General features: G+C 35.1%; 5 protein-coding genes across 7 annotated transcripts; 4 read left to right on the top strand and 1 right to left on the bottom strand.

Moving 5' to 3' along the window:
* Positions 1–11529: 11529 nt before the first annotated feature.
* PP5.2 (protein phosphatase 5.2) lies at positions 11530–14720 on the top strand. The gene is made up of 12 exons (XM_079069527.1): positions 11530–11693; positions 12018–12187; positions 12284–12355; positions 12466–12616; positions 12896–13004; positions 13097–13214; positions 13386–13533; positions 13607–13855; positions 13986–14111; positions 14197–14297; positions 14396–14470; positions 14558–14720. Exons 1-12 carry the CDS (start codon positions 11615–11617, stop codon positions 14615–14617), a joined length of 1458 nt encoding a protein of 485 aa, XP_078925653.1. The 5' UTR covers positions 11530–11614; the 3' UTR covers positions 14618–14720.
* Positions 14721–24812: 10092 nt separating this feature from the next.
* On the top strand, positions 24813–27844 carry COQ3 (coenzyme Q 3). Of its 3 annotated transcripts, XM_079063058.1 has the most exons (11): positions 24877–24946; positions 25173–25234; positions 25349–25741; positions 25881–25970; positions 26114–26192; positions 26297–26374; positions 26532–26580; positions 26681–26730; positions 26832–26981; positions 27366–27446; positions 27543–27844. In XM_079063058.1, the coding sequence occupies exons 3-11, from the start codon at positions 25524–25526 to the stop codon at positions 27648–27650; spliced, it is 903 nt and encodes a 300-aa protein (XP_078919184.1). In that variant the 5' UTR covers positions 24877–24946; positions 25173–25234; positions 25349–25523; the 3' UTR covers positions 27651–27844. The 3 variants fall into 3 exon arrangements, with proteins under 3 accessions (XP_078919183.1, XP_078919185.1, XP_078919184.1); XM_079063057.1 differs by lacking the exon at positions 25173–25234 and having other exon boundaries at positions 24813–24946; XM_079063059.1 differs by lacking the exon at positions 25173–25234 and having other exon boundaries at positions 24868–24946; positions 25304–25741.
* Positions 27845–28882: 1038 nt separating this feature from the next.
* LOC145128496 (Pentatricopeptide repeat (PPR) superfamily protein) lies at positions 28883–30871 on the top strand. Its single transcript, XM_079063296.1, has one exon. The coding sequence runs from the start codon at positions 28986–28988 to the stop codon at positions 30615–30617; it is 1632 nt and encodes a 543-aa protein (XP_078919422.1). The 5' UTR covers positions 28883–28985; the 3' UTR covers positions 30618–30871.
* Positions 30872–44010: 13139 nt separating this feature from the next.
* LOC145132289 (citrate synthase, glyoxysomal-like) lies at positions 44011–47968 on the top strand. Its single transcript, XM_079067019.1, has 13 exons — positions 44011–44429; positions 44790–44970; positions 45066–45151; positions 45238–45342; positions 45429–45491; positions 45585–45694; positions 45786–45905; positions 45972–46047; positions 46150–46223; positions 46304–46424; positions 47194–47291; positions 47361–47484; positions 47628–47968. Exons 1-13 carry the CDS (start codon positions 44172–44174, stop codon positions 47763–47765), a joined length of 1554 nt encoding a protein of 517 aa, XP_078923145.1. The 5' UTR covers positions 44011–44171; the 3' UTR covers positions 47766–47968.
* Positions 47969–49308: 1340 nt separating this feature from the next.
* Positions 49309–56869, bottom strand: LOC145132639 (transcription elongation factor B polypeptide). Its single transcript, XM_079067503.1, has 8 exons — positions 56542–56869; positions 55661–55879; positions 55436–55573; positions 55210–55288; positions 49995–50066; positions 49813–49885; positions 49646–49702; positions 49309–49562 (listed from the first exon to the last, which is right to left on the bottom strand). The coding sequence occupies exons 2-8, from the start codon at positions 55865–55867 to the stop codon at positions 49457–49459; spliced, it is 732 nt and encodes a 243-aa protein (XP_078923629.1). The 5' UTR covers positions 55868–55879; positions 56542–56869; the 3' UTR covers positions 49309–49456.
* Between the last annotated feature and the right edge of the window lie 1308 nt (positions 56870–58177).

Raw genomic sequence — 58177 nt, 5'->3', positions numbered from 1 at the left:
AGTAGATATACCCATATCTGCTATAATCATCTGCGAAAGTCACATAGAAGCGATTAACATCCCTTGTGGTGGATCTAAAGGGCCCACATACATCTGTATGTATGAGATCCAATAAACCCTCACCCCTCACACAAGTGCCAGTGAAGGGTGACTTGGTAATCTTTCCAAGTAAACAAGACTCACACACGTCATCGTCCCTAAGGTCGAATGACTCCAACACTCCATCCTTTTGGAGTTGGGCTATGCGTTTCTTGTTGACATGTCCAAGATGACAATGCCACAAGCATGCTTTATCCATACTATTGGAAGAATCCACACACAACACATCATTTCCTAAGTTGTCTACAACCATCACAGTTTCATATATTCCATTACAAGGCAATGCTTCAAAATATAAAACATTATTAAAATAAGCATAAATAGAACCCTTTTCATTATCAAATGAATATCTAAAACCTTGTCTATATAAACCATGAAATGAAATGATGTTTCTAGCCATATCTGGCGAATAGCAATATTCATATTTAAATCTAAACCATTACTAAGCACTAAGGAGTAAACTTCAATCTTGGTCACAGGCGACGATCTTCTGTTTCCCATGATCATATTCATCCTTCCACGCTCCGCATCCCTATTTCTTTTTAGTCCCTGTAAATCAGAACATATGTGAAAACCACATCCTGTATCAAGAACCCAAGAAGTAGCATGTGATAAACTATTAGATTTAATTGTGTAAATACCTGCGAAAGATGGCTTGATCTTTCCATCCTTGATGGCCTGCAGATATTCTGGGCAGCTTCTCTTCCAATGCCCTATCTTGTGGCAGTGGTGGAATTCTGCCTCTTTAGGGTTAGAGTTGGGTTTAGCAGAACCAACTTTGGTTCTACTTGAAGAGGTGCCATCATGAGACTTTCCCTTGTGGTGGCCCCTTGAAGAAGCCTTCCTCTTCTTACCCTTCCCTTGCCCTATTGCCAAGACAGGGGTAGCAGTAGGAGTTGGAGTTGATGCAACATATTTATCCTTGAGGTTGCTTTCAGCAGTCCTCAACAAGCCCTGAAGCTTGCTCAAGGAGACCTCTTCCTTATTCATGTGGTAGGTCATGCGGAACTGGCTATAGCAGGAAGGCAATGAGTGAAGGATGATGTCAATTGCCAGCTCTTCATCGAAGTTCACATTCAACTTCAGCAGGCGATCAACATATCTCTGCATCTTTTGCAGATGCGCAGTAAGGGACTCTCCATTACCCATTTTGGTAGTGATCATCGAAGTGATGATCTCGTACCTCTCTTGCCTAGCGCTCTGGTGGTAGCGTTCCAGCAGATCCTGATGCATCTCGTAGGGGTACTTGTCCTCATAGGACTTCTGGAGTTCAGCAGTCATAGTCGCTAGCATGATGCAATGGACTTTCGTGGCATCACGCTCATGGGCCTCATAGGCCGCGATCTCTTCGGCGGTAGCAGTGTCGATGTCAATCTCCTTTAGCTTCTCATCGAGGACATACTCTTTGTCCTCGTAGCGAGTGACCATGCGAATGTTGCGGATCCAATTACTGAAATTGGTCCCATCAAAGATCACTTTCCCACACAAGTTCATGAGTGAGAATGAACCAGAGGAGTTTGACCCATAAGTGTTGTTGTTTGCGTTCGACATCTGAAAAGGAAAAATAACAAAGTTGATTAGAAATGAATTTCCCAAATTAATCACCCAAATGAAAAATTAGGGCTAGGAACCAACAACATTATTCACAAATTAGAAAAGGGATGCCGTAATCTAACAAGTAAATAATTTGAAGGCAAGTGAATGTCGATTCACTAATTCTCCACCATGAAAAACGAAAAAGAGATTAGGTTTTAAATGTATTGAAAAACTCCTAGATCTTTTGAGATACATTGAACCTTTCAATGACATGTTTAAATCTCGATATGCCCCTCTAGTTTGTGACTGGGATGCCGAGGATCACAAAGTGGGTGTGAATAACCATGCAAATGTACATGGTGCCCTCATTGTTATAGTCACCTATTCGATGTGCTGGTTAACCACACACGCTCCATCGAACTATGACAAACAATGAGTCACCCTTTGCTACCATTGCTTAGAACCCAATTAATGTGCCTGTTAACCACACGCGCTCCATTAATGTCTTAGCAAGGGTACAAAGTGTAATTTCATGGAATTGCATCAATTCACTTTTGCCTAAAGTAACTAAGATTGGGAATTTTGTAAAAACATTTAGTTACTTTATATAGATTCATTATACTTTTAATGAGGAAAGGTTTTCCCTATCCTACCCGTTCGGCTAACGACCCTCCACCAATCAAGGAAGTGGTGGGTGAGAATGGACACCCATTAAACAACCATTTTATAGGCCATAACCTTATACCCTCCTTATAGATCGACTTCGTGAATGAGGCCTACTAACGGTAAGACTAACATTTAAGTTATACATATATATATATATATATATATATATATATATATATATATATTAATCTTATAATATTATAAGTATAAGGGTGAATTTTAAAACTTGTAAAATTCTAAGGTTTGAAATTTAAATAATTCAAATTAAACTTTTAATCACAAAACTAAATTTCAAAACTTGAGGACAAGTTTTGAACTTTTCAAAACATAAAGGATCAAATAGCAAATAATATAAATTAACTAATTAATTTAATGATTATCTAGATTTGACCTAGTCAAGATTACTTGCAAGACAATTCACCAATTAATTCAAATAATCAATTATTATCAAATAAGGAAATTATTATTTAACCAAATGGTAATTATCTTTTGTTTTGTCAAGGATATAGTCAAACATATGATAAAATTCGGATTTTATGGACCCAAAACGATTTAGGTAAGTATCCTTAAGCAAAACAACAAGAAATCCTGAAAATCACTCTGACAGACGCTCCGACTCGCCAAGTCTGTCAGTCAGGGGCACAAAAAAACGATTTTTCATGGCAAGAACAATTAAACAATGCATCAATTCAATAGAAATCAATCAAAACTCTGATACCACTGATGGGTTTGAGCCATAAGAACTTTCCTATGTGCACATGCAAACCCTAATGCTTGAATCTAGGTTTCTCTAATTGAACATGCAATGTATCCAAGGCTTACAATTCTAGATTTTGTGATTACAATAGAAACTTGACATATGAGATCAGATCTAGATGAATACCTTTAGTTACTTGCTTGAATATTCTTGTTCTTGGAGCTTAGAGTCACAATTGTCACTCCTCTAATGGCTTACAAACACCAACTAGCAAGAGGATGATTTGGAGAGAGAGGAGAGATGTAGAAATCAGCTCTAGGGTTCCCAAGGAAGCAAGGTGGTCAATTTCTCCAACCCAAGGGGTTTATTTACACTGTGAGCTACTAGGGTTACATCCTTAACCCTAATTGAATAACTTAGGCCCTAAGCAATCCAAGGATCCTTCTAGAGTAAGGATTGGACGAATTCAAGGAGCCCATACTCCTTAATTTCGGCCACCCTATATTCATAAGGATCCATAGCCCAAAATCAACTATCACACAATTGACAGTTCCAGTCCCCTTTATTTAATTAACCTCTTTTAGTCACCAAATTAATTCCTAATTAATCTATGACTAATATTAATTAAACAATATGATTATTCCTTTAATATATTATTCTCATAATATGTTAATAAATCATAATATCTTTTCTCTCTTCATAAATCACCCTGTCAAGTTGCTATGGTGAAGGCAACCCAAAAGGACCATGCACAACCGGGTCAAGTACTTACCAAATATAGTTACGGGCTTAGACACTAATCCAACACTTTACGTATTCATGGAGTGCCTAGAGTCCAGATCTCAGTTTATATGTTGTGGTTTAGAGTATAGATGGTGTTGGGACCAAGATCTAGGTATTAAGGAACTAGGGTTTGAGCAAAGCCCATTATGTAAGGATGACAACGGGTAAAGTTGGAAATTTTACCCTTAAAAGGACACTTTCAGAGTATATGTGAAGTAGGAAGCTCAGATCTGAAGATTTGGGGCTTAACCCATTGAGATGGTGCAACAGACTGAAGAACTCGACGAATCTATGGAGGGACTCGATGAGTTAGAACGATTTGTCCTGATTCTGTACAGGGTAGAATTTGACGAGTTTAAGGAGGGACTCGACAATATCACGACTACGAGCAGCGAGGGAACTCGGCGAGTCAGAGGGATGACTCGACGAGTTGAGTCAAGTCGGAGTGTTGAATTTGACTTTGATTGGACGTTGACTTTGACCTTGACCTTGACTTTGACCAAGGTTGACCATGGAGGGTTATGAAGTATAGAAAGGGTTCAAAAGGGTTTAGTAGAGTCCATATTTGGACAAGATTATGTGAGGGGTGGAATGGTCTTCTACCCCAGTGAGGAATTATGATTATGTTACAGGAATCCCGGACCGATCTAATTTGTATGATTATCGGTAGCTCGGGGAGTCGAGAGATCAGCAGTTCGAGGATCTGCCAGCTAGCAAAGAGAGGTTTATTCGCGGAATTCTACAATCAGCTTGTGAGGTGAGTTTTCTCCTGTAGGAGCGGGTCGAAGGCACTAATGTCGGCCCGTATGTATGATTACATGTTATATGCGTTGATTGGTAGCTAAGTGTGGGCAAGGCCCGTATCTTAGCATTATTTGAGTATGTATAATGATTGATAGATTTGTATATGTCGGGTGGTACCCGAGGAATTTTTATACGTATGTTTCTGGACTACGGTTCAATGTCGGATGGTACCCGAGGAATGTATGCATATTAGTTATACTTGTTGTCTGCATGATACTTGTATGTTCCTGGTAGGGAGATGAGTGTGGGCGGGGACCTGTATCTCAACACTAGCTGAGTGTGGACGGGGTTCCATATCGGGGCCCAAGTTAGGCGAGGCCTTAGTACTGGATTATATAGTATTGTGTATGATTTTTATGTACTAGCATGATTTTGTGATATTGTTATATGTGTATAGCGGGCGAGGCCCAGTGACAGGCGGGGCCTAGAGAAACAGATCTGTATACCGAGTGGGGCTCGATGCCAGGTGGGGCCTGATGTCGGACATTGTCCGATGCCGGGCAGGGACCCGAGGAAGGGGTGGGGGCCAGTTTATGAGATTATGTGTATGGTATGTGGTAGCTTGGGGAGACTCACTAAGCTTCGTGCTTATAGTTTTCAGTTTTGGTTCAGGTACTTCTGGTAGCAAGGGGAAGAGCTCGGGACGACTGCAGTGCACACACCATTGTTTAGCCTGGGATGTTTTTACTATGATATGTTTTAACTGATATTTATGATATTTGAGATACATGACTTATGGTTTTTCTGTGATGAATTGTTAACTATGGTTTTAATTAATGATTTAAAATGAAATTTTAGGACCATATATTTGGGATGTTACAATTAGAGTAACCCATACTCATAATACCAAGCTTATGGGGCCAAAAGAACACAAATCCATAACTACACACCCCTAACGACAATATCCAATGAACTTACCACAATACATACCATTAAGGGAACCTACAACCTTACCCAAAGGTTGAAGTACCAGAACATCTAATGAGATGACGAACCTCAATCATTAACATAAAACATTCTCATGAACGATCAAAACAATATCTCATACCTTGATTGAGACAAAACATACCCTATCAATACGTAACTATCTCGATAAGATGTAACGACCCAAAAATCAGGGGTAAAGTTTTCATTTTTAATATAACCAAAACATAGATATCATTTACTCCAAACATTCCAAAACATTGCTAATTAAAACATTTATCAGAGTTCATCACAAAATCATTCATTGCGGAAAACATGGGTGTGTGCGCTGCGATCAAGCCGAACCCTTTCTTTCCAAACCGATGATACCTGAAACAATAAACAAAACTGTAAGCACGAAGCTTAGTGAGTTCCCCATAGCATACCCCACACAATCCACATAACCACATAATCCATGCTAACTATTACAGCTACATAAACCATGTCAATCACATAAGCCATATCAATCACGTGAGCCATATCAATTACATAAGGCATATCAATCACATAAGCATATCAATCACGTGAGCCATATCAATCACATAAGCATACATATAAACATATAAGGATGACGTGGACTCCCCCAAGGTCTTACTATGGGCTCCCCACATGGTCTTACACCTAAGTGTCATGGGCTCTCCCATGGTCTTTAATAGGAAAGCCATGGGCTCCCCACATGGTCTTACATCCAAGTGACATGGGCTGCCCCCATGGTCTTGACCTGAAATGTAACACCCCGTTCAGTAGATAAATTAATAGATAAAGATTTATTAAAAGAACAATAGCCTAAATGCGAAGTAGTGTAGCAAGGAGTTAGTTTTAGGGGCTAAAATGTAATTTCCGGACTGATATGTAAAGGATTTTGGAGGTTGAGGGCTGGTTGATAATTATTGGGATTAAATTGAAAGGATTTTAAATGTTGAGGGTTTAAGGGGAACTTATGGGACTTGTATTGCAATAAATTATTAAAGATAGGGGCTGTTTGGTAAGTATTGTACTTAGTTTGAAAGAAGAAGGAAATGGAGCGACTAGAAGTGTCATCATGGCAAAAGTTTGTGATGGACGGGAGTATATATGGCATCAACCGTTTAACCCTAAACCCTAGCCCAATATTTGCAGCCGCCATCGTCGGAGGGTCCTCCAGCACCGCCACCCTTGTTCCTCCCATCCCAGCCACCGCCTCCCTATTTGCTGAAGTCGTCGTACACGTCTCACTACCGACGAAGACGTGGAATGTGAAGCTCGAGCCATCGCTGTGAATGAGATAGACCGGTCGGACCGCAACTATCCTTCGACCGACGATGATTAGCGCTGCAGAGGAAGTTTTCGAGGCGCGGAGCGACGGCGATCGGTCGCTGCTTTCATTTCTTCGCCTCCCTTTCTTCTTTTACTCCCAGCTCTTGCTGCCGGCGTCGTGTAGAGTCGGAAAACCACCGCGAGCCTCCGCTGCCAAGCGTGGATGAAGCACCTTGCTCCAGACGACATGTTAAGCGAGGTTGAAGTGTTGCTGGGCAGTGGATCGAGAGGAAACGCGACCACCACCGTGAGGTGGTGGCTGTCAAAGCAAAGCTGCTGCCGCTGCCGCCATCTCGCTCCATCGCCGCCATGTACGCCACCAGGTGGGTGGCTGTGTTACTGTTCTAGGCAAAGAGTGCTTGTGTGTGTTCATTTAAGTGTAGTGGGGGTTTTGTTTAGCCGAATTTCTGGGGAAAAGCCACCACCACCGCCGGCCACCATGGTGTGGCTGTGTGTGTATGTGTGTGTGTTAGTTAGTGTGTGTATTAGTTAGTGTGTGTTAGTGAGTGTGTGTGTTATTTTGGATAAAAGCCTTGTAACTGTAATTAGCATTGGATAATAAATAATAATAACCACCACCGTAAGGTGGTGGCCGCCGCCGTGAGTCGCCATTGACCACCACTATCCGAGGTGGTAGTGGGTGGTGCCCCACACGCAAAACCCTAATTGACCTAGCCAAAACCCTAATGGGCTTAAAGATTAATTTTGGGCCTATTGGGCCATGTTTGAGTGGAAACCCTAATTAGGGTTTAGAAAACCCTAATTGTGAGTAATTGGGCCTTAGACTTATTGGACCCACTCTTGGGCCATTGAGATTGGATTGTGTATTAAGCCCAATCACTTCATAGCACTTATCTAGTAGAGTAAAGGACTTAATGGATTAAGTCCTTAATGGGTTAAGTAAGAAACATTTAACCCTAATCGTCATTTTATGTGAAACCCTAATTTTACTTGGGCCTTGAGTTGGGCCTTTCCATTGGGCTTTGGTAATTGGTTGATTAATGGGTCATCCAAGAATAATCAAATGGACTAGAGTAATTAGTTGGGCTTTAGGGTAAGGCCCATATGATGGATTGGGCCCAATTTGGAAAATTGGGCCATAGTGTGGGCCTTAATGATTATATGATATTGGGCCTTAGAATAAGACCATGTATAGGCCTGGGCCTAATTTGGAAAATTGGGCCATAGCTGGGCCTTGGTCCATTATTAGACTTTTGGGCCTTTGGATTGGGCCTTGAGCTTGAGTCAAGCTAAGTTACGGGGTAAAGTAGTCTTTTACCCCAAGCATGGATTTATGAATATGTGTTAAAACCCAATTATTAATTGGGTGTTATTTTGATATTGACAGATCGGGAATCTGTCATCGAGCAGCTATGGTTCTGTCAGCGGGACTTCAGCAGGGTGAGGTGGGTTTCCTTCCAATAGGAACAGGTCTACGACCACAATGTCGACCCGTTTAGATGATAGTAGTTCCGGACTTCGGTCCAATGCCGGGCGGGGCCCGACGTAGTAGTATGTATGCTTGATGTCTTTGTGATTCATGCATGTTTGTGATATGTGTTATATGATCCGGACTTCGGTCCGATGCAGTATGTGATTATGCTATATGTCCTTGTTATGTTATGTTCAGCTTATTTCGGACTTCGGTCTGATGCTGGGCGGGGCCGGATGCAGTGGGCGGGGCCCAAGTTATTCCGGACTTCGGTCCGATGCCGGGCGGGGCCCGATGCAGTGGGCGGGGCCCAAGTTAATCCGGACTTTGGTCCGATGCCGGGCAGGGCCCGATGCAGTGGGCGGGGCCCAGATTATGCCGGACTTCGGTCCGATGCCGGGCGGGGCCGGATGCAGTGGGCAAGGCCCATTATGTGTTATCTGTGTTATTGTATGGTATGTGGTAGTTTGGGGGAGCTCACTAAGCTTTGTGCTTACAGTTTTCAGTTTTGGTTTCAGGTGCTCAGTTTTCAAAAGAGGAGCTCGGGAAGATTGCAGTGCACACACCATTTGTTCAGCCTGGGTGTTTATACTCTGATATACTTGACAGTTGTTATAATATTTGAGATACATTGCTTATGATTTTTATATGATGTTTATCGACTATGGTTTTATTATTAAATTAAACGAAATTTTCAGACCGTGTTTTTGGGATGTTTCATGAAAAGCCATGGGCTCCCCCACATGGTCTTACATCCAAGTGCCATAGGCTCCCCCATGGTCTTTAATAGGAAAGCCATGGGCTCTCCACATGGTCTTACATCTAAGTGCCATGGGCTCCCCCCATGGTCTTCCATGCAAGTATCACAAAGACAACTAGCATACCACATACCACATAGTCAAATAGCATACCACATAATCACTAGCATACAACATATACATGCATACAGACATATCAGTAGTGAATCTACAATAAACACTACAACTAAATGAATGGGCCGACCTTGGTGCCTTAGACCCATTGTTCAATTAATTTATTCTTGTGTTTCACCTTGCATGGTTTACTTCCCGAATATTAATTTATTCAAAATGCCATAGTCGGTCATACTTTGGGAGAATGTATTGATTTAAGATTGTCATGAATTGTTTGTAGATTGTCTATATGGATTGGACATTGCATATGAATTGATGTAGTATTCATAAGTACTTAGAAAATGTGGATTTGAGTATTGGTTAAACCCACTCCTAGAGATTATTTCATGGATTTAATCACGAGTAATTCTAAAACGATAATATGTTCTATTCTTAAAACATAGATATATAAGTCATAGTTTGTGAATCTGTTGTGCATTGGTTTGCACCAACGCATTCATAACTAGATGTTATAAAGTGTAATTTCATGTGTGACTTGATAAGTAAAAGGTATGATTATATAGTCAAAGTTTATTCGTTCATTTTGCCTATTAAGGAAAAGTGATATCATTGGTCTCCTCGATGATTTGATGTTGACATTATAGTGTTGGACCCAACCGAGACTAAACTGATGTGCTTAATTCGTATTCTAATGACGTTATCACAAATCGAGAAATCGTGAAACAAAATCTTAGACCATGGTATTGATTTTAATACATGTCTCGTGTCCATACGATATCAGGAAGAACAAAGGGATAGTTGATCACTTATCTTAGGGCCGACGTCTGATCTGATCAGAGTTTGGCAGTGTCTTTGGAAAACACACCGTACTTGTTATTCTAGATTATACAAACAATCGTAGTTAGCAACTTATCAAAGTGAAAGATTGTTGGATTAAGTGTCTGAGGTTTTAACTAAATTGGTATAATATTGAAGAATAAAAGTAAAGTCATTGTGGGGTTGCCCTTACAACCATGGAATAGCTTGGATTGATTATAAGAGAGCGATAAATGATTTATTGATGTATTATATGATCAATATATTAATTAGAAATAATAATAGTTAATTAAGAATTAATCAAGATTAATTTGGAATTAATTCTGGGTTAAATAGAATTAATTAGAGGTACAAGGATTGAACTACAATTATTTAATAGTTGAATAAAGGAGGAATTCCATAACCTTCTATAGGTGGCCGGTGTCGAGGCTCTTCTATTAGGGTTCTGGAAGCCTCCAAATCAGATAAGGAAACTAGATATACATCGGTGTCGAGGCTCTTCTATTAGGGTTCTGGAAGCCTCCAAATCAGATAAGGAAACTAGATATACATCGGATTAAAATATTATTATTTTAAATTCAAATATAGGGTTTCTAAGATTATTTGACAGCTATATAAAGGACCCTAAGTCCTTGGGAAATATGACCCTACCTCCTCCCATATAGAAATCAAAATTTCTCTTCCCGTCTCTCCTATATTCAATCCTAGTGTTTCTTAGGTTTTTAGGTGTGACATATTAGAGCCTACCATACAATTGGAGCTAGTTTTCCAATGAGACTTCAAAGAGATTGATTAGCTTAATTCGATTTAAGCGAGAATAATAATTTCAATTGACCTTTAAAACCAAAAAAATGGAGACGGTGATGAGGGAGTAGATGCAGTGCACCGAGATGAAACCAAATTGCATATCGGTTAGGGGCGAAGAGGTGGAACAACTTCGGAGCATCTGGAGGCCAGATTTTAGGGTTTTACCAAGATTATGGGTTTTCTAAAGAAGGTAGCGGTGACTGGTGGTTCTGATGAAGGGTTTTTCACCGACGAGGAAGGACTGAGAGAGGTAGATTCTAACAGTAGGAAGAGTAGAGGAGGTGGGAGGTGGTGGCTTTAAAGACAAGATGAAAGGGATGTAGAACTCAAGGATTAGAAGATAAAGGGTAAGGGTGGATTTCGACAGAAGAGGCACTTGGTTGCATGTAATGGTGAGCGGCTCTGGTGTTAAAGCAGTAGTAGTAGAGGTTGGGTGTTCATTTCTCTAAAACCGACAGAGGGATATAGAGGTGAAGAGGTTGGGGATATACATATTATCATTTTTTTATTTTATAAATAATTTTATTTAAAAATAAATAAATAAACCATAAATAAAAATAATTAATAAGGACAATTTAGTCTTTTTAGACATAGTAGGGACCGACACCGCAATAAAAACATAATATAGAGACTATCCAAATACAAAATAAAAGTTAAGAACCAAAGGAGTATTATTATTATTAAAAGTCAAGAACCAAACGACTATTATTATTATTATTATTAAAAATAATATTTTCTTTTCTAACCTCCAAAACAGTGTTGGGGTGAAGCTGGAAATGCATCTCAATCTCCGTGCTACGCAAAAAGCGAACAGTTGTTTGAGAGCTTGTTCTCTGTTCGATTATGCCATCCATGGCTGCTGAAAATTCAGACGTCTCGAAGGCAGAACAAATTAAACTCCAAGCGAATGAAGCTTTCAAAGGTATTCTTTACGTTCTTACACCTTTGTTCCTTCAAATAACCCACTCTCTATTGTACTAAACGCCAGTAATATGCTTATTCAAATATGTGTAATCGTAGTTATCTATCCCTTCGTCCCAAAAAGATCCCTATTATGGTTCAGCGAAACTTTTAAAGACTGTTTGCACATATTGACCATTAGGAACGTCAAATTGGTAAATTCTGAAGTCTGTTTCGTTACCAATGGTTACTTCGATTAGTATCAGTCCGTTTCTTAGATTGTAATACCTTGATGGTTTTGGTTTCCCCTGTACGTTTTCTGATTCATGAAAGATTGGTTTGTCAGCTCATAAATATTCTCAGGCAATTGATTTATATACACAAGCAATCGAACTAAATAGTGAAAATGCTGTGTATCTGGCGAATCGAGCCCTAGCTCATACCAAGTTGGAGGAATATGGTAGTGCAATACACGATGCATCTAAGGCTGTTGAGATTGATCCCAAGTACTCAAAGGCATGTTCTTCAACTTATTTATCTTGATTCTTCCTTTCTTAGAATTCTACGTTATGAATATATTGCTTTTTCTTGATGAAATGTGCATTAATTTAGGGTTATTATCGTCGTGGTGCTGCATATCTTGCAATGGGAAAGTTTAAAGAAGCACTCAAGGATTTTCAACAGGTTTGTATTGATTTCCATGATTTCATCATCTCATTAAGACTGTTAATCGTTAAATTATTCTCACTTGATCATCGACACTGATGGTTTGCTTTACATTTATATGGAATTAGGTGAAAAGAATATGTCCGAATGATCCTGACGCTTCTAAGAAACTGAAGGAATGTGAAAAAGCTGTTATGAAGCTCAAGTTTGAAGAAGCAATTGCTACACCTAGTTCTGAACAACATTCAGTAGCTGAATCTATCGATTTTCGTACTATAGGTATCATTATTTCAATGATATTTTATTCTGTTTGTGACTCAGTTAGTTGTTTTAAGTTCCCTCTGTTTTTGTCAGCAGCATTAAAATCATTGTATTTTTTCCCAAATTCAAATAAAAGTCTTACAATCAACTTTACATGAAGACTTTCTCTTTATGATTTTGTTGTTTAAATACATTGAATGATTTTGCTTCAAGAAGTTAGAGCTAAACAATAAAATTTTGAATTTTGTTTAAACAACCCTTTCTAAAATCTAAACCTTCTTTATCTGTAAACTCAAGATGTGGAGCCACAATATGGTGGTGCAAGAATAGAGGGAGATGTAGTAACTCTAGAATTCATCAAGAAAATGATGCATGAATTCAAGAATCAGAAATCCTTACATCAACGGTATATACTTCTTATCAAAATATTTAATTTTTTATTACTATCAATTCAATATCATACTCTATCTTCTCTTAGTTTTAATGTTATTGTTTTAGGTGTGCTTTTCAAATTGTCATGCAAACAAGGGACATTCTAATGGCTTTGCCTTCTCTTGTTGATGTAAAAGTTCCAGATGGAAAGCACTTCACAGTTTGTGGTGATATACATGGTCAGGTAAATATAAACAAGGGCAAATTTGTAAAATGAGAGGACTTACATGCCTGGCTTTCCCTATTAAGTTGTTCTTTATGTATCAAGTCAGAAAGAAACACTCCATTTTCTTTAATAGTTTGATTTTTCTTTTTCTTTTCTGATGGGGATGGGGCCCACCTTCATTAAATGCAGTTTTTTGATCTGTTAAACATCTTTGAGCTCAATGGTCTTCCCTCTGATGAAAATCCATATTTGTTTAATGGTGATTTTGTTGATCGAGGGTCTTTCTCTGTTGAGGTTATTCTTACACTTTTTGCATTCAAGTGTATGTCTCAATCAGGTAATTGATTTTGATCATGTATCTTTATTGCTATTAAACACTATAATCATTTATTTTTTTTTAATGTTTTCAGCCATATATCTTTCTCGTGGAAATCACGAAAGCAAGAGCATGAACAAGATTTATGGGTTTGAGGGGGAGGTCAAATCAAAGTTGACTGATAAATTTGTGGAACTTTTTGCTCAAGTTTTTTGCTATTTACCATTAGCTCATGTTATAAATCAGAAAATATTTGTTGTTCATGGAGGACTTTTTAGCACTGATGGGGTCAAACTCTCTCAAATTAAAGCAATCAATCGGTTTTGTGAGCCTCCAGAAGAAGGTAAATGCAAGAAATAATTTATGCATTGTACTTTGAGTAATATAGCATTGTATATATTTTTTAAAAAATTATTTTATAATAAGAAGAAATGAAAGTAGATTGCTAATATAAATCTGGTGTTTATTATTAGGGTTAATGTGTGAACTACTATGGAGTGATCCACAATCTGATCCTGGAAGAGGACCTAGCAAACGTGGTGTAGGTCTTTCTTTTGGTGGAGATGTGACAAAAAGATTCTTGAAGGATAATAATCTTGGTAATTAATTAATCATAAATGGATATATTTTTTTTAATTATTAAAGTTTCAATTTTTAACCATTGAGTTTTTGTTTATTTGATAGATTTAATTGTGAGGTCTCACGAGGTGAAAGATGATGGTTATGAAATCGAACATGATGGGAAACTCATCACTGTTTTTTCTGCTCCAAATTACTGTGACCAGGTAATTTAATGGTAATTAGTTAATTAATTAATTATATAACCCAAAATAAATTGACAGTTGTTTATGATTTTGTATTTTTATTTTTAACATTTGTGTAGATGGGCAACAAAGGTGCTTTCATTCGTTTTGAAGCTCCCGTTATGGAGCCAAAGATTGTAACGTTTTCAGCTGTGGTTAGTATCTCTTACCGTTTTTATATGCTTTTCTTTTTGTCTGTGTCTGTGTCTGTGATTTATACTGTAAATTTATGAAAATTGCAGCCACATCCGGATGTGAAGCCGATGGCCTACGCAAGCAACTTTCTACGCATGTTCTCTTAGTGTTATCTTTTTGACACATAGAATAGGTGGTTTCTCACATCTATAAATGCACATAAATATGTGGAACCTCATAGTTTTTTTATCTTGATAAGTTTATATCAAATTTTGATGTAGCTTTATTTATTTATTTATTTTTTCATGCAAAGTCGATTTGCAATAGAAAAAAGAATTAATACATTAAGAGCTGAGTAATATAAGTAGATTTTCTGCGGCCGATAAGGGAAATCCAAAGTACATGTCTGAATAGAGAAAAGTGGGATGTAGCGTGTAGATTCCATTTGAACAAGAAGATTATCCAAATTAGAATATTGTAAGATGACATATGTAGTAAGGAAATGAAAAGTCAACATATTGGAAGATTTAGATTTCTTATAAAGCGAATATTTTTTTAAAAATTAGCTTTTCTATAGAATATCAACAAAAGTTGAAACTTGTCATGGCGTAATTGCAACCAATTTTTTTCTTTTCAAAAACAAAGAAGTATGTTCACACAAGAATAATTATGAAATCGAGAATGCCAGAATGAATGTTGACCATCCATTTTGGAATGCTATTTTTATCGAATATATTAAAAATTTTATTTTTTAGTTCTCTATAAGTTAATGTTAATATCAACATAATATTTTTGTATAAAAATGCGAATTATTATTATTTTTTTTATATATATTTTTATTATATGCACTTGCATGTGATTAAACTCTATTATTCACACCTTGTGCTTAAGCTATTCACATGTGATTAAACCTTGTGCTTGTGTTGTCGATTCCATAATTTGTTTTGTTTATACTTGTTGAATGGTTTTACTATAGTAATTTTATAATGTAACTAAAAATTTCATTATTTTTTTTTACAAAAAGGAAATAAAAGGAATGAAAAATCTGAAATAGAGTTATATAAATATGTAATATTTTTCTTCTTAAATAAAAATGAAAATTTATTAGAGTTGGATTTTTTAGAAGAATACTGTATTTTTTTTAAAAGTATATATAAAAGTAAAACAGGTTATGATTCTAATTTGTTGTTTCATAATTTCAACGCAGTGCTACAAAACACATATTAGAACGTTTTAGTTTTTTTTTTACACAATATAATAATTAATTTACATAATAAAATAAGTTATTTACTCGTTTGAAACTACACGTTTATTATAATTTTTATAAAATACTCGTAAAATAAAATTAATATTAATTTCCATAATAAAATAAGTAATTTACTCGTTTGAAACTACACATTTATTATAATTTATATGAAATAAAACGGATCATGCATATCAATGTTATATCCCCTAGATCTATGGATGTACTTTTTAAAATAATTAGTTTTACCATACAAAAAGGCTTAGCGGCGCAACTTGTTGCCAGTTTGTCATCTCACTCGTTGTATGGTGATAATTAAATTAATGAATTAGTATATTAAATTGTAAAAAATATATATATTAGAAGCATATGCTAACAGTGTTAGAAATTATGGATTTGGTCCAGATGTTTCATTTGTTGCACTGATGGTCCTTAAAACTTAGCTTTGTGACAATACTCAGTCCCTATCTCTAACCGAGTCAAAACTTAAAAGTTCTCTATTAAGATCAAGGTAAAATACTATTCTACCCTCATCTTCATCTTCTTAGTCCTTTCAATTCAAAGCAAACCCACAAAAAGGATTCTCGACTCCTTCAAATTGATTCATCAATCTATACATCGACAATGTTAGAAATATATTGACCCTTTTATAGACTTGATAATATTATTATTTTGCCCTAAAACATTGTAAGAAAGGAAATAAACTAATGAAGGGTGGTTAATTAAAGTAAATAAATCCTTTTCCATAATAGATATCAGTTCTCACAATACATTCTCTATAAAATTCTATCTTTTATTAAGCTTGCGAAAGATTTACAAGATCAAAACTAGGGAAAATGACTCTGGAGGGTAACTAACTATTGAGTTTGTTCTCATTTGGTCCCTTTCCTTTTTTTTTTTGTATCCAATATACCATCGAACTTGTTGTTCGTGTTCACCATAACCCTTTTGACCAGCTATCACCTGTGATAGTCGGTCAAAGAGTTATGGTGAACACAAACAACAAGTTCTATGGTATATTGGGTACAAAAAAAGGGAAGAGACCAAATGAGAACAAACTCATCAGTTAGTTACCCTACCCTCCTAAGTCATTTTCCCTCTACTCATTTACAGAAAATCCTACGTCATCTTTTGCTCATATTAATGACTTTATGAGATTCATTCTTGTTTCTCTTCAAAACATAACCCGCGAAAGAACATTATTCATACATGTACAACTTTGTAATGCACTTGAATATTTATTAGGGGAATCTTGATTGAGCAGCTGCATTTCATGACTACATTTACATTTCCAATCAAATGATTTATCGTATCATGGATTCTGGACAAGTCTACAAACGAGTAGAATCATAAGTGCTGTGATTTTTGAGTTTACTTGGCTTTAAGATCGAATTCATGGGATAAGATACAACATCAATATGTACAAGATCATGCAGTTTTTGCAAACACATCACCAAAATATACCTTGAGGTAAACGTTTATGTTGAAACTTTAATTTCATTTAACTTTTTGGGGAAAATGACTCTGGAGGGTAACCAACTGTTGAGTTTGTTCTCATTTGGTCACTTTTTTTTGTACCCAATATACCATCGAACTTGTTGTTTGTGTTCACCACAACCCTTTGACCGACTATCACAGGTGATAGCATGTTAAAATCCGGTCAAAAGGGTTGTGGTGAACACAAACAACAAGTTCGATTGTATATTGGGTACCAAAAAGATGAAAGGGACCAAATGAGAACAAACTCAACAGTTAGTTACCCTCCAAAGTCATTTTCCCTCAAAACTAAGATGGAAGCAAAAAAACACTAAAAATACATGCTTTGGGTGTTTGAAGATCCAATGTCGCCGCCCTCTGCCAATCTACAGCCTCCACCTATCTCCCCCTCTCCACTGTCCTTTGCAGTTCTGCCCCTGTTCGCGTCTCTTTTTTCTGGTTACATAAGTCTTTTAAGTCTACAACTATAAAACCAGAAAAAACTATAAATACAACACATTGATGATTTGTTTCAAGTAGGATACTTATTTTACAAATTATACCTTATTATTTTGTTAGCTACTTGTTACTTCTTATATTTATTTATTTATTTTTTTATCATATATTGTCTTATATGATTTGTATTAAGGATTTTAGAATAACTTAAATTTGATTCAAAAGGTCCCTGTATAATTCAGACTTTATAAAAAGTTTTAAATACATTATGCCTTTTTCTCATATTTACTAAATAGTAGGTATCAAATTGGGCAATCGTGTCGATTTGCATGACACGATACGACACAATAAAACTTTATTTAACACGAACACGATACGACACGATGGCGTGTTCATTTTCATTAACATATTTTCATTAATACACACATGGTTTAGATTTAGGTTAAAAGAATATGTCCAAATGATCCAGATGTTTCTAAGAAATTGAAGAAATGGGAAAAAGCTCTTATGAAGCTCAAGTTTCAAGAAGCAATTGCTATACCTAGTTCTATCAATTTTCATACTATAGGTACCATTCTTTCGGTCATATTTGTTCATATTTATAATCGCAATCAAATAAACAATCATTTTTTGTATTTATTCCAAATAAAAGGGTAAAATGGTCAATTATGTCATTCAAACGATCCGTTTAGTCCAAAAAGAAGCAACATTTGTTGACACATTACTTTCTTTATACACACATCCTTTATTTAGAGAACAATTAATGAATATATTTAATTAATCCCTGAGAAAAACATGTGTTTAACACCTTTATAATTTTCCTTGTTCTGTATAGCTTTAAAATGGTCGAATGCTAATTTATGCGATCATGTATTACCTTTTCCCAAATTTATGCAACAAAGTAGTTTTTTAGAAGAAGTACACAACCACCTTTTGTTTTAGGACTAAAATATGCAACATTGTAACTTTGTAACTTGAAACCGGTTACCTCATTACATGGCATCTGTTAAATGCTTATTCATGCAAGAATGTTTCACTTTTTATTTTGTTTACCAATTTATGCAAGAATATTTCACATTTTTACCAATTTAGGCAACAATGTTTCATTTCTTTACCAATCTATGCAACCATGTTTCAACCAGTCAAAAAATATATTTTATCTTTTGATGTTTAATTGAAACATCGTTGCATATATCTTATAAAAAACCATTTTGTTGCATAAACATGGAAAAAACAAAACTTTGCTGAATAAATATACATTTAACCCATTTAAATACATTAATTATATCGATTTTTGTCACACAAAATATTGAATTACACTTCATATAGTTGCATACCCTTCAAGAATTTCAAGAAGTTACAATTAAACGAAACTTTGAAAATTTTGGTTAACTACTCTTTCTGAACCTTCTTTCTCTGTAAACTAGAGATATGGCGCCACAATATGATGGTGCAAGAATAGAAGGACTTGTAATGACTCTAGAATTCATCAAGAAAATGATGCATGAATTCAAGCATCAAAAAGGCCTACATAGAGGGTATTTTTCATTTTTGGAACTTCTTATTAAAATATTTAGGGATAATGACTTGAAAGGGTAACGAACTTTCGACTTTGTTCACATTTAGTCACTAAACTTTTTTTCGTTATCTATTTGCCACTGAACTATTGAAATTGTTCACATTTTACCCTTATGACCGGTAACAACCGATCATAAGGGTTTTTTTTTGTTTAACTGTAGCAACATTTGTTGATGAAGAAATCTATGAAATAAAAAAACAAAACCCCGAAAAATATATTAAAAAAGAAAAAGAAAAACCGAAACCGAAATAAAAAACCAATGGTTTGGTATTTTTCCAAAATAAAAAATCACAAATTTCCAATCTGATTTTGGTTTTACAAAAATTCAACTTTCGGATTTCCATATCTAAATCTCTCCCCTTTTTTATAATCGAAAAATGATTATAAAACCAAAAAGGGAATGAGAGAGCGCTCAATTCGGATTTTTTCTATCCAAAACTCCCCCTTGTGACATGAGAGATAGAGAGAGAGACATGTAAACACCTCTATATAAGGTGAGTTCATACCACATTTAGAGGTGTGCTTGAGAGATGTAACATTGGGAGTATTAATGTGTGTTAATTATGTAGATTTAGATCTAGATCATTTTTTGTAAACACTTTTCATAATCGAATGTATCTCTTAAACACTCAAATCACTGTGTTATTTGTGTGTTCTTTAATTCTGCATGCCAAACCAATGGTCATAATTCACATTAGTGAGAATGGTTCATTTTTTTGTAAAACCAAAATCAGATTGAAAATTTTGATTTTTTATTTTGGAAAATGCCAAACCATTGGTTTTTTATTTCGGTTTCGGTTTTTCGTTTTTTTTAATATATTTTCAGAGTTTTTTTTTTTTTTTTTTTTTTTTTTTTTTATTTCATAGATTTCTTCATCAACAAATGTTGCTAGAATTTAACAAAAATAAATAATTTGCTAAAACATAATACAATAGGAAGTTTGTTCACATTTAGTCATTGAACTTTTTTAAAGGGAAACGAACTTTCGATTTTGTTCACATTTAGTCACTAAACTTTTTTTCATTATCTATTTGCCACTGAACTAATGAAACTGTTCACATTTTACCCTTATGACCGGTAACAACCGGTCATAAGGGTAAAATGTGAACAGTTTCAATAGTTTAGTGGCAAATAGATAATGAAAAAAAGTTTAGTGACCAAATGTGAACAAAATCGAAAGTTTGTTACCCTTTCAAGTTATTATCCCAAATATCTAATTTTGTGTTACTAAAACCTCTTAATCTTGATGTTTGTGTTGTAGGTAGGGGTGCAAACGAGCCGAGCCGAGCCCGAGCCTGAGCCTAGTTAGGCTCAGCTCGGGCTCGTTTAAGTTATACGAGACTCGAGCTCGAGCTCGGCTCGATTCGAGCTTTCTTGTATTGAGCCCGGCTCGAGCTCGTAAAGAATTATACAAGCTCGGTTCGGGTTCTGGCTCGGGCTCGACTCGTTTTTCATTTTACGTGCCTAAATAAGCTTAAGCTCGGCTCGAGCTCGTTAAGAAGCTCGTTTACTAATACCCTAAATCCCTAATTTCCCAAATATGTTTTTATTTTAATATATGAAAATAATAATAAATTATATTATATAAAGGCTTGTTTAGGCTCACGAGCCTAATCGAGCTTAGTGACATAGGCTCGAGCTCGAGCTCGTTTAATAAATGAGCTTAATATTAAGCTCGAGCTCGGCTCGGGCTCGTTTAAAATCGGTTTCGAGTCGAGCTTTTAACGAGCCGATCCCGAGTAGCTCGCGAGTAGCTTGGCTCGTTTGCACCCCTAGTTGTAGGTATGCTTTTCACATTGTCACAAAAACTCGGAAAACTCTAATGGCATTGCCCTCTCTTGATGCAAAAGTTCCACATGGAAAGCAATTCACAATTTGTGGTGATATACATGGTCAGGTAAATATAAACAAGGGCAAATTTGTAAAATGTTCGGACTTACATCCCTGACTTTCCCTATTAAGTTGTTCTTTATGTATCAAGTCAAAAAGAAACACTAATATATAGTTTACGAGATTAAGTCATATAAATTGTCTCTATTTAGTTTATTAACAACTTTTTGTTATTAACTTGTACCATATTCTTTAATAATTTGATTTTTTTCTTTTTCTTTTCTGATGGGGCCCACCTTCATTAAATGCAATTTTTTGATCTGTTAAACATGTAAGATCACATGTAAGATTGTAAGATCGTAAGATCGTAGGATCGGGATCCGATCCGATCCTACCTTACCTTGTTTTCTTCTTTTTTCTTTTCTTTTTTTTTTTTTGAAAATGGAAAAATGAATTTACCATTTTATGTATTTTTCTGTTTACCACTTTACTATTTATCATTTGTGTTGTGAGTTGCAAATAATGTTTTGAATTTTTTATAGCTTTTAAACGGAAAATTGAATGTTTGAGATATTTTTCATGTTTTAAAACTATAAATTAAAATTATGTTTTATTCTGTGGGATCTTAGGATCCTGATCTTACGACTATGATCTTGCAAACCCCAAAACGATCCTACATAGGATACCGATCTTGATAACCTTGGTTAAAATCATCTCTTCCATTTTATATTGATTGTTTGTAAATCTCGTTGAACTCGTTAATTTTAGCTTTTTTGTCCTGTCATTTGGATTTGGAAGAAAGACCGTCATTATTCCGATAAACACCCATTCCCATTTCCGTGTAGAAATGTTGTAACATTCATAATTTGGTATGTTTCCCTTTTAGCCCTTAATGCAAAATCTATGTCTTTTTGGTCCCTAGCTAGTACGCGGGGCGTACTCCATGAGTACGTTTAGCGTACTAGCTCTTTTCTGGATGCGGAATTCATCCGCGTACGCATGGCATATGTAGAGTACGCATGACGTACGTGGTGCAAGGGCAAACCCTAATTTTTAGGGTTTGCATCCTATTTAAACAACTTATAACACCTTTTGGACATTTTATTGATCAACCTCCATCACCCTATGCCCTCATATCGAAACCCTAAGTGTACTTGGTGAGATTTGAGCTTGAAAGTGAGTTTGTTGGTGTTTTGTGGTAAAGAAGAAGAAGATGAACATTTGGAGGTTGCTTGGGAGTAGCTTGAGCTTGTAGATCCAGAGTTATCTTCACCTTAGCAAGCCTTTTGAGGTAAAAAGCTCTCATCTTGATGGTCCTTTATGCTAGATCCATTTTATGGTGTTATTTATGCATTTTTGGGTCTTTTAAGTCATATATGAAGTTATGGTCTACTCCAGAAACTATGGATGTTAGATCTTTGCTCATTTGAGGTCCCTTGTCCATAAAAATGCAAACTTTATGTCAGATATTGGTCCATGCAAGTGTTAAGACTCTTATTAAGCTTCTTTTTGAGTGTTGGGACCCATTAAGTCATGCATGGGTGTAAAGTTGTCAACTTTACGTATCAAGTCACCATTTAGAATCAGATCTGAGAGTTTAGCATGTTGGCTTAACCAATTAAGTGCTTAATGGGTTGGGTTGGTAATCTGGGGAGTACGTTGGGCGTACCCAGCTGTTACGTTGCGCGTACTGGCCCCGGAAGGAGTACATTAAGCGTACGAGCCGAGTACGCTCCATGTACTCAGCAGATGGACCTTCGGTTTGACTTCTTCGGTTTGGGCCATATTTTGGGCTTTTAGGATTTGGGCCTTTGGACTTCTGACTTTGGACCATGGATACACTATGGGCTTTCTTGGTATTGGGTTCATGATTATTTTGGGACCAATTTTGAAGTTGGGCCTTATTGGGCCTTTGGATACCATTTAGGAATTTGGGCCTTTTGAGCAATGGGTTGGGCCAAGTAAGAAAAATGGTAAAATGGTATTTTACCCTGGATATTGGGCAAGTGACTTAGATTCTTGATTATGGGTCGAGATCTAATTATTAATTGGATATTATTTGATGTTGTTAGCGTATGGATTTTCCGGACCAGCAGACTGAGATTTCATCGGAGTGATTCTACAACTTGAGGTGAGTTTCCTCACTGTGTTTAGCGGGTCGAAGGCACCAATGTCGGCCCATGGTTTATTATGTTTAGGATGTTTGTTGTCTTTGTGACTCTTGCACGTGTTATGTGTTTATATGTATACCGGTCAAGGCGTGATGATTATATTGTATGATATTTATCTTTTGTATTTTTATGCATATGTTTATATGTTTGTATGTATACCGGGCAGGGCCCGATGCCGAGGCCTGATGACTGACATATATGTTCTGAGCAGGGCCCGATGCCGGACGGAGCCCATTATATGTTTTATATGTATGGTATGCGATATTTTGGGGAACTCACCAAACTTTGTGCTTATGGTTTTCAGTTTATGTTTCAGGTACTTCTAGTTCGAAGCGGAAGAGCCCGGATGATTGCAGTGGACACACCACATCGTTTCACATTTTTATATTACTCTGATGTACTTGGATGTTATTGATACACTTTGATTCACTATAGCTTTTATGATGATGTTTTGGATAATGGTTTTATTACTTTAAAAATCGAAATTTTTAGTCTTATTTTTGGGACGTTACAAATGTTATAAAATACGCTCTAAAAAACAATTGTAAGCTTGGTCATTTATGGTAATGTTATATTGGGAGGTAGATACTCAAGCACGTGCTAATGCGACTTGTTCGACTTCCTACCAATTCTTAGGACCTTTACGTGACACTTTTTTTTGGCTTCTTTTTTATTAGAAGCTTTGGGTTGTTTGGACGGTTGTATTTCGGTTACTAAATCCGGTATCGATACAAGCTCAACTTGGGGTTAAGAAGGTTTGATTTCTTGTTATTGTAAGGCCAATAGGAGTACCAATATCGCACACTACAATGAGTCGAGGTGTCACTACGGTGGTGCGGTGAACAACACACCGCCTAGTGTGCGTTGGTGTGGTGACCCTCCTCGCACAACACTATTTTGCCGCATCTCTTCTCTCTTTTTACATGCTTCTTGATCTTATACAATACAATGTCTATTGCTGCTTATTTTGAAGGTAGTGTTATGTGACCATATCCTACTAGCAAGACAAGTGAGATGGGGTGAAAGAAAAATAACATGACGATAAGGTGGCAGACAAAAAGTGAGAGAGCGGGGTTGAAAAGCTACACCAAACCAACCTAAGACGTTTGGTTGAAATGAGAGTTGTTGGTCACATCAACATCACATCCATGATATAGTGTGTATACACTGGAAATCTAGTGTGCTTCAGAACGTTATTTGCATGTTAAATCTTAATATCAAGATCAAGATTTCACAGTCATAGTTTAGATTTTAGTTTTTTTTTTCTTGAAAACTCTATAAAATAAAATCAATATAACAAATATATACTAATAAATAAACTTTATTGACAAATAAACACAAATATTCAAAATATTTTTTTAATTATATTTTTTCGATGAACAAAGAGGGAGTATCTTCGTTCTTTGCGTTAACTGCATCACATGCCCACAACGTCCACCGCTTGAGACCACATAGGGGGTGTTTGGCCTAGCTTTTTACAGCCGAAAGTCCTTTTTGGAAAAGAAAAAAAAGCAAAAGATGTTTGGCAAAACTAGTTTTAAAAGCCATTTTTGGAGTTTTGATACAGGGAAAAGAAATTTTTTTGGAAAAGTCCGAAAATCTGACTTTTTGTAATTTTCCAAAAATGACTTTCGGCTCTGATAAGCTAAGCCCTAAACTCGCTTTGTTGGATCTTCGAGTTCAAAATTTGTCATTTCGTGAATTATCAGAGAAGATAAAATGGTTCTGGCGTAAAATCAGGTAAAAAATCTCGACTTTTATTTGTTCATGGTGTTAAACCCTACTAAAAGTAACGAATTGAACTTCAATTAATCAAAGCTTTGTCAAATTGATCTATAAACCTAGAACTCATCATCAGTCATAGCGCCAATTCCATTTGTCTACATTGAGTGCATATCTTTATAAAGTTTGTGACTGATGCATCACCTTAAACTATAAACCCCTTTTGGTTTGCGGTTACTTTCAGCGACTTCTCACTGAGATTAATCATCCAATTTCTCTTTCGTTCAAGTGCTAATTCTTCCAAAGGTCGTTTAAGAATTCTTTTTGCATGCTTACTATTCTTTCTTCTGGTTATTGTTTTCTTTGGGTTGGTAGTATTTTCTTGCACACCAAGTGTTTGATGAAAAGCTGGCATTGCAGTTTGTAAGCAATCTGCTTGAAAAACACAAGTGAAAGGAGTATCATCACCAGATTCCATTTGCCAATCTCAAAAGACCTGCAGTATGCAACTGGTAGAGAAACCAGTTCAGAGATAACACTTGTTTATTAAGAATCAAACTGAAGATTAAGCAGACGACATTAAATTCCTCTGACAATGCTTTCAAGGAGTCTATACCGATTAAGAAACTTATCCAAACTCAATGGTCATTCCTTCTATAATTCAAGTAGTTATTTCAAACATTCAGTTCTTATTACAGCTTTCCAGCCCCTTCTTCACAACAAACCTTATGCAACCACTACTCAGCATCCAGCTTCTACTTCTTCTTTGAACCAAACTGAACTAGCTAAATTTGCAGCTATAGCTGAAAGTTGGTAAGCTCATTTCCTTTTTCTTTCTCTTTGCTTTTAATTCATTTAAATATCACTACTTTTATGTGTTTAACTTTGAGTTCATGTTATATTATTCTACTTCTCTTATTGATGATTGATGAACGACATCATTTGTTGACAGGTGGGATGCAGAAGGGCCTTTTAAGCCATTGCATGTCATGAATCCTACAAGGCTAGCTTTTATTCGGTCAACACTTTGCAGACATTTTGGGTATTATCTTCTTTTCATATATCCTTCAATTGATAATTCATATTGGCATCTTTTTAATACATTTTCCACATCAATAGAACTATTATCTTGTATTAACATTTAACACATTGTACTTACTAATTAAAATTGTAACTTTTTCACAGAAAGGATCCATTTTCTGTGAGGCCATTTGAAGGACTAAAATTTGTAGATGTTGGTTGTGGAGGAGGTATTTTATCTGAGGTATAATTAATATCATATCCAAGGGAAAATAGACAAATAATTAACATAAGACACTAACATAAATTTATTTTTTTATTTTTTAAATTTTTATCGACTCTTGTCAGCCTTTGGCTCGTATGGGAGCTTCAGTCACAGGAATTGATGCTGTGGATAAGAATATCAAGATTGCACGTCTTCATGCAGTATGATTAATTAAAAAAGTGTTTTCATTTCTTTTTCAATTCTTAATTTTATGCATTTTTTTTTCTTTTGTTCTTGAGTTCTTTCCTTCTTGACATCATAATTCATACCCATTTTACAATTTAAGTATCTTTAACTTCGTATTTCTTTCTTTTTTAGGATTTGGATCCTGTAGCTTCCTCAATTGAATATCGGTGCACAACTGCAGGTATCTTCTGTACTTTATTTAACTTTTCTCCTTTATAAATAATACAAATTTAATTTTATAATGTTTCTTTTGTGTTACAAACTTACAATTATGTGAACAGAAAATTTGGTTGAAGAGCAAAAGAAGTTTGATGCTGTTATTGCTCTAGAGGTATACATATCATTTACCCTTAAATTACAAAATGTTCATCAAGTTATTATTGAAGGGCATATTAGACATTTAACAGATATGTGTTTTGTGATTTTCTAAAGGTAATCGAGCATGTAGCAGATCCTGCTGAATTTTGCAAATCCTTGTCAGCATTAACAGTGTCTAATGGAGCTACTGTTATCTCAACAATAAACCGTTCTATGAGAGCATATGCAACTGCAATCATTGCAGCAGAATATATCCTGCATTGGGTATGAATTATGATCATAACTTTTTGAATAAATTATATTTTTGGTCCCAAAAAAAAATTCTCTTGCAATTTTGGCCCTTATTTGAGGTTCTTGTAACACCTTTTGTTCTATATACATGTCAAAGATAATCATTTTATTTGGAATAGGGACCAAAAACCTCAAATAAGGTACCAAAATTGCAAGAGAAACATTTTTGGACCAAAAATGAAAATAGTCAGGGACCAAAAATGTAATTTACTAATACTTTTTTACTGCTAAAATGAATATGATTCATCAAAAACCTTGATCTACAACATAATATCAGACTTTTCTTTAAAGTTTTATTTTGCTTGTAGATTTTAGAGTTTTTGTGACAACTTTTTTTTTTTTTTTTTTTTTTAACAGCTTCCAAAGGGTACACATGAATGGTCGAGTTTTTTAACTCCTGAAGAACTTGTATTGACATTGCAACGTGCTTCAATTTCTGTAAGCAAATGCATATTGACTCTGGTCAACATATATTATGTTTTTAAAAAAACATTATAGTTATTTTGGTTGTGCTATTTGACTCCATTTTTGTAGGTTGAAGAGATGGCTGGTTTTGCGTACAATCCTTTGACTGGTCAATGGTCTCTTAGTGATGACGTGGGTGTCAATTTCATTGCTTTTGGGATTAAAAACAGCGAATAATTCCTTTTTGAGCTAAAATGAGTAGTTTGCAACTGTTCTGTGTATCAATAAGTTATCCCTTTGAATGCTCTTTGGGAATACAGCTACAGTTTTTCCTTAGAATCTTGCACATTTTTGTTTGGCTTTGAAAATACGTCTAACGGATTGGAATATAAATCATGACAAATAAAAATTCTGTTATTGAACTTTGTAAATTATTACTATATGTTTTATAAATACATTATCTGTAATGATCGTTATAATGAAATTACATCTTCATTTAAAAAAACACTTGTAAAAATATATAAGTTACTATTTTATTTTATTAATTTTGTTATTCGATAAATGTTTTTAAAGCTATCCTCTCTAATAAATGAAGATTTTTTTTGCCACTTGTCACTTTCTCAAAGCTTTTGCCATATGTCATTATATGAGATTTTACAATTATTTAAATTCCACATGTCATTATGTGGTATCTTTATATTTTTTTAGTAATTAATAATCAATTCCACTAATTAATGAGTCTAGTATTATATATGTAAAGTATTTATTCTATTTAAATGGTTATTAATTTACAAATATATTTGAATTCAAATGGATGCTCTAATGACACAATTAATGTCGTGTATTTGATGATATATTTGAATTCAAAACATACCTTTAATTTTTTGGACTTTTAATTTGAATTCTAACAAATTTATTATTTATTCAAATTTTATAAATAAATATGTATGTATAATACATCTCTATCTCTACCCTAATAAATGAAAAAGAACACCATCTTCGAAGATGTATTTGAAAATTTTGATTCATAACAACTATTTACAATATGTTTATAATTTTTTTATTATTATAGATTCAATAACTACTTTTTCATCATTTCTTTTGTATTTATTTCGAAAGTAAATTTAAAAAATATTTAATATTTACACTTTAATTTTCAACATCATTATTTAAAATATGTTAACAGTTTTTTATTAGTATAGATTGGATTAATTACTTATTCATTATATCGTTCGCATTTATGTAAATATATATATTTTTAAATATTTAATATTTATACATTGATATTAAACTTTTATTTTTAATAAACCCATACAATACACGGGTCATACATCTAGTTTAAAATAAAAGTTATAGATATTAGTATACATAAATAAATTGTGGACTTTTTTTTTTCATTTATCCATAATTAATAATCAATAAATAATACAAAAATTATGACTCACGCCCAAAGCCATTTTGGTGTATATTACTGTTGTCGAGTTTGAATTCGAACCAAGGTCGAAAGTCGAAACCAGTAATACGCAAAGTTGATGCTTTGGCTTCAAACGATCGTTCAACTTCTTGTCGGAGATGGCTATTAGATCACTCTCCCGGCGAACCAAAACCATATACCGTCTATTCACCGGAACTACACCTTCTCCGACGCCCAATCTCCGACTCATCTCACCTCTACCCTCCTCCCTTCACCACCCGTTCCCACCCTTCTCGTCTCAGTCTCTTCTCTCTTCCGCCTCACCTACCATTTCCTCCTCTTCAACAGAACTCGTCAACGACATATCTCGCATCCTCAGTGACTACCGGAGCCCCCGTCACGACATCGTTTCAGCCCTCACCCCCTTTGCCGATGCGATAACCACCGACTTGGTCGAACAAGTACTCAAACGTTGCAACAATCTTGGTGTTTCTGCTCACAGGTTCTTCCTTTGGGCTAAAAACTTGCCTGGTTTTGTACATAGTAAAGATAGCTATCATATTCTCATTGATATTTTAGGTAGAAGCAAACAGTTTCCATTGGTTTGGGATTTCCTAGGAGAAATGAAACAATCTCAATCTTGTGAAATCACTTCTGTAATCTTCTGGGTGATTTTTAGTGCTTATTGTAAAGCTAATTTGCCTTCCGACGCCATTAGAGCTTTTAACAACATGGTCGATTACGGGATTCAACCGAGTATCAATGATCTGGACCAGCTTTTGTATGTGCTTTGCAAGAGGAAGCATGTGAGGGAAGCTCAATTGTTCTTCGATAAAATCAAGCATGAGTTTAATCCCACCGTAAAAACCTACAGTATTCTGGTTCGAGGTTGGGGCTACATCGGAGAAGCAAGTGAAGCACAGAAGGTGTTCGATGAAATGCTTGTGAGAGGATGCTCTGTAGATGTACATGCTTACAATAGCATTCTGGAGTCCTTATGTAAAGGAGGAAACGTCGATGAAGCTCACAAGCTATTCCGAGATATGAGATCTAAAGGACTCGAACCAGATGCTTTCACTTACTCCATTTTCATCCATGCTGCTTGTGATGCAAACGACATCCATTCCGCCTTTCGAGTTCTTGACAGGATGAAAAGGTACAATCTCATCCCTAACGTCTTCACATACAACTCCATCATCAATAAACTCTGTAAATCCGATAAAATCGAAGAAGCATACCAGCTGTTAGATGAAATGCTCGAGAGAAAAGTTAAACCAGATGTGTGGAGTTACAACGCGATCTTATCATTCCATTGCAATCGATTAGAAGTAAACATGGCTACTAAATTGGTATCACGAATGGATACAGATTCATGTGAACCAGATCGACATACCTATAATATGTTGCTTAAAATGTTGATTAGGGTAGGGAGGTTTGATAGGGTCACGAGTATATGGGAGAAAATGGAGAAAAATGGTTTTCATCCTTCTGCTTCAACGTATGCTGTTATGATTCATGGTTTTTGTAGGAAGAAAGGGATGGTTGAAGAGGCATGTAGATATTTTGAAATGATGGTTGATGAGGGGATACCACCATATTCTTCTACTTGTGAGGTTTTGAGGAACAAAATTATAGGATTAGGGTTTGCAGAGAAAGTGGAGATACTTGCAGAGAAGATGGAAAGAAGTAGTTCTTGTTCGATACAAGATCTTTCTTATATTATGAGAGGTAATATGAAGAATATAAAGTCGAAAAAGGAAGAGAATAGCGCAGAAGAGAGCGATTATTGAGATTACAATAAGGTTGCTAACCTTTTATTCATATTCGTCGATTTATATTTTCTAAGGATCTATTTTATAAAATTGAACCATTTAGTGCTTAATGATCCAAGCTCTGAATGGTTAGAGAAGTAGTGTTCCCCAAGGTTATCGATAGCGATAGCGAGGAAATAGCGACAACCCACCTATACGCTACGTAGCGATAGCGATGAGCTATTTCATGTTTTGTTATTTCTTATAAAATTAAACACTATATTTACTTGCAACTATGCAGCAATCAAAAATAACATAGAACTAACAAATACCAGTTCTATTAAGCTAACATTAAGTTCCAAAAGATGTTTACCATAAAAGATTGGTTAGTTTTAGACTATAAAGTCTAAAATTAAGTTCTAATACCACAAAAGAATCGTTATTTTTAGACTCTAAAGTCTAAAACTATGTTTCAATACCACAAATCGATTTTGGTGAGGTGTGCTATTGTCGCTACTGTCGCAGAAGTGAGAAATAACCCGCCAAAATCAATTTTGGTGATTTTGGCGTCGATTAGAGGGGAAGACACGAAATTGACTGTACGATTGCCCGCCTAAACCTATTCCGAGCCTAATTGCTACGTTTCTTACCGATTTAAACAAAAAAAAAAAAATTGCCGGACATCGCTACACACGCTATTGCCTCGCTACAGGCATCGTAGCGACCCATCACAGCTACGCTACGCTATTCGCTATAGCGAGTGTAGCGATCGCTATTAACAACCTTGGTGTTCCCTAACCGTTGAAAGTTTTGATTTGTTTAGAGAATACATCAAACGTATTGAATGCTCATATGATGGAAACATTCAAAGGTTATCAAACAATCCCTTATATATATTGTATTTATACAAAAATAGGTATTTTGGGTAATTTATATTTTCTCACATTATAGTTTTTGTTTCTATGAGTTACTCAATTTGAATATTTTTTTTTTTAAGGAAAATGTTTACATATTTTGATCATTTATTTTATAAAATATCTGGCTTTAAAATTTTCTATAAAATTTATTTATGATTTTTAAATTTTAATTTAAATGGGTTTGTCAGTTTTTATGCCTTAGCTGATGACTAGTTTTGACATGGATAAAAACCAATGTTTTAAAAACCGGTTTGAACCGGCTGGTTGGACCGGGAATCGGGAAAGAGAGCGGTTCAACTATCACCGTTTTATGTCTATTTCTGAACTGGAACGGACCGACCGATTTTTACAAAAATCCGGTTGAACCAGTTAAATCGAATAAAAACACAACGAATTGAAACATTTTGCATAATAAACTTTGATGGTTTTTTCACATCTATTAAGATCTTGTGAATAAAGGCCCATGATAAATGTTATGAAGTTTTATGAAGTTTTTTGATGCGTTTAATGCATGTGGATTGATATAAAACTTATGGTTATTGTTATTTTAATATATTTAGATTGATCTACAACTTGTTTTCATGTGTATTTGTAATGTTTGAACTTGTGGACATCAGATTTTTTATTTATGTATGTATGTATGTGTAAGAAAATATAGAAAAAATATAAGAACTATAGAAACTGGTTTATTCGATAGTCGAACCGGTTAAACCGAAAACCAGTCACCATACCGGTTCAACTAAAAAACCGATTTTTAAAATATTGATAAAAACTAATGATAGAACAAAATCAACGCAACAAATAACCTCAATAATGGGACTTGTGTTAGTGTATTGCATAATCATAACATATTGATGTCATTACTAGATGTAACTTGATCCTATCTAGGGTAGTACAAGTAGGCAGTGCCGGCTTAGCCCATGTGCAACATGGGCATTGGAACAGGGCCCAAAATCTTAAAGGGTCAATATTTTTTTTTTGGTAGTATAAGAAACCGACAACCCATTAATCTAAATTAATCAATAGAACGAAGGCAGTCACGAATAGAAGCACAATTTGCAGCACCTCACGATCATCGATTGTTCGTTCGTTAAAAAAAAGCAATCGACAAAAAAAAGCAATCGGAAAAGACAGAAACTTAGCGGCTCAACGCCATTCACTCATTCACCAAGGGTAGACAATCTTTTATGAGAAATTGAGGATTATCAATGGTCAATTATCTGATTTTATCTCCTTCTAATCAACCAATCAGGTAAGATTTATGAGAAATTGAGGATTATCAAGTTTATAGCTGTCAATTGCATACTTGAATGATTCATACTTTCATAGATTATGAGTGTAATAGAATATTGAATGAATTTAATATTTTATTATCAGTTTATCTACAATAGAAATCAGTTTAATAGTCAATAGAATAGTGAATGAATGAATTAGTTTCTAACATTCATAGAAACCAGTTTAGTAGTTTAAATTATGAGTTTATATTTATTGTAAAATTGTTTATGAAATTATGTTTAGTGTAATTGCTTGAATGTTGAAAGTTGAAACTTATGAACTTGTAGTGATGAAGTCTAAACAACCATCCGATTATCAAAAACGTAAAAAGAGAAAACTAGATGACGAAAAGAGAAAAGTTAAGGCCTAAGGGCATTTTTTCTCCGTTTCGTCCTGGGCATTTGATTCCTCAGAACCGGCCTACAAGTAGGGTGTGTAGTGTACGATATTGATCAATATTTAGTTAATAGATGACAACCCATAAGAGTTATAAGGATACAATGTCCATTGATTGATTACAAAACATACACAATAGAAACATGCCAAACAAATCAAGCTTTTGGGTATCATAGTCCTAGCTTTTTCTAAAAGCAAGCATAGAGTGGTTCGTGCAGGAACTTCGGTCCAGCCCGTCCGAAAAACCTTAATTACAAGCATTTGAGGGATAAATTCAAATTTTTTTAAAACTTTTTTGTGTTTTTGTGTGTGTGTGTGTGTGTTTTTTTTCATAATTTTAGACGTGAGATTGGCCTATAGACAAGGTGTCTAGGTGCCTACGGAGGTGTTTTGATAGAAATTGTTTTTTGGAAAAATTGGTTCTCAAGTTCTCACACAAATATTGGTTCTCAAAAACATTTTGTTCTCTCTCTCTCTCTCTCTCTCTATATATATATATATATATATATATATATATATATATATACACACACACATTATTTTTTGTAACTTTAATTAAGCATGAATAATGTGATTAACTTGATTGTTTAAAGCTAATATTATTTTGACAAAAATCTCAAATCTTGTAGACTTAATTGTTATAATAAGTTGAAACGAAATAATCATAGTATAAATTCAAGAATATAAAGACATCTCATAATTATAATCCGATGTAATAATTGAAAGTTCGTTGCTATTCTAAATGAAGAGCAAAACTATAATTTTAAACAAAGGAGTTAAATAATACCTTCTGGAATTATATTTGAAGAACAATCGGTACAACAATTTGGAGAAATATCTGGAGAAATGATGATTTGAAAATCTAAAGACTTTGAACATCTAGAAGTAGATAAATAGACACTAGAAGTTTTTTCTAGGCACAGGCTAACCATTTGTAAGGATGAAAACTTTTCTCTACCTCTTGAAATATGTTCTTCACTTGAATTTACAGAGGGGCTTGATCAAGAAACTGGATGTGTTACCGGATCTTTCTAAGTAATTGTTATCTTGAAAAGAAAAGAATGGCTGACAAACTTATTCGCTTCTTTTTAACAATTGAGGCCACTAGAGAATCTCTGAAAAAAGAGATCATCATAACTGAAGCAATAATTGAGAAAAGCTTATATAATTGAGGCCATCAACACATCTTGATAACTTCACCGGTTACTGTCAACCTTTAATAATTTCGTCTTTGGACTATAGTTGAGAGGTGTCTGTATACCTATCTGAACTTTGGGCAAATTCACAACCATAACCAGATTTGATAATTCTTTACCTGAAGTCAGATAGGTGAAGAAAAAACCCTTTAAAGTTCAAAGTAAAGCTCTTTCATTTTTTATAATATTACAATATCTTTAAACTCTTTACATTTTGATAATATCAGTCTTCATATGGATCATCAAATGGATCTTGAACGTCTTGAAATAAATGATTTGTAGTTGTTGAGGGAGATTTCTCATAAATAGTAGAAGGACTATGAATGTCGTGTAATAATTGTTAAAGATCTTTTTGAGGTAATCCAGCAACGCCATGGATTCTTGCCATTAAATCAAAATCTATCATCTTTATTGTTGGAATTTCTGGCTTTGAGGGTTGATATAATTCTTGAAAATGTTTGGCTAATGTATTTTCGTTTGCTTAAACATTTTTGAACTTATCCTACCATTTTACCGGATATTGACGGTTAAGCCAAGGAGCAAAAGTTCCCTTTGCTTCCTAGTAATGATATGTCTAAGACATAATCCATGGAATCTTGAATAACACGGTGACTAGTAATGATATGTCCAAGACATAATCCATGGAATCTTGAATAACATGGTGACTTACAACAAGTATTCGAATTTTGGAATTTCTTGAACAAATAATTCTTTAAACTTTTGAAATCCCAAGGCAATGTCGGTTGATAGGCAGATTGATAATATCCTCATGAATTTGTACCAATTTGTAACGCCCGTGTTTCTAGGCTAAGCATTATTATAACAGTGTAATAGTTAGGTCAACAATTATAACCTACTTTGAAGTAATAAAGAGGAATTATTTGAATATTATGTGAATTATGTGTATTATACTTATTTATAAGATATAATAAGTTAAGAATAAAAATAAGCGTCAAAAATAAAATAATAGATAGACCCAATATCTATGAAGAAAGTTGTAGTGGTCGGGGACAAGAATTTCGGAGATATAAAGAACGTCGAAATCCGAGTTAATAGAAGAAATTATAAACAAAATTTCTAGGGGCTTCCCTAGGGAATTTCGTCCATCCCTCCTAAGATGGTCCAAGAGCCAATTTTCACAACTATCAATAAATTGCAAAACAGCCCCTGTACTTTTAATTAATTCTTTTAATCCCAAAATTAATTTCTAATTAAATATTAATTAATAATATGATTTCTAATTAATATATTATTTTTATAATACATTAATAAATAATTTATATCAATTTATTATTCCAAATAATAAATTATTCCTCTTTCTTAATAGTTCATCATGTCAAGTTGCTAGTGTGAAGGCAACCCAAAAGGACTGTGCTACTATCAATTCAAGTACATACCAATTATAGTTATTGTAACGCCTGATTCCTGGTACGCATTTAATTATAATTTATTTATTTTTATAGAGATACTCGACGAGTTGGGAGCCCCAGACTCGTCGAGTAGAATCGATATTGGACGCGGGGTTTAAGCAATCTACTCGGCGAGTAGGTTTGCCAGAGTGAAACCCTAATTTCGGGGTTTTGCACCCTATTTAAGCATCTTAATCCCCACCTTATGACCTCATTTCCAGCCTCCAAGTCCCAAACCCTAATCCACGAAACCCTAGAGCTTTTTGTGAGTGTGTGAGCCATTCTTGAGTAATCTTTGTGTGTTCTTGAAGCTTGAAGAAGAAGAAGGAGCTAGAAGGTTCAAGGAGAAGATAGTAGATCCAAAGACTTCCTTCCATCCTCATTATTTTCTGGTAATCAAGTCTCTAACTTGACTATTAGTTCATTAGATCTCCTTAGTTCCATTTTATGAGGGTTTTGGTTCAAGAACCTTGATCTTTGGGACATGGACGTCCCAAGTGGCTTACCTTTCAGATATGGGATCTAGAAGGGGTTTCATGGCATAAAGGTGCAAACTTTATGCCCATGGAAGCCCCATGCAAGCTTAAAGACATTATTATGGCCTTTTAAGCCCCAAAAGGCCATGCATGGAAGTAAAGTCTGAAACTTTACGTGTTCATTGGGTGTTTAGGACCTAGATCTCGGTTTTCATGCTTTGGGTTGGAGTAGTAAGACTTTTGGACAAAGATCTATGTCCTAAGGAACTAGGGTTTTGGCTAAACCCATTAAGAATGATTATTAGTGGGTAAAGTTGGAAACTTTACCCTTAAAAGGGCATTTCGAGGGTATAGATGAAGTAAGAAGCTTAGATCTGAAGAGTAGGGGCTTAACCCATTAAGGTGGCCCAAACAGACAGGGGAACTCGTCGAGTCCATAGAGGAACTCGACGAGTTGAGTCGTATTATCCCGTTTTATCTTAAGGTAGAACTCGACGAGTCTGTGAAGGGACTCGACGAGTTGATTCGCCAAATCGCGACTTTAAGTAGCCAGGGAACTCGACGAGTCAGGGAAGTAACTCGATGAGTTAAATCGCGATTTCAGGGTTCTAGATAATCGAAATATTAGAGTCTAAAATCGCGATTTGAGATGTTATACAACCCAACCATACTATGTCGACATATACATAACATATAACATATATCCAGCAAATAGATAATCATATAACCAGTCAACAGACAAACAAGCAGATCTACAAATCACTACCGCATAGCAACATCGTATATACCAGGACACAGATCTAACAGATCACTACAACATAACAACATCCTCTATACCAGTATACATAACCTAGTGGGTCGACATTGGTGCCTTTGACCCGCAAATACATTGAGTAAAACTCACTTCTCTGTTTGAAAAGATTGTTGAATAGGACACAACTCCGAATATCAGCGACCACCTATTCATTGGAACATGACCAACTTAACTTATAATCAAAATACCCAAAATACCCCTAGGTCAAACTTGGTCAAAAACAGGTCAAAGTAAAAAGTCAAAAAGTCCATCAAGTCAACTCAGCTGAGTACACGCAGCATACTCAGCATGTACGCTTAGCGTACTCAAGCTTGACAAAAAACGTGTTGTTGACCTGGTACACCCAGCGTACGTAGTGGTCACCTTCTCCTCCTATTAAGAGCTTAATCCTTAAGCTCTTTTGTCCAATTTTCAGATCTAGTCCCCAAATGATGTCCTTAACCATAAAGTTTCCAACTTTATGGTCTTACATGACTAATAAATGCTCAATACCAAAAACCCTAGCTTCTTAACTCATTAAGACAACCTAGATCATGCATGGAAGGAAACTAATGACCAATACTACATTTTTATGCTTCTAAATACTCCAAAACGTATGAAAGGACAACTTATATGGATTAGAGTAACCCATACTCATAATACCCAACTTATGGGACCAAAAGAACACCGTTTCATGGCTAAACAAGATCTAATCAATACTTCATCAAGTTCAGAGCTTTTTACCTCCAAATGATGCCAAATGATGATGTGATTTTGGATTCAAAGTGTTCCACTCTTCCAATATGATCTTCTCTTCTTTCTTCCCCATTCCAGATTACCAAAACACACACACTAATGGCTCAAAATGCTCTCAAATGGATTAGGGTTGCAAAGGGTCGAAATGGGGCTGGAGGCTAATGATAGAAAGAAGTCTTGGGGGTTAAGGATGTTTAAATAGGGTCCAAACCCTAAAAATTTGGGTTTGCACCCTGGCCATGTACGCCCAACGTACTCAATAAAATCCATGTATGTGCAGCGTATTAATATGTACGCCCAACGTAGTTGTAACATCCCGTTTTTCGGTATGTTAATAATTTCGTAATTAATTATTTAATTTTATTTTATTTAAAACGAAGGATAATTAAATAACCTAAATAATGATATTAATTATAAGAATTTAGTATTTGAGGGTCTTGTAAGTAATATCCAGAAGAGGGGATGAAATTGTTAATTTAGAAACCTTTTTATACAAAGAATATTGTTTATGGGGTAGAAATTGTCATTATGGCAAACTTCAGGGTTTAAAATGAAAATTTCGAAAATGAAGCATGGTTGTGGACGGGAAATCAGATTTTGGATTTAGGCTCTTCCCTTGAGCCCACGTTAATCCATATTACTCAAATATATGTCAAGATATATATGTTTAACCTAATGACCCAAGAAAGAGACGTGAGTGAGTGTGTTTTTCTTTGCGGCCGAGATTAGAAGAAAAGAGAGGGAACGAGGGTTTGTGAGATCAAGAAGGAGGCAGTCACGTTGAGGGTTTATCCAAAGAAGGAGGAAAAGGAGAAAGACCAAACAAAGAGGTGGAATCAAGGAGAAGAGCTTGTGGAAGGTGAGGGGATCTTCTTTTTCCTCTCTTTTTGTTCGGTTTTGAGCATGATCGAAAATCACCACAGCCTTGGCCATGGATGCAATTCACGACCACCAGCAGCTACCATTCTAGGGTGGCCATGGGTGGTGGAGTTCGGGACTAAAAGACTAGGGTTTGTTGTAGAAACCAAACCCTAATTTGTGGGGTTTACTTGTAAGGTGTTGTACTTTGTTTCTTCTAAAAGCAATGTATTTTGGAGTGTAGGATTGGAATTTTTATTGGATTTTTGACTCAATGGGTTGTCACTACTGTTAACTACTTCTTTCCAGAATATAAGTCATTTTAGATTGGGTCTTAATGGGTTAAGAAGCTAATTAACCCTAAAAAGTCAAAGCTGTGATTTCAGGATTTTTCCCTAATCTGCCCCTGTTTTTGAAAGATCATATCTCGGTCATGGAAAACCCTTTTTGATCGAAACCAGTGCCAAAAGTTTCATATCTGAGTTCTCTACACTTCATTAGTTTTGACCAAAATCCATAAATGCCTCTAGCTAGGGTAGAAACGACCATTTATCCAGACTGGTCCGGAATGAGCTGCTATGCGAGACAATTTTGTAAAATTCGCCATAAATCGTAGAAAAATCGTATGGAGGTGTGTGAATACTAATTTTAAAGCTAAGAATCTAATATATCAGCATGTAATACAATTTTGAAAAATATGAAGTTTAAGGTGGTGAAAACAGGTCCCGAACATACCCTAATTTTTATGTAGAAATCTGGAATTTTACTCATTAGTATATTTGCTAAAGTAAGGCAATTTAGTAACTAAAATCAACTCTATTTGTTATTATTAGGAAGTGTGAAGGGAAAACAGGTGTGAGTGGGTTTCGGATTGCTTGGGAGGTTTCATTGTGTTTAGAGGTGAGTTCCTCACTACACCGTGTTGTGTTATATCTTCTTTACGTTAGCTCGTGTGTGCTATGTATTGTATTATTTATGTGGGTATTACTAGGCGGGGTAGAGTCTAGTGGTTTACCTCATGTATTGAGGATATGCATGGTAGGACTCGGCGCATCCGAGTGGGGATCGGGCGTAGCCAATGTGTCCCAAAGGCTCGACGAAATGAGTAAGGGGGATCGGGCATGGCCAATGTGTCCCAATGGGTTCGGGTACGGGGGATCGGGCTTAGCCAATGTGTCCCAAGGGCTCGATGTACTGAGCAAGGGGGATCGGGCCTAGCCAATGTGTCTCAATAGGAGTATGTATGTTACTGATTTGTTCTTTGACATGCATGCGTGGTTATGTGTATGATACCGTTTGTATCCGTGTATAGGGTTAAGGATTATATGATATGATACTATGTATGTGTGGAATTCACTAAACTTTGTGCTTATCCTTTTCCCTTGAAAATACTATTTCAGGTACACAAGATGGCGGGTTTTTTGGAATTGATATTCAATTGGTTATGTTTTCATAAATTTTGGAATTATAACTAATAATGTTTGGAAACGGATTTGATCTTGGGGTTTGGTATTTCATTTGTTTTGAATAAAATATATTAAATGTATGATTTATGTTATTTTAAAAAGTTTCAAATTTATTAAAAATTTTGGGATGTTACAGTACTAACATGTACACCTAGCATACTCAAGCAGTCCTCAAAATTACAAAAAATGCCACTGAAGACCAATTTGCAAACAATTGCCATACTAAGGGGTTAAAAGGTAAATACTTAAAAATCGAGATGTTACAGTCAAGTTGCACCACTGGTCCAATTTTAGATACATTGTGTGGTTTTGGTCCCTATGGTTTTATTTTCTTGTGTTTTTGGTCCACATCCCACCTAAAATGACTAATATGCCCCTTAAATAATTATATTTTAATTTCTTTTATTTATTTTCTTATTCTTATAATAAAATAAAAAACAAAAACAAAATAAACCCACCACTCTCTCTCTCTCTCTCTCTCTCTCTCTCTCTCTTCTTTTTTATGTATGTCATCCTCCCAACCGGAACCTCCACCACCAAAATAAAATCAAACCCACAACACCACCACCATACCTTTGGAACACTAGCTTCATCGGCAAGACTTCATCGAACCACCCTTTTATGATGGAGGACATTTTCCGGTTCCTACATCTCTGAGACCTCCATCTCATATGCCTTCAAGATGGTGTTGCCCCAAACGAACTTAAATCCACAAATCAAATCCAAAAATTGAAGTCCCCATTTCAAATTCTCCTCTAAAATTGAATCCGAAAATCGTTTCCAATCTTGTTTCAGGAACCAAAATTAAAGGTCGGTAGTGGTGTAGAGAACGAGAGGAGAGAGAGCGAGGGGGTTCAATAGATTTTAGAGGAATGAGCTTGCAGTGGTAGGGTACGTAGTGGAGTAGAGAACGACTAAGAGTAAGGGGTTGTTTGGTAGCCTCTTAATTGACAAATTAAGAGGCAACCTCTTAATTATTCAAATTAAGAGTGTTTGGTAGCCTATGAATTAAAGCCTCTTAAACTTTCAGAAGCCTCTTAAACTTTCAGATTTTAGCTTATATCCGAATAAAAAAGAAACACGCTCTTCCCTCTTTTGCCCTCAAACACATTCATCCATCCATCAAACACACACCGATTCTATGATTCATCGTCCCTTTGTTCTTTTCCCACATCCGAACAACTCCAGCGCCGATCATCTCCTCCCATCGCTGACCAAATCCGCCAACCTCTTCCCGTTGTTGAACTTGGACAGCATAGCCGCCCCCATCTTCGACCTCACACATACGAGTCTTCAACAACGCCATCGTCGCCAGTGATGATATCCGCCCTCGACAGCGCCGACGATAGCCACTGAACCGCCTTGATGCACCAGGTTTGTTTATCTCTAATTTTATAAAATCGATTTCTGTGAAATCTATTCTTCTAGTCTACACATGAAACCATTCCCCCCTAATTTGTTATTAGCTATGATACATGATTTTGAAGTCTGATCGGCTGCTAGGGTTGTTTGACCACTTTCAATTTTGCTGCACAGAAATGGAATTGAGGTGAAAATTTGTTTTTTTTTGTTCTTTTTCTGAAATCTGATTTGGTGCAATCTCATGAAATTCAGAAATATGTTGGATGTATCATTTAGCTGATGATTGTCTCCCTAGACTACTAGTATAATTAGGCATTTAAAATGAAGGTTATGGTGTTTCCCTGGAAAAGGTTGATACATTAGTTATTAAGGAGTTTTTTTTTTCAAAAAAATGATTAACAATTTGATGTGTTGTGCATGCAAAGAATCTTACATGTGACTGTTAGATGTGGAAGATGAACAGAAAAACCATACGAGAATTAACGTAATCGAGTCACTATAATTTTGCATATATATTGTCAAGTTTTCCCCTGTTCCTTTTTTACTTGCCTTGTTCTTAACTTTTTTAAGCAGAAAGATTACCTTCATACACCTACTACAGGTAGTTTTTCTAATCCCCTAAAAGTTTGCATTTATACTTTCTTATGTATTTGGGTTTTAGTGATTTTACATAAATATTGTTTATCTTTTGTAAATTTGTTATTTGTTTTAGTTAAAAAGGTTCAACAAAATAACGAGGGTATTTTGGGAAACAAGTGATTTTACATAAATATTGAAGACCTTGATGAAATCTGAAGACGTTGTTATATATTGAACATGTGGTGAATTTAAGTAAAGAAATTATGGTTTACACAAAAAGGGTATTTTGGGAAACAAGTGAAAATTGACAAGAGAAGAGAATATTTTTACTTTAGGTTATCATTATTTTGGAGCTTTTAATTGTTTTGGGTACAACAATTAAAAATTGGTTTGTCATTTGTGATATGAAATCTTGATTTTCTTGTATTATTGCAATTAGCTGCTTTTGGTATAATCAAGAAATAATAATGGTATGTTTGATTCGGATTTATGTCTAATCTTGATTTATGTTTAATCTGGATTTTATATGGTGTTTGTATATTTTTTTTATAATTATTCAATAAATTGATTCAGTTATTTTATAATAAAAAATGTCAAATTCAGCAAAAAAAAAACACAGAAGGGTAAAATGGTCATTTTTATAATTCAGCACTGCAATTCAGAGGTTCCAACCAAACAACATTTGTACATTCAGATCTTAAAAATTCAGACCCTCTTAGAAATTCAGACCTCTTAAAAATTCAGTTCTTAAAAATTCAGATCCTACCAAACAGCCCCTAAGACTTTAATCGATTGCTTGTCTTTGGAGATGGAGTTGGGGAAGCTGTGATGGTCTTCGATTTAATGGTGGTGGCAGACGGAAGGAAGCAGATGTGGACGAAGTTGGACAAGGTGAAACCAAGCTTGGCGGTGATGGCGGTCTAGTGAAGCTTGGTGGAGGTTGTTTGGTTGTGGCAGTCGACTAGTGGCGGGTAAAGAAGAGGTATTGACCTAATTTTTTTTGTCATCTTCTACAATCGATCTCCCATCACCGAAGGCTCCATGTTTGGTGGTTGATTCGATTTGGGTTTAAATTCCCCCGTTGTCTCTGTTGACCCAATTCATCACTCTTTCCCCAATGTACGAATAGATCGGTGGGGTGTGAAGGTTTCCGACGGTATCGATACTGGCGGATGGTGGTGGTAGTGGGGTGGGGAGTCTAGCAACCAGCTCTCAGGAAAAGGTGGTGGTGGTTGCGATCTAGGTGAACTCCGACGAGAATAGTGGCTGATGATGGTGGTTCCAGATATCGTTGATGGGGGTGGAGCCGATGATGAATGGCTTCTTTAAGATAATAGTGGGGAATGAGTTATTTGTTTTTTTTTTTTTTTTTAAGTTAAAAAGATATAAATTAAATTAGTTTATGTATTTCAACAATAAAGAAAATAAAAAATATAAATTATAAGGGCATAACTGTCATTTTAAGTGTATAGGGACCAAAAACAATAGAAAGATTCAATGTTGGACCAATGGTGCACCAACATTTCGTTTGGAACAAAAAACACATAAATTTGCCAACCACAGGGACCATTTTTGCAATTTTGTCTTTTCAAAAAAGTTAGTTTCAAAAGAACTTTTTTATTATCAAACATCTTTTTGAATTTTTTTATAAAATCATTTGAAAAGCAATCTCAAATACCCTTTTAACTTCTTACCGATTACAATAAATGGGGAATTAAATTGAACTTCAACTTACAATTTGATTTTTAACCATTACTAGTTCGATAAATCAAGTTAATTAATTCTTGTACCGGATCTTACCCAAATATGGTCTTTAACTTTTTTGTGCCCAAAAAAAATCTTATCTAATATAATTCTAACGTAGAAGATGTTAAAAAGAAGAAAACTCAAAAACGGAAAGAAACTGAAAAGGGAAAAAATCAAAAGAAGACGATATTTGAAGATAAATACCATCAATGGTAGCATTCCCTAGGAAAAATATATAAAAATAATAATAATTTTAGTATTAAAGCTCGGTCGATCAATCTTGCAAGCAATCTCTCTGTTTACATACAGAAACAACCGATATCTTCCATCAAATTGACGTTTGCAATTCGATTCTTCGAGAAAAATGGGAGGTGAAGTAGCAGATAATTCAAGTGTTTCTGCTCGTGGGAGATTAGCTGTTCTATCAGCTCATCTTTCTGCTTGTCTTGAATCCAGTGCTTTTACTCCTGTTCTCGAGTCATCGTGCACCTCCGCTCAGGTGTTTGTGTCTCCACCGCCTAATTTGAAGGGTTCGTTGGTGATCGCCGATGAACGAACCGGCAAGAAGTACAAAGTTCAAGTTTCGGAGGAAGGGACAGTGAGAGCTACCGACTTGAAGAAGGTAAACAAAGTTCAATAAATCTGATTCTGCCTAATTAGGATCATTAAACTCTAAGTTTGATCAACTTTTATTTGTGATCTTCGTGTGTTTTGGGGGTTTTTAAACAACACGAATTTGGATTTATAACTAGTCAAATAGGTACCAGATTTCATGGAATCAGATGGTAGGATCGATCGGAGTAAATGTTAATTGCAACTCTTTTATCAAAATTCAATCCAATTTTCTCGTAAACAGTGTACCAGAGAGACAAAATTCGATTGTTTTCTTGTAGAACCTCATCCAATCGTTTTATCAAATGTCTAATTCAATTATAAAGAGTTGATACGCCTGAGCTGAAGTTAAAGGTGTAAATTGTTGCAGATAACAACAGGAAACAATGATAAAGGTCTGAAGCTTTACGATCCTGGTTACCTAAACACAGCTCCTGTTAGGTCATCAATCTGCTACATTGATGGTGATGAAGGGATCTTAAGATACAGAGGCTACCCAATTGAAGAACTGGCCGAAAGTAGTTCTTTTCTAGATGTAGCCTACCTTCTAAGTAACTCTTCTTCCTCATTTCTCTACAATCTTAACCTAATGACATCTGTTTAAGTATCAATGGCAACTAGAAACTCAAACGATTGTTGTTTGCAGTGTATGGGAACTTACCTTCTCAAAGCCAATTAGCAGACTGGGAGTTCACAGTAGCACAGCATTCAGCTGTTCCTCAAGGAATCTTGGTAAATTGTTTTCACATATGCAAATTAACAACTAGGAAAAGTGGATTGTTTTTCAATAAAAAAATTTATAAAACTTGTGTTCTCAGGATATTATACATGCCATGCCTCATGATGCTCATCCAATGGGTGTTCTTGTCAGTGCAATGAGTGCCCTTTCTGTATTCCACCCTGATGCCAACCCTGCTCTCAGAGTCAGTAAACTTTAATCTTATTACTTCTAAATACTAATTTAGGATTTTTTTTTTATCATATTAATATTTCATTATAATAATAATAGGGGCAAGATCTGTACAAGTCTAAACCAGTGAGAGATAAGCAAATAGTGCGCATACTTGGGAAGGTTTGACCATTGACCATTTCATTTCTATCTTTTTCCCTTCTGTTAATTATATTTTATAATCTTGTTTCATTTATTTATTAATAAAATACTCAGGCACCAACTATTGCAGCAGCAGCTTATCTGAGAATGGCAGGGAGGCCTCCTGTTCTTCCTTCCAGCAATCTTTCTTACTCTGAAAACTTCTTATACATGCTAGATTCATTGTATGTTCTATTTATTGATTTATCTGATTAGGGTTTTTATTGGATTTTGATTTTGTGATTTAATTTTGATATAAACTTTATGTAATTTCAGAGGTGATAAGGCGTATAAACCAAACCCTAGACTTGCTCGGGTGCTTGATATTCTTTTTATATTACATGCTGAGCATGAGATGAATTGTTCAACAGCAGCTGCAAGACACCTGGCATCAAGGTGAACAATTTATTTTCTTTTTTCAACTTTTATGTATTTTAGAAAATGACGAAAATGTCCTTGTAGTGGTGTTGATGTATACACGGCTCTTGCTGGGGCTGTTGGAGCACTATATGGTCCTCTCCATGGTGGAGCAAATGAGGTATAAAATATATTCGTTTTTCTTTTATATAATTAATAAACTAGTCAAAAAATGATTAGGGTGTAAAATGAAATGTTATTGAATATTTCATGTGTTATATAGGCTGTGTTAAAGATGTTGAATGAGATTGGAACTGTTGACAATATCCCAGAGTTCATTGAAGGTGTGAAAAACAGGTTAGTTTTCTTGTTAGATTTAGTTGCTGAGATTTATGAATTATTGAATTTGATGATAATGGTTTTGATTTTCCACACAGGAAAAGAAAAATGTCAGGTTTTGGACACCGTGTGTACAAAAACTATGATCCCAGAGCCAAAGTTATTAAAAAATTGGCAGAAGAGGTTTTCTCCATTGTAGGAAGAGATCCCCTTATTGAGGTGTGTTTCACACTCCATAAAAAAATGATATTTTCTTGTTCTTATCATTTAGGACTTAATGAACTTAAGGTGTTAAGAACATAAGGAATTAATTTGGACATAATGACTTAATGGGTTAAGCCAAAAACTTGATCAATATTGTGAGATTTTTTTTCCTCTCACGTTAAAGTTGATGAATATTGAGAGTTTTTTTTTTTTTTTTTTTTTTTTTTTTTTGGATTGTAAGGGTAAAATGGTCATTTGGTCTTATTCAAACAAGTTTAATATATTAAGACAGTAAGGCTATGTTTGGCGTACTAACTGAAAAGCTAGCTGTTAAATAAAAAGCTATCTGGTAGCTGAAAAGCTAGTTGATAAAAAATAATGTTTTGTAAAACTAGGTGAAAAGCTAAGCTAAAAGATATAAAAGGACATAATAGGACATTTAAAAGAATGTGTTTCTATAATTAATTAAGGGGTATATTTGGAAATTTTAAAAAAAGCTCTTGTCTAAGTAGCTTTTTAAAAAGCTAGATTATAAGCTACTTTTTGGTTTGCCAAACATGACAACTTAAAAAAGCTCGAAAAATAAGCTAGCTGTGGCATGCCCAACCATTAAGAGGCTATTTATTTGATAGTTGTTGATTGAGTGAGACACAAGACACAAGACACAGCCTAATATTAAAGGCTTCTAATTTTGGTATCAAACAGTCTGAATCTAAATCTGACCCAACCTCTTACCATTACGAGACCCAGTAAGAGGCATACCTAAACTATTGATGGCATACAGGTAGCTATTGCTTTGGAGCAAGCAGCATTATCAGATGAGTACTTTGTGAAAAGAAAGTTGTACCCGAATGTTGATTTCTATTCTGGGCTGATTTATAGGTACATATTTGACATTTTTTTTTGTGGATGTTTTATACAAGATTTTTTCTTACTTTTTATGAAACACAGGGCAATGGGTTTCCCAACGGAGTTCTTTCCTGTTTTATTTGCAATCCCTCGAATGGCTGGCTATTTGTCACACTGGCGAGAGTCCCTTGATGATCCCGACACAAAGATCATGAGGCCCGCACAGGTTTCTCTAAATGCAACAAATACCAATCTACTTTCTTTTCTTTTTGATTTTTGTCACAACATTTCAATTATTTTATAGCATGTCAATAATTTATAATATACAAACAGATGAAACTAAAAATTTTGATGTTTGATTTTATTTAGGTGTACACGGGGGTATGGATGCGGCATTACATTCCTGCCCAAGAAAGGATGTCATCAACTGGGGCAGTAGTAGACAAGCTCGGGCAGCTTTCGGTCTCTAATGCCACAAGGCGGAGGTTATCTGGGTCTGGGATTTGAGGCAACTTAAAGAGAGAGGGAGCATAAGGGTTCAAATTCATCATCTATATCTGATTATTGTTGTATGATGATTGTAATAATATGCAATGGTCAAGTTTATACTCATGGTTCGATTTATTATGTCATGATATGATGATATGGATTCTAGTAATATTCGGTTGTTTTAACAATCGCCAATAAAAGCACCTTTAGGATTGTTTGAATGTGACATATATATATATATATATATATATATATATATATATATATATATATATATATATATATATATATAAAACCTTAAGGCTACAAGATAAACAAGTTTACATGAGAACAAATAATATTTCTAAGAAACAAATATTATCGGAAGATATTCAAGTTATGACCAATTCGACATGATACAATTTGCTTGCATTTAGTCATGTAACTTCATCAAGAATTTTTCAGGTAATCAACAAACAAATAAACTCCTATCAAAAAATTCTATGAATTTAGATAAAAGTTTAGTTCATTTATGAAATTTCAAGCATTGTCAAACTACCTGTTTACAAAAATTGGACTTAGATTTCTCCACATAGTATATTTTGTTATATTCAAGGACTTTTAAATAAGTCGCATTCTTAGTCAAGATAGTACATTTAATTAACTAGTTGATCATTCACATAAGCAAGTTCAAATACTTTCACACATTTTTGTATATAAAAGTGAAATAAAATCACACATTTTTGTATATAAATTGAAATGATAAATCAGCCAGGGTTGGTTGGGAGGAAAATTCTATTTTTTTTCTTTCTAAAATCGATTGCAAAGATCCTGCTTGAAGGATCATCTGATCACTTTTTTAATCTACACATTTCGACCATATGTCGGTTACATAGAATCTGGAATCAAAACTATGGGGATAATCTTTTAAGGAACAGTCGTATCAAGACACTGATATTGATATGAATCCACAAACTAGGGTTTTATAGATATTAATATCTTCTGATTATTAAAGATAATATCAATCGGCATTAAATGCCCATCCTGTAAGGAGAGATTATCCCCTTGATCTTCGCCTTTTGGTTGACCCGAAATCAAACTCATTTTATACAAGTATGTACATCCTAACTTGTCTTAAATCAAGATAAGAACTCCGTTAGTAATCTATAAATTTCATTATACTAAAATAACATAACATGGTTGACACTAAAATCACCGACAAAACCTACAAAGGGGTAGATTCAATCAAGATGAGAAAAACACATCAACTCATTTATTGCACATTTCCATCATCGAAAAAAATTAAATACATAATTGTCATAAGAATCATGCATTGACATAGATTCAAGATTAACATAATTAGTCATCAAATAATAACTCTACATAAGATTCATAGAATCACATAGAAATCATTAAGAACCAGATAAATTCACTTATCACAAACATACACAAACACCAATATGAATTGTAAATTTAAATCCTTCTAACTCACCTGATAATACTTGGAAATAAACACAAACTATTTCTAATTGCAAGCAAAACATCAATATGCACGTTATCTTTAAAAGGTGAAACTTTGGGATGCAGAAAGTGATAACATACTTGTTGACAGGTCAGCAGTAGCATACAACATTTATAAGAAAATGGAAAAGATTTTTATCAACATTTGAAACATTCTGTAACAAATTGAGATACACAACCTTATTCAAAACCAAACATGAAAAGGCTCTTCAAAATCTTCTTGCTGTTGATGTTGCTGTACTAAATTTGGAACTTGAAGGAGTAGAAGAAGACTTTCCAGGAAAATGACTTGGTTTCTTTATAATAGGAGAAACCCTATATCATAAAAAATAAAAATTCAACAATGCTTTTTTTACAAGATCCACAAAGGTTTTAATTAATCAACTACAATGGTATACCTTTGGTTGTTTTGAAAGTTGGTTTTCTTCATAGCTGATAGGTTTTTCACCTCTCGGCTGTTACAAAAAAAAAAAAAAAACAAAAACCGATGAAAAGAAGGCAAACAAATTTTTTTTTTTTTTAAAAAAGTTTATTTTCTTTATAGAAAATTGAACAGAGTAAGTACCTGTTAAGGAATTCTAGTTTAGCCTTCTTCATGATGCCACTCTTTGTATTGCCAATGTTACTACTAGGGCCTCCTACACTTGAAGACATGTCAGCAAACTAACTACCAATTTAATTAAATTATGTAAAACTAATTAATAATAAAATTTAATAGAGTTGTATATGGAAATGGAATCATGGTACCTCCCCAAAAACCCCTTTTGTTGGTGGAGGGTGGCACCTTGGTGCACAGTTGAACCTGTCGACTTTGCTTCTCTGTCGTTCATAATAACATAAGAAATAAGAATGGTGAAGAATATAAAAAATGACAGTTTAAACAATATATCGCACCAAACAACATAAATAATAAAATTCATCTTAAATGAAACGTATATCTATAAGGCTAAAGAATGGTTTTGGTTTTCTAAACTTTCTCCCAACTCTAAAAATCTAGTAGGACGAGCAAGGTTATTCTCTATGATGTCTTTAAATGCAACATATGCTATTTTCGAATTGGGTTCTTTCTTTCGAAATATGCTGCAAGATTTTCTTTGTAAAGTAGGTCCTAAATGAAGGTGATGTATTGGCTTCTAATGAACCTTGTACTTGGTTCATTTCAACCATACTCTATAAATCTTTCCTGGTAAATATCTTTAAATTTTATTTAAGAAACACAACCAAAAACTCTTTGGTGTGAAAGATTTACCTCCCTGCCTTGTCATCCTTCTTCTGGCATCTGAAACCCTAATAATAAAACCGAGGGTGCCCAAGGTAAGTTATTGTGCTATCCGGTGTTCTAAAAGGCGTGCCATGACGTGAGGCACGACTCCGCTGTTACAAAAAAACTCAAGGTGTTGCTGTTAGGCGTGGCACGTGGCAAGGCGTCATATGACGTGTTATGGCGTAGGTTTTTTCGTTTGAGGCATATTTATTTGCTCTTTGTTATGCCTTTTCTGATCAGGCATACAAGTATTGTGTTTTTTGTTAACTTTTTGTTATTAGTTGTTGATATAACACTTCTAAAAACTGGTTATATATATATATATATATATATATATATATATATATATATGTGTGGTAAAATAATTATAAATTAATACAAAATCACCGCCTTACATCGCACCTTGAAAAACGTCATGGCTCATAAAGCTTGAGGCTTGGCCTTGCCGTCATGCCACACCTCATGCCTTTTAGAACCTTGGTACTGAATCTGCCCTTAAACAACCCTGCATGAAGTCTCATACTCTGTGTTTTCTATTCGTTCTTTCGACAACTCCATCTGCTGAGGGTTTCTCGGACTGTATTCAACATCTTGATTCCATTCTTTATCACAAGAATAAATTTGTTGTATCCACCTCCGTTATAAGACTTCAAACACTTGATTTTTGAGTTTGTCTTAGTTTCAACAACTTTCCACTTTTTAAAGGTAATGAAAGCATCTTATTACGTTTTCAGAGTATAACCCATTCATTTTTTTAAGGAATTAAGTTACATAGTACCGTGGTCCTCTTATTTGTCAACTACATCGACATGAACCTGCTTCAAACCCTGCCTTGGGTGACGTTCCCATATTTGTCAAAGTAATATTGTATTTAGTCGAGTGATCATGGCTCATGGAAACCAATATACATTCTTAGATCCGGAATCTTGCCTTTTGTAACCAACATCTTCATATGCTTCACTCATATGCACATGTCTTTGGTGCGACATAGAAAATACACCCACGTCCTTGATAGTTTCATTTGCTCTATCGGTAGGTACATGAAGTAATTAAACCATATATAATATAATGTTCCTTGTTTATGACCACAAGCAAAAACTAGATTTCCATTTTCATTTTCCATGAGTGATCGTCAAAGCCCCATGATGTTCTACATCTTCTAATTGTCTCAACTTGAATAAGTATTCTCTTAATATTTGGCTATACCCGACACTCTTTAATGTCCCTTATGCCCATAACATTCTTTAACGTTCTTACCAAAAGAAAACATGAAAACATCCCTGATGCCCATAATACCAAAGTGTCTTATTATCAGCTACCCAAACTTTACCACTAACATGCTTGGAAAGTCTATATCGTCTCCGAGCATGGGGTGATGTGGAATGAATCCATCTGGATTTAGTTGGGCATTCTAAACAGCTAATCATAGCATAATCAACCCTACTAACTACGCCATTCACCTCTTTCTACCCTTTGTGTCAGATGTAGGTATTGTGCATTGGTCTCTAAAGAGATCGATTTGCTTGCATCTCCAACATGTCAAAACTCAAATCATTCCTATTCTTTTGATTGACCTCTTTTACTAAATCTTGCTTTGCCTTTACCATTACTCTACCCTATCTCAAATTCCCTACCCTTGCCATTTACATTGAACTCGGTTTACTCACCAAAGTTCTTACAAATATCTTATTCGATGATCAAATCATGGATTCCTTCAAATATAAGTCTAGTCATCCTAGATTAACTACTAACTTATGCAACATTGACATACCAACTCTAGGCAACAAAGATAATAATAAAAATGCTTGTACTTCATCAACAAATTCAATATCAACCGAGTCTAACGGGGATAAAATTGCATTAAATTGAATAACAAGGTTTGTAACAAACATACCTTCTTTCAACTTCGTGTTGACCAACATTCTGACGAAGAAAACTATATTCGAAACAGAGGATTTTTCATACATATTGGACAATGCCTTGATAAGTCTACACATGGTCCTCTTGTTGAAGGTGTTGTAAGTAATGTTTTTTCATCAAACCAAGTCCCAGACAATCTAATCCTAATCATCTTGCTCCATCTTCCTAGTTTTCTATTATGATAGTAATTCATGCATCTTTTTCTCGTATAATATAATCCTCAATTTGCAACTTTCAAAAACCAAAAACATGGCCATCAAAGTTGTCAATCTTAACTTTCCCATCTTCTACCATCATTAATGGTTGTTAGGAAAACGAATGATCAACACACTCAACATACTCTCAACATACTCGGATTAAAGTATGAGAAGAGAAAGAACACAAGAATTTACGTAATTCACACACTATTGTAATGGTGCTAACTAAGACATTGTGCTTGCTCCTCAACTCCCACCATCATGGCAGAGCTCAAGTCCATTTGGCAACTATCAAACTTCACAACTCAAACACCTAGTACTTAATGGTTTTAAGAAGATACTCATCAATAGGATCGGTTTGCTAAGTAGGGATTATATGATTTCCAACTTTACTTAGGGATATCCTAATCAACATGTGCATCTTTTTAAGCATGAGTCGCACAAACGAAACTTTTCTTTCAATGCCCAAATCCTTGGACAAATGACAATACATTACGTCCTTGGATATGAAGATAGTAAAACCTTGGTTTTCTTGAATCTCCAACACAATCCTTCTTATTCCCAAACAGCATTATAAGCAACATATAGTTTGACCTCCTACAAAGTAACCTGCAAACAAAATAAAATATCAAAGGGTGGTCATGGCAAACCATCTTGAACCATCGTGATTTATCTTGAACAATAGACCATCGTGACTCAAAGTGAACCATCATAAATCAACGTGAAGTAGCAGATTATCAATGCATATGATAATGACATTGTTGAAATTATAGAATATTAAAATCTACCAATCTCTGATTTGCTTTTGGGAGAGAAAGAGAAAGAGAAAGCATACGAGAATGGTGATTTGATTTTGAAAAGATATTAAGATGATAGTAAGCGGGAGGGAAAGCAATCTGCAAGGATGAGATGGAAAGTAAACAAAAGAGATAGCACCTTAAGAAGACCTATGTCCTTAAACGTCACTCTTGCATCAACTCTATGTTTTAATCAACTATTGTGCCACATGCACACCTCCAACACAAATCATCACCACCATGTTTACTTATAGTTACGCAAAGTAAGCAAGAAGTTGACTTGTGAAAATTAGGGTTGTAACATCCGTGTCTATTAATGAAGTTACTCGAAACAAAATACATAAAGTACATTGTACATCGAAAAAGACAGTAGTCCCGACTATAAATGGAAAATAATTCACCACTCATCCCGACTATATATATCTAGTTCACTATCAAATATATCTAACATACGTCTTCAAGTCGAAGGATAGATGTCAATCATCACAAACTTGTTGCATGTGAAGTCTATCCAAGGTTCGTTCTCGAAATGCTTGGTCAAGAATTTGGAAGCTCATGTGCAAATAATGCACTCCCCTCCCTAACAAATCATCCTTAATGTGATTGGTTCTTTCATGGAAGACTTTATTCATGGCTACATCGATTAAAAATTGGTTCTTCAAAGGAGTTCCAATCTTTAGCTCATGAAGACAATAATAGTGTATGTTCTTTCACTACACACCCTAGACAAACAATTCAAACTAACCAAGCATCCAAATGCACTCAATGCACATTTTATGCTAGGGTTGAAAAGTTCATTAAGGAAAATATGCTAGCTACGTGAAATCATGCTTCCTTTCAGCTACATACAAGAGCATAATCAAGAAGCACCGCTTGCCTTGACTAGCATAATGTAATGCATAGCCGAGAGAATTATCGTCAATTGATTGCAAAAGAGAATTATCATCAATTCATCACAAAGCATGAGGGAGTGCAAACCTTATAAATTGTTCATCTTCAATGATGGGCACTAAAAGCCTTTTAAACAAAAATCCTAGAGCCTCTCAGTTATTAGTCATCCTAAAAGCCACATGGGTTTTGCAAAGTCAAACAACCCTAAAAATGAAGGCTATGTGCAAAATGCCCATGGATGTAAGGAATCCTAACAAGTACAAACTGATTACAAAGTTGTCTTATATATCTAGCAGACTTCAACATTGATCCCAGCTTCTTCATATCAAGAGGAGAATAATATATCGGTATACCCCATAAGATTATATATTACCATAGGCTGCTAAAATTATAACAATTTGTGTAAGTAAGACAAAATCTACCAATTTTTCAATCTACAGGTCGTTCTATCTTTATAACTAAAGAAAAAAAGTCATTTACTTTCCATAGATTTCTACTAGATTTAGTCTATGATAATCATAAAATATTCACATTATAGATAACAAATCACCGAATTACCCAAGCATAACAGATATCAACTTTGTGCCAAAAGTTTTAAGATTTTTTAAACCATTTTTATATGTTAGTATCAAAGGTAGAGACATGTAAAAATCACCGGTATGTGTAGATACACAGTTATAAGTAACTTCATAAATTGCACAAAAGCATATTTGAATTTAACAAGCACACAGGTTCCCAAGTTAGCAAATAAATATGTTGTAAGAGGTTGCACCTTCAAAGTTTACTACTTAAAACAAAATTTAGCATTAAGAGAAACAAAATCAAATAAACATAGAGAAAAAAAAGGTAACCAACAGAAGTTCTCCAATCATAATAGTAAATGAATAACTTACTAGCATTTTCTTTTTTATATAGTTGCTTTATTCGCTCAAATGACTTTTGTTGTGCCTCCTCATTATCCTTTACCTTCGCCTGCAAATTGAGCAAGGTAATTGTATCAGTGCCATTTTATATAATAACACACAATCATCATATCATTTGGACAAAATTCTACTGATATTTGTATGATTGTATCATTCTGAATAGTGAAGTTAAAGAGAGAGAGAGAAAAAAAATCACCTCATACAATTGTCTCCATTTAAATGAAACTCTCTTCTCTTTCATTCTCTCAACTACAACATTGGTGCTGTTAGCACCAAACTGTAACACATAAAAGTTCTTCCATAGCTTATCAGTAACTGGGCTAAGATCTCGATCCTACACAACATAAAACATGTTGATTTCTTAAAATTCAAACACAATTTGTTGCTTAAGTAAAAACAATGTTGAAAATATTCATTATACCTCAGTTGAATCCTCGATATGCATCAACTGCTCAACAGTACAATGTGGTAAAAAACGTTCTAGAAGATGGAAGTCTGTTTCTCCCACATCCCCTAAGTACCTAACATTGTCTACAGCTTTCTGAACACAAAGATCAACCAAAGAAGGGATTTTTCTTATTGGCTTTGTATCCCATTCTTCTATTGTGTAGTGTCTTGATTTCATCATTGGAGTACAGCCCTGCAGAAAGCAGTTGTAAGTTTTTTCAGAACACAATGAGATCCAACATTTGAATTATGAACAAAAACCAAAATGTTGCATTTATTTGATCTGAGAATGAAATTGTTGCAGTTACTATGGGTTATTGTGTAGACAGATATTTGTCATTTTGTCATTTTTGTATGAGTGTGTACCTTACTTGAAAAACATTTAAACATCTATACTTATTTTATTTTCTATAGTATTTTATGTAGAACTCTGATACTATCGATTGCAAGTCTTCTTCAGTCGATATACTTTGTGTCCCAAATTGCCTTTAAATAACTCTTGTCAAGAATTATCTCCATAACTTCTTTTGCACTCAAATAAGGACGTCGACACGTCGTACACTTAACTTGAAGACTAAACCAACATAAAATTACATCCAAAGAAATAGGGTTAATTAGTAACAGAAAGAGATGCCTCTTCATCAATTACGTACTATTAACCTGCTCTATTCAGAAAATATTGAATATGGATATTTATAGGGTTAAAAACGTAAGACGCATATAGCTTTAGATGGATTTGCCGATCTTCGTAGACCTTTACCTTTCTGGAAGGGGTAACAAGTAAATAAATTGTTACGAATGAAATTAATCAAATTCCCAGCTCAACTGGATAGGAAAACGTTTACTGAGGATCACCTGTGGCCGCCGGAGACGACGATCGGAGATCGAAGGATCAACGCTGTTCCGATGAAAATCCTTAAATCAGATGAAAAATTAAAGACGATCGGAAAGATCGAAATCTTCAGAGGCGTCGTCAGCAATTGCTACGAGACATCAACATCGGCGACAGAAGAAGCAGATAGAAGGTAGTTGGCTTTCTTTTTCCAGCAGATATTGTTTCGAAATCTCAAGGCCGGCTCTTACCCAATCTCCACCGTCGACACCACGCGTTTCCAAGGGCAATATCGGTATTGCCGTATTGGATAGGTCGCTCGTTGTATCGCATGCGAACCCTGTGCCCAACTAATAACAAAACTAACCCATCGATATAGCCCTATATGGGCGATTGTGATTGGTTATTTAATTTTAAGGTTTTTTTTTTTTGTTTTTTGTTTTTGGGAATATGCTAAACTAATCCGGAACGCATAGAACATCTATGAAATATGTAATCTCCAAAATGTCTAGAACTGTTCCGGAATATAGTCCGGAATAGTATCCAGAACATATCCATTATAGTCTGGAATGGTGTCCGGAACGTTGTCCTTTTACTTTGGAACATGTAGTACTTGCCTAATTTAAATTCCTTTCATTGTAGCATGACAGAATATATGAAACAATAGTCACTGCAACTTGCAAACCTAAAGTCGGCAGGGAAATCATGGCCCGTTTACACCTCCCGAACGTGCGGCCATGTTTAGGGCTTCCTGTTTTGGTTGATATGTTAACTTGCCGATGGGTGTAGAATGTCACACATTACTATGTCATTACCTTATGTGCAAGGAGGTTACCTCGGTGACGTGGAGGAGTTTCTATTCGGATAGACAACTACTGGGTTTGCTTTGACAAGAGGACTCCCTGTCTTGTTATCGGGTTGTGTTTCGAGGAGTATTTTCAGGCTACTTCATCTTCGACGTAGTTCAGAGACAACGTGCCTTTCCATTTGTCTTGGGTTAAGAGTCAGTGAAACTTGCTGACCTTATTCATGTGTTTAATACTTCATTTCATTGATTAATAGATGCAGATGTTGTGCGAGTCTCCCTGTTGTATATGTTGTATATGTTAGAACAAAGATTTTATGGCGGGGTATATATGTGCTAAAATGAAGTCACAAAACCTAATGCTCTCTCTTTAGAATACATTAATTCCATGAGTACATTTAATTGGACAAAATATTTTTGTAGTAATTAAATAATTATATTATATAATTCAATTTGTCAATATACTATAATGCTGTGTTTTTTTTCAAGATTCTACAAAAAAGGAAAGCAAGCATGATAATGGAAACACTCCTCTGAAAAAGAGGGCAGACTTAGAGCAACTATGCAAAGAGGCTGACATGACTGTTGTATTGCATGAAGCAATCGATTTTTCTGCTGAAACCTTAAAATTTGGTAAAAGTTTTTGGTAAAAAGAATAAGATACATTGCTATTTCCTGCAATTTGTCATTTTCTCCATGATGCTTCTTCTGTTCAATAATTGTGGTACTATAGGATCACAACCGTTATTTAAGATACATAAAGAACATAGACATTTTCTTTGCAAATACATCTCCTAAATACTTCTATTTTCTTAGGTGTAGAAGAACATCAAAACATTCAATCATTGAGACAC

This window comes from Lactuca virosa, chromosome 8, assembly GCF_052849685.1.
Source record: "Lactuca virosa cultivar CGN04683 chromosome 8, Lactuca_virosa_CGN04683_v6, whole genome shotgun sequence".
In the NCBI taxonomy this organism is placed as follows: domain Eukaryota; kingdom Viridiplantae; phylum Streptophyta; class Magnoliopsida; order Asterales; family Asteraceae; genus Lactuca; species Lactuca virosa.
The sequence above is the reverse complement of the archived record's forward strand: the minus strand, read 5'-3'. Positions and strand labels throughout refer to the sequence as shown.

Excerpts from the sequence above, each read along its gene's own strand:
- PP5.2 (XM_079069527.1), top strand. The coding sequence starts at position 11,615 with ATGCCATCCATGGCTGCTGAAAATTCAGACGTCTCGAAGGCAGAACAA. Across the intron at positions 12,356-12,465 it reads CACTCAAGGATTTTCAACAG|GTGAAAAGAATATGTCCGAA; the intron begins GTTTGTATTGAT and ends ATATGGAATTAG. Across the intron at positions 14,298-14,395 it reads CTCCAAATTACTGTGACCAG|ATGGGCAACAAAGGTGCTTT; the intron begins GTAATTTAATGG and ends ACATTTGTGTAG.
- COQ3 (XM_079063057.1), top strand. The coding sequence starts at position 25,524 with ATGCTTTCAAGGAGTCTATACCGATTAAGAAACTTATCCAAACTCAAT. Across the intron at positions 25,742-25,880 it reads GCAGCTATAGCTGAAAGTTG|GTGGGATGCAGAAGGGCCTT; the intron begins GTAAGCTCATTT and ends ATTTGTTGACAG. Across the intron at positions 26,193-26,296 it reads GAGGAGGTATTTTATCTGAG|CCTTTGGCTCGTATGGGAGC; the intron begins GTATAATTAATA and ends GACTCTTGTCAG.
- LOC145128496 (XM_079063296.1), top strand. The coding sequence starts at position 28,986 with ATGGCTATTAGATCACTCTCCCGGCGAACCAAAACCATATACCGTCTA.
- LOC145132289 (XM_079067019.1), top strand. The coding sequence starts at position 44,172 with ATGGGAGGTGAAGTAGCAGATAATTCAAGTGTTTCTGCTCGTGGGAGA. Across the intron at positions 45,695-45,785 it reads TTATACATGCTAGATTCATT|AGGTGATAAGGCGTATAAAC; the intron begins GTATGTTCTATT and ends ATGTAATTTCAG. Across the intron at positions 45,906-45,971 it reads GCAAGACACCTGGCATCAAG|TGGTGTTGATGTATACACGG; the intron begins GTGAACAATTTA and ends ATGTCCTTGTAG.
- LOC145132639 (XM_079067503.1), bottom strand. The coding sequence starts at position 55,867 with ATGATGAAATCAAGACACTACACAATAGAAGAATGGGATACAAAGCCA. Across the intron at positions 55,289-55,435 it reads AATGGAGACAATTGTATGAG|GCGAAGGTAAAGGATAATGA; the intron begins GTGATTTTTTTT and ends CTCAATTTGCAG. Across the intron at positions 49,563-49,645 it reads AACTTTCAAAACAACCAAAG|GGTTTCTCCTATTATAAAGA; the intron begins GTATACCATTGT and ends TTTATGATATAG.